Raw genomic sequence first — 72,089 nt, 5'->3', positions numbered from 1 at the left:
CCCCCATCTCATTTTTAAAGAAAAAGAAGACTTAGATCTTTTAGAACTAAGATTTATGCAATTACTTGTCTACATAATGAAATTGAAAGAAAATTCTTAGACAGAAATGGGATTCCTACCTTACTCTTCAAACGCACACAAGACTATTCCTCTTCTGACTTCCTCAGAAAACTAACAAAAGACAGTTGAAGATTATAAACTACAACTTCTACTTCTAAATTTCCAGCTGATTGTAGAACTGTCTGTGTAAATAACCTAGATGTCTGAATTAAATTTCGTTTTTAATTTGAGCTCCAGGGCCAAGAACTTGCAGGTGTTACTGGAACGACTGGTGTGTGACCAATGGTTTTTCCACATGAGGTAACAAATAAAGGATTGTCTTTGGGTTTGTTATCACAGCAGCTATTCCTAGGGCCTGCCTCTGCTGTTTGCCTCTGGGAGTCAATAAGGTGAGCTGCTCTCAGCCTGATTGCCTGCTCTGCCCTGGGTCACATAACCTTGCTGCACACTAGCTCTGAATCTATCAAAATAACACAAAGCAGCTCGATGAGTTATTTAGATATTCATAGCAACTAAATTAGATCAGCACCAGGTAAGGAAAGCAAACGCGCAGTAACTGTGTCAGTGGCAAAATCCAACAAAAGATCAAGTCTTGGGTGATTTGGGAGAACAGCACCGGCTGGTTCTGGGGCTATGTGGGGTGGTGGAATAAGGGGTTATGATGAAGTCAGATCAAAAGAGGTTGGAATTTTTCTAAGCCTCCCATCAACTGGATGGTCTTAGACTTTTTGTTAATGTCCTTGATTTTGAATTTCCTTATCTCTGAAACAGAAAGATAATAAAACCTACTCTGTAGACTATTGCAATGATTCCAGGTAATATACATATAATCCTTTCACAAAGCTGGGCACATAGTGGGTACTCAGTAACAGGTAGTTACTTTCTGAGACTCCCCTCCAATCCAGCCTCCCATTGCTGTCAGGCGATACATTTCTCAAATACTGTTTCTATATTGTGCTCTATTGGTTGCTCCACCTATTCAGATTTATCTATCTGGTGTATTCACTGTCGTGCAAAGGATTTTCTTCCATTCTTTTTTTTTTTTTAAGATTAATTTATTTTCATACAAGAATTAGGGTACAGGCCAGAGATGTGGGAGGTGAGAGGATTCACCAGAGACAGAGCAGGGAACAGAACAGGCAGACACACTGAAGTACACTGCTGAGGGGAGCAGCGGGCAAGACAGGAGAGGTCTGTCCCACCGTGTGGGTTTCTCTCTGGCTGGCTGGGAATTGAACTCATGCTGCAGATTGAACAGTGGCTGCAGATTGCTTCATAGGTTGCATCTTAACCCCTGCACCACCAGGGAGGCCCTCTCTTCCATTCTTGCCTAGATTTCTTCCCAGACCTGATAGTCCTCCTCTTTTGCCTATGTTCATCTAAAGTCCTCCCATGTTTTTGTCTGTTGGTTTTGTGTTTTAGGCCCAGAGCAAATCCAACTTCATTCAGAGAAAGTCTCACTGACTTCACTCTCTGTTTGGTAATTGTGCCTGTACTCTATGCTTCACACTTGATCATACTAGAATTTCTTATGTGCTAATCTTCTTAACAGATGGTAAGAACCCTGGTGCAAGGATAGTATCACAAACTCTAGCTGTATCTACCATATTTCTTTAGTATTAAAGTGACCATAGAATAGACTCACATTTTTGTTTGCAGACTCATTCATGTGGCACTATCACCTTCACGTTGATTTTACTTGATAAGTGCCTGTCATATTCATGCTTTTGTTGGAGTCAGAACACAACTTTGGAGGGTTTTTTTTTAAAGATTTATTTATTTATGCATACAAGAAGTAGGGTACAGGCCAGAGGTGTGGGGGGGTGGTGAGAGGATTCACCAGAGACAGAATGGAGAACAGAACAGGCAGACTGACTGAGACACACTGCTGAGGGGAGCAGGAGGAGAGTCAGGAGAGGCTGCTGTACCATGTGGGTAGCTCCCTGGCCAGGGATAGAACTCATGCTGCAGTGGTTGTGGATTGCTTCATAGGTTGCACCACCAGGGAGACCCAGAATAAATGAAACAGAAGTTGAATCAGTTTCTAATCTTTCTTAAAATTCAATTACAGAATCACAGGAACACCATTTTCAAGCTGTAAATGACCTACAAAATCATCTAAACCTGAACCCCATTATTTCACAGTTGAAAAAACCAAGAATCATAGAGATGAAATGACTTGTCTACCACAATCAGTTGATGTAAGATTCAAAAGGAAGACCAGGGTTTCTGATGTCCAACTAGTGATACAAGAATGAGACAGTACCAGGAATGTCTAGTATTGATATTTGCACGCAATTGTGTCAGTACTTGATGGTTAATTTTGTGCATCAATTTGACTAGGCTATGGCATACCCATGTTTGCTTAAACCCTATTCTGAGTATGTCTCTGAGGTGTTTCTGTGTGAGATTAAATTTTGACTCGGTAGACTGTATAAAGCAAATTGTTTTTGTAGATGGGCCTCAATCAACATATTGAAGACCTGAATAGAACAGAAAGTGGAATAAGGGAGAATCTGTTCCCTGCCTGGCTGTCTTCAAGTTGGGACATTGGTAATCTCCTGACTTGGAGCTCAGACTTAGAATGAAACTTGTACCATCAGCTCTCCTGGCTCACAGATGTTCAGATTTGGACCGGAACTAAAGCATTGGCTTTGCTGGGTTTTCACCTTGTCAGCTACAGATTTTGGGACTTCTAGGTTCCATAATTACATGAGTTAATTTAAGAGAGAGGGAGTGAGAGCTCAAGAAAGCAAGGAAGAAATTGATTCTGTTTCTTTCTAGAGAAGTCAGACTAATACAGTGTTCAATAATAAATGTGACAGATTGAAAATTTTCCAGTTCAGTCATGAGGAAGCACCAGACTTGTGAACCCCCACATCCTGGAATTGAGTCCTGATGACTTATTGTGTGGTTTTGTTTATTTAATAATTTATGCAAGCACTGCGTACAGTTAAAAGCGCAGGAGGGTGAGAGAATTCACCAGAGCCAGAGTAGGGAACAGAACAGGCAGACCGACGAAATACATTGCTGAGGGGAGCAGTGGGCGCAGCAGGAGAGGTCTGCGCTCCATGTGGGACCCTCACCAGCTGCCGGGGAATTGATGCTCAACTGCTGTGCCACCAGGGGAGTCCCTATTGTGTGTTTTCTACAAATGCACTTAAGCCATTCGAGTCTTGCTCCTTCACATATAAAACAGGAAAGAGAAATGACTAAGCTTACCTACCTGGCCCCTCACCAGGCTGGTGTCAGACTTCAAGGAGATAAAAGATACATATTTTTACACATAAAACTTTTATTAAGATGTTGTCAGCTTTTCTGCGTGACTTTTAAAATATTATAGAAAGGTCATAAGAAAATGCTGTTGGCCTCACAGGTTAGCATCTATAGTAAAGAACTTAGAAAACTGGTAGATGGATACTTTGCTGAGGAAGGAGCCTGTAAAATAAAGTAGCTGTTTCCAATTAAGCAGAACTGCAATTTCTTTCTGTTTCTAACCAAAAATAATCAGATATGTGGGGGCTAAAAAGTATTCTTGTAGATTGATTGTTCCATCTGTTTTCTTCCAGCAGGAGCACCTGAAGCCACCTAGGGCCTAAAATGAAAAGAAGGAAGGGAGGAGGGGAAGTAGGGGAAGTAATGGAAGGGAGGGATGGGAGAAGGCAGGCGAGAAATCAGAAAAATTCAGAGCTTTTTGCCTACAATGGACTTTTCTTATCCTGGGGGAAAAATGCCTATAAATTCCTTGTACATTTGCTTAATTGCATAGATAAATTTTTTGAAATGACTGGTGGTAAGTCTTCTGCTAGAGTTTCCTTGTTGTTTTAAAGAAATACAATATTTCAAATGCAATTATTTCCATCTAGTTTATGACATCGTAAGCATGCCCAAAATCTCCAAAGTAAATTACCTTTCATTTACTTTATGGTTTAAAAATAAAGAGAACTTCTAACAAAAGGGTCAAAGTCAAGCAAGCCATTTGTAGGTGCGCAATACAGTGAATACAAACCAGGGGCACTATGCGATAGAAAGCACCAGACTGAAGTCAGAGCTTCCAAGAGTCAGCTACGAGCTACAACATCTGCGGCAGACAGAAGTCAAGAGTAGGTGTGGGTTCCTCACTGTAGACAATGCAGACTTGTCTGGACAGCCCAGTAATCTGTGGCAACTAAGTAGAATCTCAGCAATCAAGTAGCAAGAAAGAGTGCCTCCCGGGGAAATGGATGATGGGGTCGCGACCCTGAGGAGAGAGGCTCACAATTCAGGCTCTGCATGGACCACCTGGGATATTTATACTAGTTTGAGTTGGAAACTGAGTGTTTTCCTCTCCTCTCCCTCTCCCTCTCCTTTCCTCTCCCCTCCCCACCTCTCTCTCTCTCTCTCTCTCTCTCTCTCTCTCTCTGTGTGTATGTGTACATGTGTGTGTGTATGTGCGCACATATGTATGCATTGCTTTGTTCTCAGGTGGTTTTACTGTCAGGTACCCAGTGTTGAGAATCACCAGTGTAGGTTGTTTGTGACTCCTAAGAACCAACACATTTCACCTTCATAATTCAAACCAGTCCCATTCCTAGACAGTTACTGTAGCTAGTTAAGCTGTAACACAGGCAGTGCTGATTCCACCCTGACCTAATTAAGTACCATTCTTGAACCTGAAACAACACAATCCCAAAGCTGGGCCTCACTACTCTAGAGCACCTTCCTCAATATTTTCTAGTCCTTTCTATGATTAGAACCCAAGTCAGGACAAAGAGCTACATGAGTCCCGATGCCATTTTTTCAACTTTGGTAATGTTATAACACCCCCTAACAAATTCCTATTCAATCAGAGGTTAACCAGATGCTCCAAAACAGCTCTGGGGTCTATACCTTTGGAATCCTCGTGCTGGCCCATAGATGGCTCCAGTTGCAGGAGGACATACTGGTGAGCATATGGCTACCCTGGCCAGCAGATGCCTTTCCCCCATGAGTCATGGACACTGCACCACTAGCATGGTGCACATAATTCAAATAATAGGAACATGAGTTATTTTCCTCTTATACGAACCCAGCAGCAACAGGACCATAATCTTCTAAAAATGACTGACAGCTGATAGTTGAACATTATGTAAAGAAGTAGATAAATATTGAATTTGTATTAACTTACATTTCCAGAAATCTGGTATTTTTTTTCAAGTCATTTTAATTGATCTGTCATTTGATCAATTTCATCAACTGATCAAACTGATCAATCTGATCACACTATCGTTTGATCAATTTGATCAACTTCTGGGCCTCTTGTCAACACTTTGATAGGTTGACAACAGTCCAAATGTGACTTTGGGGGCCTCTCTGGTGGCGTAGGGGTTAGGTCTCAGCGCTATGACCTCTAAGGCCTGGGTTTATCCCAGCCAGGCAGCTAACTAACTTGGAGAAGCAGACCTCTCTTGTTTCACCTGCAGCTCCCCTTGGCAATGTATTTCAGTGGATCTGGTGCTTCTGTTCCCCACTCTGTCTCTGGCAAGTCCTCTCACCCCCCCATCTCTGGCCTGTACCTCAGTTCTTGTATGCATAAATAAATCTTTTTTAAAAATAAATAAATAAAAGCAAATGCACTCTGTGTCTCTTACTGCCCTCTATTGGCTGGAGCAAGGAGTGCTGACTAGAGTGGAACTGCCTGTTCAGTAACCTAACATCTGTTTGTAGCAATCCACGTGCAAGGAACTTCATATAGGTCAACTTCCATAGACGTCAACTTCCAGAACAGTCTGATGATGAGTTGAGAGTAAGATTAATTGGCATCCACCATACATTGTGAAGATTCTGCAAATACTTCTAGGGATGAACCCATAGCATAGAAGCCATAGTGCAGTATTTCATCTCACAATATCCCAACCTTAAAAATCAGTAGAAGTTGAGGCGCGCAGACCTCTCCTGCCGCCCGCTGCTCCCCTCAGCAGTGTACTTCGGTCCTTCTGCCTGCTCTGCTCCCCGCTCTGGCTCTGGTGAATTCTCTCACCCTCCCGCGCTTCTGATTGTACCCAGTGCATGTATAAACAAGCAAACAAACAAATAAATAAATAAAACATGCCTCTATTTAAATAAATAAATAAATAAATAAATAAATAAATAAATAAATAAAAAATAAATCAGTAGAAGTTAAACTCAACACAAATTAGATTCCACATTTTGCATTTGTCCTACATCACCACTCTGCTCTCGTTCATTTAATCAAAGCAGGTATGAAATCCCTGTACTGCATTATTTCTTCTGCCTAATAGCCTTTCTCAATTTCCTAAGTTAAAAAATTTTTGGTATCCACTCATCTTTCAGTGTGTAGCCACTGTAACAGGGTGGTCTCAGGGAAAGGGGAGACTCCAGGTTCCCTGCCCCACCCAGGGAAGGGTGGAGCTGAGCAGGGAGGAAGAGAAGCTGGGAAAGAGACTGGGGAAGGAAGGAAGAAGGAGGGAGAGCTAGAAGGAGACCTGGAGGAGGCACATGGGGCAGAGAGACATGTGAAGAGTTTGTGCTTGCTTCTTGGCCTTGGACATGTACCAGGAACTTGGGGGACATGGAAGGAGGCACTTGAAACAGTCATGGGTGAGAGACCTGTGGGGAGGTTAACAATGACAGCTTTTATCTTAATTTTGATCTAGCTCTTTTACTCCCAGACTTGTCTGGCCCCTTTTTTAGGAGTCCCCATCAGAACATGCCTTAGACTTGTGGCAAACTTTTGAACCTCAGATTGGACCAAACTTATTTGGCTGGGAATTTACCCATGAGGGGAGGGGAATCTTTGGGTGCTTGTTTTGGAAACTATTTTATCTATTCTTTCCTTTCTTTGTATTGCACACTAATTGTGTTATAGAGCAGCCCCGATATTAAAACGGGTTCCTGGCTGTGGGTCCTCACCCGCGCGCTTTAAAGGGACTTATGAATACTCTACTACAGGCACACACAAAAGGTTAATAAAAGGTTTATTTACAAGAGAAAAGGAAATAAGGAAAATGTACAACTCAGGTTAAAAATAGGGAAATAAAGTCTTTAATGCGTCCTACCCGATCCGACGACCTGGAAACCCAAAGTCACTCTCAGAGCTGGCCGGACGCTGCGAGCTGGTGGAGAGCCAAAATGGGGGATCCCCAAAGCCCACGTGTCTGCCTTTTGTATCCACCTGTCTGCTTAACCCCACCCTCAGGTCCCAGCCACCTTCCCTTTGGTGATGATGGAATTTGGAGTTCCCAGTGTCTTTGACTTTGACCTAGGGTGGGGGTGGGGTCCACAAAGCCTATATGGAATTAGCTTTGGGACAACCTTTTTCCCCTAACAATTGTATTAAAGTTCCTTTCCATTGAAAGTCTTATGCACCAAAGTATGTTTTGTCTTGATGGGACAGATGGCAGAACCTACTTAAAGTGGGCAAGTTTGGGGTTCTGCACGGTAACACGACAATATTTCTAAACGTGGTAAAAGTAGAAACAGGAAGTTATATACAGGTAACAATAAGGAAAATAAAAATAGAAGTAGCTACATTCCATTTAAACATTGTGGCTTCTGAAACATGCCAAATATAGGGCCTCCCTGGTGGCGCAGGGGTCAGTGCTATGAAGCTATCGCCAGCCACTGCAGCACGAGGTAGATTCCCAGCCAGGGAGCTAACCCACATGCACAGCAGACCTTCTGTCTCGCTCCACTGCTCCCCTCAGCAGTGTATTTCAGTGATCTGCCTGTTCTGCTCCCCACTCTCTCTGTGGTGAATCCTCTCACTCCCTGCACCTCTGGCCTGTACCTCAGTTCTTGTATGCATAAATAAATAAAAATAAATCTTTTAGGGCCTCCCCTGGTGGCGCAGCAGTTGAGCGCTGGGCTGCGAAGCTGCCCGCAGCCTCTGCAGTGCCGGTTCGATCCCTGGCCACTGGAGAGGGTCCCACATGGCGCTGCTGCCCGCTGCCCCCCTCAGCAGTGTTTTCAGTCTTTCTGCCTGTTCTACTCCCTGCTCTGGCTCTGGTGAATTCTCTCACCCTCCCGCGCTTCTGACTGTACCCAGTGCCTGTATAAATAAATAAATAAATCTTTTAAAAAATTAAATAAATGACTAAAACATGCCAGATATAGTCAAGGGGGAATGATGGAGGCTAAGAGCAGAAAATTTGGAAAGGAGACATCATAAGACCAGAAACTGGCTCTCATACAAGGTCAAAAGCTGGAGGTGGGGGATTGAAGTGATTAGCATAGTCATTAAACCAGCTATAGAAATGAAAAATACTTAGGCACTAACTACTGTAGCAGGTATCAGACTGCTATAGAAAGTACCCAGAGGCGCAGACCTGAGGTGAGGATATGGAGATTGGGGCCATTGTCTAGAATCCCTGGTGCTTACAAATCAACCTAGTCACACCCTAGAAGTAACTATTTTTAAAGATTTATTCACTTATGCATACAAGAACTGGGGTACAGACCAGAGGTGCGGTAGGTGAGAGGATTCACCAGATAGTGGGGAGCAGAAGAGGCGGATCCACAGAAATACACTGCCAAGGGGAGCAGTGGGTGAGACAGGAGAGGTCTGGTCTGCTGCGCCTTGTGGGTTGCTCCCTGGCCGCAGAGGATTGAACTTGTGCTGCAGTGGCTGTCAATAGCTTGATAGTGCTGTCTTTAACCCCTGCACCACCAAAGAGGCCCCCAATAGCTTGATAGTGCTGTCTTTAACCCCTGCACCACCAAAGAGGCTCCCTAGAAGTAATTAACTTAACAAAAGTTAACTACCAAAGAGAATAAGACTATATCAGGGCAATGTCTGCAATGGCAAGAGGCAGCAGCCCTTCTGCCTAGCTGTGCTATGCAGGTGTCAACTGTAGCCAACCTCTCTACAAAGCAGCAGCGGCAGCAGCAGCAGCAGCTCTCCTATCTACCTGTGACCATTCAGTCCTCTCTGTTAACAAGCCTGTCCTTTTCAGGGACACCTCTTTCTGCCCATTTGTTTTGATGCAAGTGTCCTTTAGTCTCCGCTCCCTTTTTATAACAAACTTGCCCTTTTGGATATAACTGAACGTCTTTGCCTCGTGGGGAAAATCGCTGCATGGCGCTGAAAGGGGAGCTCTGGTGAAACTTTTCCCAGAGTTAACCCAAGACCTCTCCAAACCAACATCACGAATCTGAGGATTTCTGTGTGAATATTTTACACAAAATTGAAGAGTTTTAACATAGCACTCTACTATTACCTAATGGGACAAAATATCAAGAATAACATAATTGTTAGTGGACTCACATTTTTAGAATCAAATGGATTTAAAAACTTAATTATTGAATTGTTTTTTCCTATTTGTTTTTGACTTACATTTCCTCTGCCTTAACCCCTGAACAAGGATGATTGATTCTAGGTTAAGTTTCCTTAACATAATACAACTCCCAGCTATTGGTTCTTTTTTATTTTTTTTTAAAGATTATTTATTTACGCGTACAAGAGCTGGGGTGTAGACCAGAGATGCAGGGAGATGGGGGGTTGGGACAGTGAGAGGATTCACCAGAGACAGGGCAGGGAGCAGAACAGGCAGATGTACTGAAATACACTGCTGAGGGAGGGGAGCAGCGGGTGAGACAGGAGAGGTCTGCTGTGCCCTGTAGGTTAGCTCCCTGGCGGAGGATCTATGCTGTCAATAGTTTCATAGTGCTGAGACTTAACCCCTTGTGCCACCAGGGAGGTCCTGCTCCCAGTTATTGTTTCTTAAACAAAAAATGCATTTTAAACATCTTAGCAGAAAAATACTCAGATTCTGTCTCATGACAGATCTGCCTCCTAGCAAATCAGATAAGTATATTGAGTGGCCTAGAGCAGAACTTGTGATCTTTCTTCCTCCCACATCTCTGTAAACAACACAGAGACTACAGACAAAACCATTGGATGACCTCGGTGGGTTCTTCCATCCCCCCTTTCTGGAGACAAGAACTAGGAATGGTATCAAAGTTGCTGAAAACTGGATTTTTCAAGGGGGTCTTATACAGCTACTTGTTCTATATTTGTGGTGAGTAATTGGTAAAGCTTCTTTAAAAATTTCCCATGCTGGGCCTCCCTGGTGGTGCAATGGGTTAAGTCTCAGCACAATGAAGCTATCCGAAGCCACTGCAGCATGAGTTCGATCCCAGGCCACAGAGATAACCCACATGGCACAGCAACCTCTCCTGTCTTCCCCACTGCTTCCCTCAGCAGTGGATTTCAGTCAGTCTGCCTGTTCTGCTCCCCAATCTCTTTCTGGTGAATTCTCTCACCACCCCCCCACATGCGCACACACACACACACACACACACATCTCTGGCCTGTACCCTGTTTTTGGATGCAAAATAAAATAAATCTTTAAAAAAAAAGTCCTGATACCAAAATTGTCAGGCCTAGTCTCCCAGCCAGGAATGGATCCCAGGCTGCAGGGGCAGCACTGAGCCCCAGCCACTAGACCACCACGGGTTGGTGTCTCACAAAGCCACAGCAGGAACTTCGCAGACGCTCAGGCAAGCAAGCGAGAAGAGGCAGGTTTGTTTAAAGAAAGAAAAAGTTTATTGAGAAAAAGAACAGAAATAAAGCGGGACTCCCAGGCCAGGAAACCAGGCCTGGGAGGGGCAAGGAAGCCAAAGTGGAGTCGTATCTCAGGGTATATATCCCTTCTTTCCCTCATTATTCTAAAGCTCCACCAGTCTCTGTGTGATTGATTAGTTCTCAGCTGTCTCACTTAATCTGCTACTGAGCGGGGGATCTTCACATTCCTTATCTAACAGGTGTGTCTCTCCCCATTTGTTGCATCTTCCCCCTTGTTTGATAGATTTATCTTTATGGCCCAGTTTCCCAGATGAGCACCCCTGCATTTTAGGGAAGAGAAAGTCAAACATCAGCTATTAAAGAAAAACAGGCTGGCGCCCATTGGTCTCAGTGCTGACCCCTTCTCATCTCCCCCTTGCATAAATATCCCTGCACTCTGACAAAGGGGCAGACGGTGGTCTACCAGACCTGAGTCTGCTGCCCTCCTAATTTGTCCATAAATTAAAACACACTCCGTTTCCCCAAACTCCACCTCCCTTTATCACCTGAGGGAAACCAAGGCCAGCGTTAACAATGTTGTCCTTGGTCCTGGGATGTTTATTATTCCCAGTGGAATTAGTTACATTCCTCTAGTTGTCCTTATCTCTGAAGCCTTCCTAAACTCTTCAGAGGTCCCCTCCTGCAATGTCCCTAAAACTGCTTAATTACCCTAACTTGCCCCATCTGTCAGTCCCACGCTGTCACCTTGTCCACACTCTGATTTAAAAAAGCAAACAAAAAATTTTGTTGACTTGTATCTGTTCAGTAATTTAAGGTCCAGAATAAAATTTTAAGAATTGTCTCGGTTATAGGTATTCCCTCTGTGGATCTTTGAAATGAGGAGGTGGAATAGATTTCATGTTACAAAAATAGTTGAAACAATATTTCTGCTGTTATATGTTCTTCCAAACCCTGCATCTTCCTCATCAATACTTCTGGAAGTCTATATCCCTCCTGCAGCTGGGTAGGACTTTATGCATGCTTCAATGAATAGAATGTGGTAGAAGTGACAGTGCATGACTTCTAAGGCTAGTTCATAAAAGGTAATATAACCTCCAACTGGTGTTTGCTCGCATGCATGCATTCGCTCGCTCGCGCTCTCTCTCTCTCATCCTGAAGCACCATATAAGAAGTTCAGCTATGCTGAAGCCACACTGTACAAGGACCACACACAAATACTACATAGGGAGAGACTTGCTCATGGCACCTGTTGTTCCAGTCCCATCTGATTGAGTTTTACCCACTTAGTACTAGACATGTGCCTGAGCAAGCCTTCAGATAATCCCAGCCCCAGTTGCTATCTGTAACTGCATGAGAAAAGCAGAACAGGAGCTGCATAGTTGAGCCCAATCCCTACAGCCACGAAAAACAATAATAAGGATGATTGTTATTCCAAACCATTAAGTTTAGGGGTAGTTTGCAATAGAGAAGTAGAACAGAGATTAGTTGTCCATCCTGAAGAAGGTTTTGGTTACATGCCTTAGTTTTCATAAAAGCTTGTATCTCATTTGTAACTCTAGCATATATTTCCACCCCAAATTAACTATTTGGAACATTCATCCTTGAGGTCTTGAGAGGAGATAAAGATGCCAATGATCTACTTTCAACTTTTATGAAGTCTCTGGTTCAGAGATGTTATCCTAATGGAGAATTGTTTGAGGGGCTTACACTCTTCTGGGTTTTCTCATTTATCTACAATTTCAGAAAGACTCCATTTCAAATCTTATTTCCAAGATTTCCCATTAAATTGCTTTTAATGAGTTGTACTATGGGTCATGTTCTATTGGATTTGCTGTAAGAGTATCATTGCAGACACTATACCACATCATTTGATATCCCAGATATAAAACTCCATACCATAAGCTTGTGCTAGAGCTAATTTCCATAAGAACCTGCAAAATTAGAAAGTTTTTCCTTATAGTGAAGAGGATCAGCCTCCCTGACGGCTAGGGGTTAAGTCACAGTGCTATCAAGCTATAGCCAGCCACTGGCATGAGTTCGATCCCTGGCCAGGGAGCTGACCCACATGGCGCAGCAGACCCCTCCTGTCTTGTCCATCACTCCCTCAGCAGTGTACTTTAGTTGATCCACCTGTTCTGCTCCCCACTCTTTCTCTGGTGAATCCTCTCGCCCCCCACACCTCTGGTCAACACCCCAGTTTTTGTACTCTTAAATAAAAATAAAGGAGAGGATCATGGTTGGTCTTCATTTTTTTTTTTTTTTTTTAGCAAAAAACTCAATTCCCAACCTGTGGCTCAGCTCCAATAATTACAAGGGTTCTTATTGCTTGCATAATTTATTCCACTCCACTGACTTGATTTTGTCTAATGTATGTTTCTAAGGATCTTGGCTTTATTTATTATTTATATTTTCTATTTAATTGTATGTATTTTGTAAGTTTTTCCAAATCCTCTATGTAAGAGAGAATAATAGAAATAAATGAAAGGTAAATGGATATGTAAATAAATTATCCTTCTGAGACCTCATCAAATTATAGACCTCCCACAGTTCTAGTTTAATGATTCATTTATTTCACAAATATGAATTAAGCATCTACCATGAGCAGGCACTGTATTAAGATGGATCAGAGCTGAAAATATTTTAAAAATAAAATAAAACCAGTCCTTATCCTCAGGGACATAAAATTCCTAAGGGCGGTCCAGAAGTTTGGGATCCAGTAGCAACAAGCAGCTATTTCAAATAGCAAGCTCTTTGAGATCCCCAACCACCACAAAACTAGAGCTTCTAATCTTTTTCATGAAGTGAGGGGGGGTGCAGATGAGGGGGTAAAGCTAGATATTAGATGAGTACACATATTAGGTTTTGACCAGGAACTTCCAGAAGCTACCATCCCCCAAACTCTATCCTTTTCTATAGAAACTATTGAACACACTTGCCCCTCAAACCTGAATTGCCATTCTTGTATCTTTTATGAAACCAGCACTGATAACTAGTTTGTGACTTAGCTGCCAGTGCTACATCTTTACTGATCATTAACTCCTACATAGATCCTCTGCAATCTTCACTTATACCCATTGGTTGCACGTTTACCCCTGTCTCTCAGGACCTACCAAAGCCCTTCAAACTTGTAAACTCTAAGCTTCTCCTGCCAAGGAAGACAATAAATCTAATCTGCCTTGTCAACCTTAAATCTTCAAGTTCTGATCCACTCATCCCCCTCTGCGGTTAGATGAATGCATCTACTGCCCATCTGTGCTACTCTTTGCCAGCAGGGGGCTCTGTACTCTCATCTCCAGGCGTTCCCGCTTCTTGGGATACTACTTCGCTCTCTTTCTAAGAGAGTTGCCCCTCCTCACCACAATATAGTAAATGTGGTTACTAATCCTATTGCCTTGGAATCTAGATTTTAAACAATATGCTTGATTTAGAATGCAAATATTTATAAATGTGTTATAGTTATGTAATAAATCCCTTTTGCATTCTCTAAATATTGGGTTCTAGGTACTTAAGAATAAGCCTGTCCTCTACAGGTGCCTTTAGTATGGAGTCTTAACAAACTGTAGTACTTTGAACTAAATATAATTAGATATGAATTGCTTTTTTTGAATAGTCACATGTTGTCTTCCATTTACCTAATAAAAGATGTTATCTGAGGTAATTTCCTGGGCAAATCACTGTCAAAAGGACTCTTTCCCAATAAATAGTCCTCAGGGTTACCATTTTTCTCAATGGAATGTGAAAAGGAAAAGTGAATCTGCCTTCCACATATAGGGGTGACCTTAGTCATTGTCTATGTCACTTGGCACTGAACACTTTTTGCTTAATGATTACTTGAATTGTCAGTGCTGCAGTTTGAAACCACATGCAGGGGATGATAGCCCCATGAATTCAATATAACCTTGAAGGTCAAGGTCACCCCTCAGCAATATGGTACATTCACTCTCCTGCTATGGCTCTCAATTAATATCATCCACCCTCCTAGCAACATCTTGTCAAAGCAATGTCCACTTCTAGGAACTATCCATACCAGTTTGGGGACAGTTGAAACATATAATTTTGCATTCTCCTGTCACCTTGATCAGTATATTAACTATATTAGAGTAATACCTCCAGGCAATGTGCTATAGAGAGTACTTAGTCTATCCCATCATCAAAGCTTTTATGCACAACTCACTGAATTTCTCTACCCAAAACACAGCACAGCAGCTGTTTCCATATCTATTATTTACCCATACCTACAAGCACCACTATTACCTGCAGCAACTGGCCAGTATAGGATTCCCGGGCTATCTGAAAGTAGTCCTATGAAAATTTTTATAAGCCAAAATGGCATAAAGCAAATAAGTAATTACCATTAATTTATATGAAAAAAAGTTTTGTGTGTTCCCAGATCCCCAAAATAAGCTACAAAAATCATACCAAATAGCATATAAAACCGAAAATGACACCTACATACAGTAAAAGCAAGAATGATATGATAAATATCAACCTGTATGAAGTATTTCCCAGGGAAGTTGCTTGGAGGTGCCATCCTGGGTGCTTGGGGCACAGGCTGACTCTATGAAGTTGCTGCAAAACAAACTTTGAAGGCAATTTCACTTTTCATGTAAATATTGTTGTAAAAAGCAATTATCCTCTTAGGATTACTTTAACTTAGCAAAAACAGATACTAATGTAGGTCTTTTGTAAAAGCAATGTGGTATGACCTAAGCTTTCAAAAAGCAGGGGATAGCTGTTCCTTTAGAAGCTTTAAGTCGTTAGAGAAAGCCTGCAGGAAAACCTCTTATCTGCCAAAATGCAATATGTGTTTGTTGCTATTGAACACCAAGGAAATATATTAAGTGAAGGACATTCTAGTTATTTTTCCAATGAAAATATATCACCTGCCCATGGTAAAACTAAAATTAGCACTAAGGTTTTCCAGGTCTTAAAAAAATTGACTTTGTGGCCTACTCTCAGTCAGAACACTATATTATAATTGACAGATAATCTAATTTCAAAATATTTGAAAGACAAAGGCAAATTATTATCTCATGACTCATATAACTCAAAGGTCCAGAGTATAAAGAAGATGTGGAGCTACATACATAATAACATATATATGGAATATAAAACACAATGGAACACTACTCAACTATTAAAAAAATAAAGATGAGGGCCTCCCCGGTGGCGCAGCGGTTGAGCGCTGGGTTGCGAAGCTGCCCGCGGCCTCTGTGGCGCCGGTTCGATCCCCGGCTGCTTCCCGGCCACCGGAGGAGGGGCCCACATGGCGCGCAGACCTCTCCTGCCGCCCGCTGCTCCCCTCAGCAGTGTACTTCGGTCCTTCTGCCTGCTCTGCTCCCCGCTCTGGCTCTGGTGAATTCTCTCACCCTCCCGCGCTTCTGACTGTACCCAGTGCATGTATAAACAAAACAAACAAACAAAATAAATAAATAAAAACATGCCTCTATAAAAAAAAAAAAAAAAAAAAGATGAAATTCTGCTATTTGAAACAATGTGAATGGACCTGGATGATATTATATAGTAAGTGATATACTAAGTGAAATAAGTTGGGAAAAAGACAGATAATAGTTTTATTCATATGTGGGCTATAAAGAAATAAATCAAACAGACTAAACAAAAACAAACCCTTGGATTCTGACAGCAGAGCTGAGGAAACTGAGGATACCAGAGAGAGTGCTGAGGGGTTCCAATGGACTGGGGTGGAGGGTTGTTTGTACCTTGTACAGAACTGAAGATGTTTGATACTAAGAAGACATATTGAAAGTCAACTAAGAGTCTCTGGCCCACTCTGTCCTAGTCACCCAAATATCTATGTGAGCCCCTCTTCAGACATTTATTTCCTCTCTGGGGTCAGAATTCACCAATGTCTCATCCAGTGTTTGCATCTCCCTCAAATTCACAATCTCTGGTTAATTCTCAGTCTTCTTTATAATTTTCTCAAGTCTGGCAACCAATAACTAAAGGGCCAGTTATCTGCCTCCAATCTTTCTCTTGTAAATTGTGTGTGTGGTATATATATATATAGTGTGTGTATATATATATTATATAGTGTATATATAGTGTGTGTATTATATAGTGTATATATAGTGTATATACACTATATATATACACTATATATATAGTGTATATATATAGTGTGTGTATTATATATAGTGTATATATAGTGTGTGTATATAGTGTGTATATATATAGTGTGTGTATATATAGTGTGGATATAGTGTGTGTGAATATATATAGTGTGTATATATATACAGTGTGTGTATATATATAGTGTGTACATATATACACACTTGCCAAAGACTAGGAAAAAAGTAAGAATGGGAAAATGCAGCAGTCTCTGGTTCACAGCAATCACCGTAGCAGAGAGGTAAATGCAGAGAGTCCCTGGAAGTGACTAAATGATCCCATCGGGCAATTGCTGATCTTGTTGCCTGGAGGTGAGTGGGTGGGGGAAGTGGAGGGCTCTCCCTAAGAACCTTGTCCCTTCCTCTTCATGACCCCAGGTTTTGTCCTCTGGCAGGTTCTTTCTGTCCAATCTTCTCTGAGTAGGTTTTGCATAATGTGCCTGTAGGGTAAGGTAAAAAGTATCAGGCTTTTCTACCCTCCTGCCGTTAGGATAGAAGAGGGAACCCTGTGGTCCTGAACGCATGCCTGATGGCGGGCACCTGAAGTGGGTACACCTGGGCTGAGAGACTGGTTTATAAGGGCGGCATCACGGGGACGTCAGCAGAAGCCAAGAACGAACAGAAGCCGAAAGAGAAGCAGAGAGAATGCTGGAGAGCCCAGAAAGAGTGAAGACTTGCTGACAGGCCTCCCAGCCCCCCAGCACCCCTGCCTACCGTATGCCTGGTAAATCCCAATAAAAGCCTGCAAAACCCACTGAGGACTCTGACTCCTCCTTTACCTGGTCTGCTGGATCAGAAAACCTGCTCAGCGCCCTGTTCCTGACCCTTACAGTGCCCTACTTAGGACTTCTGTGCAAGCAACCCAACAAAATTTTCCTCTGGACATTTTTTTTTTTAATTTTTTTTTTTTATAGAGGCATGTTTTATTTATTTATTTATTTATTTATTTGTCTGTTTTGTTTATACAAGCACTGGGTACAGTCAGAAGCGCGGGAGGGTGAGAGAATTCACCAGAGCCAGAGCAGGGAGCAGAGCAGGCAGAAGGACCGAAGTACACTGGTGAGGGGAGCAGCGGGCGGCAGGAGAGGTCTGCGCGCCATGTGGGACCCTCCTCAGGTGGCCCGGGAGCAGCCGGGGATCTAACCGGGGCCACAGAGACTGCGGGCAGCTTCGCAACCCAGCGCTCAACCGCTGCGCCACCAGGGAGGCCCTGGACATTTTTTTTAAATCTGAAGATTGATCTCTAATGAAAATGGCATGGAAACAGATTCTCTCCTAAAGCCTTGTAGGGTAAGGTAAAAAGTATCAGGCTTTTCTGCCCTCCCACCATCAGGATAGATGATGGATCTGCAGTCCTGAATGCATGCCTGATGGCGGGCTCCTGGAGTAGGGTGTGGGCATAGGTAGATGGGATTCACCTGGGCTGAGACTGGGCTTTTACAGGCAGCGTCACGGGGACACCAACAGAAGCCAAGAGAATCAGAGAAGCCAAGAACGAGCAGAAGCAGAAAACCACGAGAACAAGGCTACCAGAGAACGCCTCAGAGACCAGAAAGAGTGAAGACTTGCTGGGGGCTGGGAGGCCTGCCAGCGACCCCCCGCCCCTCACTCCTGCCTGCTGTGTACCTGGTAAATCCCAATAAAAGACCTGTTAAAGCCACCGAGGACTCTCTGGGACTCCTTCTTTACCTGGTCTGCTGCATCAGAAAATCAGCTCAGTGGCCATTCCTGTCCTACAAGCTTCCAGAAAGGAATACCGTCAGGCCAACACTTTGATTTAGGCCAATAAGACCCACTTCGATATTAAATTTGTGTTGTTTTATCCCACTGGCATTGTGGTAATTTGTCACAGCAGCCATAGAAAACTAACACATGAGTGTAGGGTAAGGAAAAATGTCAGGCTTTTCTGCCCTCCCGCCATCAGGATAGATGATGGATCCTTGCGGTCCTGAATGCATGCCTGATGGCGGGCACCTGGAGTAGGGTGTGGGCATACGTAGATGGGATTCACCTGGGCTAAGACTGGGCTTTTTAAGGGCGGCGTCACGGGGACGCCAGTAGAAGCCAAAAAGCCGAGAAGGAACAGAAGCTGAGAGAAAAGCAGAGAAGGCCGGAGAGCCCAGATAGAGTGAAGACTTGCTGGGGGCTGGGAGGCCTGTCAACCTCCCGGCCCCCCAGCACCCCTGCCTGCCATATGCCTGGTGAACCCCAATAAAAGACCTGCAAAAGCCACTAAGGACTCTGACTCCTCCTTTTTCCGGTCTGCATGGAATAAGAAAACCTGCACCGTGTCTATTCCTGACCCTACAATGAGCCTTCTCCTTGTTAACAGAGAGAAGTTGTGTTACTAACACGGACAAAAGGTAACTTGAAGGGGTGAGGAGGGCGTGTGCTTTACTCTGCCTCCTTGAACTGGGGCCATGTGGAGGCCCACACAGGTTGGTCTGCCTCGTATGTACAGACCTAGACTGCAGACTCTTCAGCAAATCTTTTTTCTCCACTTTATATCCCTGGCTTTTCCATTCCTGGCACAATTTTCTAACTCATAGTATTTGCCTTTCTGCCCTCATCCTCAGTCTGAAGTTCCAGAATTCTTTTATCCACCTCACTCAGCTCATGTCTCCAGAGAACGGCGCTTGGCATGTTCCCTTGACATTTATGGCTTCAAACAATAGACCTCACTCACCAGGCTGACTGGTCCTTAGGACTAAGGGTAGCAGGATTCAGGGAAGAATAATGTTGTGATTGGGGGCACATGTTGCCAAAGACTTAGCATCAAATACATCAGAGATTTGACCCATGAAATAGGAAAAAAAACCCAAAACCAAAGAACTAAAAAGTCTGTAACTGCTAAAAATTGTAATAAGCTGCTCAAATCTTATAAAATATAAATGTCCTATCTGCATAGATTGCCTAAGAAGACTGACTATACTTTGAAGAAGATAATCACCATGTTAAATTCAACATTATTAAATCATAAATTTGACTTACCAAGGGCAAACATGCTAATTATATAAATATTAATTACTAATTAGGCATTCAATTAATGCTTTGCTGGTAGCTTCCTTATATTTAGAATAGCTTTGAGGGAAAATCTAGGGGACCAAAATCTCATTAAAAATTATTCAAAACATGATTATTGTTTAACATCTATCAGTGAAAAATTGGGAACAATTTAAGTATTCAGCAGTAAGCAATAACTAAGTTATAAATTATGTGGTCATTCAAATTAATCTTTAGAAAAAATATAACATGATAAATTGCTCAATAATAGTAAGTGAAGGGCCTCCCTGGTGGCGCAAGGGGTTGAGTGCAGCGCTGTGAAGCTGTCCACACAGCCTCTGCAACGTGAGTTCAATCCCTGCCCAGAGAGTTACCCACATGGCACAGCAGACCTCTCCTGACTCGCCCACTGCTCCCATCAGCATTGTACTTCAGTCTATCTGCCTGTTCTGTTCCCTGCTCTGTTTCTGGTGGATCCTCTCACTTCCCACACCTCTGGCCTGTACCCTAGTTCTTGTAATCATAGATAAATACATCTTTTTTTAAAAAAAAAGTGAAAAAAACAAGAAAGAAAACCATATACAGTATTATTTCAACTTTGTAAAAATTTGCGTGGAGAAATATTAGTGTAAAGTCATATAATGGATAACATGCATACATGTGATATCATGTCATTTTCATGATATCCTGGGGTTAAAAAGGGATACATGTTATGATGCCATTTTTTTTAAGATTTGTTTATATTTATTTACACATTCAAGAACAGGAGTGTAGGCCAGAGGTGTGGGGGGTGAGAGGATTCACCAGAGACAGAGTGAGGAACAGAACAGGTAGATCTGAAATACATTGCTGATGGAAGCAGTGGGTAAGACAGGAGATGTCTGCTGTGCCACATGTGGGTTAGGTCTCTGGGGCCGGCCATAGAACTCATGCTGCTTTGGCTGTTGACAGCTTGATAGAGCTGAGACTTTAACCCCTGAGCCCCCAATGATGTCTTTTTTTTTTAAGATTCATTTATTTATGCATACAAGAGCTGGGGTACAGGCAAGAGTTGAGGGGGGTGAGAGAGTCACGAGAGACAGAGTGAGGAGAACAGGGAGATCTACTGAAATACTGCTATGGGGAGCAACTGGTGAGACAGGAGAGGTCTGCTGTACCACGTGGGTTAGCTATCTGGCCGGGATTGGGATCAAACTCATTCTGCAGTAGCTGCCAATTGCTTTATAATGCTGAGACTTAACCCCTTGTGCCACCAGGGAGGCCCCAGATGCTATTTTTAAAAAACAAAGTGTATATTTATTTATACAAGCATTTCAAAAATATCTAGAAGGATGTACATGAAATGGTAATAGGACTATTTTCTGAATGTAAGGCTAACTTTTCTTTTCCCCTATTTCAATATTGTCTACATTTTTCTATAATTGTCATGTTAATTTCCTGTGACATATAACAAAATATACAGTGATTTCCAGTCAAAGAAAATACTCAAAGCCAACATGTTTTAATATTTGCCTCTATATAGCAATTTTTCTTTCATCTTATAATGTTTTACACTTTCTAACATTTCTTTAAAGAAAATACATTGCTATCTTTACTTTGATTAATGGTTAGATTCTCTTTTACTGTTATTAATATAACTATGCCAATTTTTGTGTGTGGTTTTTTTCAGCTGGTATTTTCTTGTTACACCTCTTGGTATCCCTTTATTTTAACTCTCCTATGAGTCTGTTTAGATAGTTCTTCTGTCTAAGTTAAAGATCATGATTCTGATAATCTCTGGCTTTTAATTAATGAGTATAGTTTTGTGTGCATTGATTGTGTCCTGATGTATTTGGACATAAACTATCTTATTTTGTATTCTTCTCTTTTATACTTTTGTTCTTTTTCTTTTCTCTTTTCTTGCTTCCTGTTAGATTAGCTAAAAATTTCCGTCTCACCACATTCGTTTCCTCTGCTGCTAAAGCTCTATATTATATCTCTCTGATTTTGGAGATTACCTTTAATTTTTTGAATAACAATTATATTTTTTCTAACACTATCTGAAGTTATTCAATGGTTTTGTGAAACTCCAAAACGTTAGCATAGGTTGTTTCTACCTGTTCTATCTTTACCATGCTGGCTATTGTCTACATGTTCACTGTCTTGTGGCTACAATATGGGTGTCATAATTCCACCAAAATCAAGTTTGCATTCAAGAAAGAAGAAAAGAGAATCAGGGAGAATGTTTTATCTATTCTGTTTGTCAAGAGAGCAAAAAATTTCTGTATGCTAGCAGTGGAACTCCAGCTAGGTTGCATTGGCCAGAACCAAATCACATGGCAGTCCTAGCAGCAAAGAAAGCTAAGAAAGGGAAGACAGCTGAGTGTTTGCCAATAGATCAGAATTTCATTCTCAATTAAAGTAAAATTTTAAGATGGCTCATAAAGTGGGAACAAAATGCATCCATTCTATGATCTCAAACAAGTATAGGGTAAGTGAGAGGTAACAGGCTTTTTCACCCTCCCGCCATTAGATTAAATGCATGCCTGATGGTGGACACCTGGAGTAGGGTGTGGGCATGCAAAGGTGGATGCACCTGAGGCAAGAGACTGCCATATAAGGCCAGGACACCAGAGGGAACGGAACAAGCAGAAGAACAAGCAGGAGCAGAACCAGCAGAGAAGCAGAGGCCACGAGAGAACACCAGAGAGCCCAGAAAGAGTGAAGGTTCACTGGGGGCCTGCTAGCTTCCTGCCACCTCCCATCCTTTCCCAACCCCCCCTCAAGCCCCCCCCCCCCCCCCCCCCCCCCCCGCCAGCCCCACACAACCCTGCTTGCCATGTATCTGGTAAACTCAATAAAAGCCTGAAAAAGCCACTGAGGGCTCCAGGACTCCTCCTTCATCCGTCTGCTCGGATCATAGAGATCCTGCCCTATGCCTTCCTGCTGCTACACAAGTCATATACCTTCACAGTAAAATTAACAGTGGGATTAGATTATCTTTGTTGGTGATACACTGATGAAGACCTGGGTGAGTATAACAGAAGAGAAAGTTTTTGAGAAAAATTTAAAGAAAACGTCAACAGTTGGAGACTGAATGAGCAAAGGCTTTTCAACAATTTGGTTTTTTTTCCCATTTTTTCAAACACTACCTAGTAAACACCTACTCTTCAGTTTCAATTCTTTTTATCTGCTTATTCGAAGCAGGTGAAGTATGGTGAAACTGTTATAGGACAGGGAGAGGGGCAGCCCAAACCCCCGCAAACCTGCCTATTCTAAATGGGTTCTGCCATCCGCCGCATCAACACAAAACATATGAGACTTTAATGGGAAGGAACTTTAATAAAACTAGGAAACAATACAGGTAAGGCAAAGAGTCTAGTTTCTAAATGAAGCACCCAAAGTTACCTGTCCCCTCGTGGGTAAAAGTCCATCCAAATGGGATTGGCCCAGAGCAAGGCCCCAAAGCCTGCCACAAGTCTAAAGCATCTTCCAGTGGGGACCCACAGCAAAGGGTCAGAAATAACCAGACAAGCCCAGAAGGAAAAGAGCAAAATCAACATCAAGATAAAAGCTGCCATTGTCACCTCCCCATGGGTCTCACCCACATCTGTGTTACCCAGCCCAGGACCAAAAGACAAGCGTAGTTTCTTCACGTGTCTCTAGGCTCCATGCGCCTCCTCCAGGTCTCCTGCCTCCATCCTGCTCCTTCCTCAGTCTCTTCTTCAGCTTCTCCTCTTCCTGCTCAGCTCCACCCTCCCTTGGGTGGGGCAGGGAACCTCCCCCTTTCCTGGGGACCACCCTGTTACAAAACCAGCATTTCTGTACCACCAACTTGTTAGCATAAGATTTTCTCTTCTATAAATGAAAGAGGACTTGAATTATAGGTTTTCTTAGCTCTGAAATTTGTTGATTCCTCTTAATTATTTGATTTAACCAATATTTATTATATATTTTATATAGTTAAGGTATTCTTCCAGATATTATCAGAATATAAAGATACTCCAAGACCTCAAAGATGTCACAGTAAAATAAGTGTGATCTCATCATCATCAGCTTATGTTCTTTTCTGCTTGCTTCCAAGACCAAACTTCACATTGTCGAATCTAGTGTTCAGGTAGTTTGTGACTTCACCCTAGCTATTTCTGTTCCTGGGTCCATGTAATTAGTGTCAATTGTTTCTTGAAGAGTGACCCTAGAGCGCAATTATCAGTAGAACAAAACTCCTCCTGCCCTGCCTGTTTCTCCCACCTTCTCTTACCTGCACTGGTATCGATGCTCATTTTTTAAAAAGTTACATTAATAAAAACTGAGAAGATAAAGAGAGAAAAAAATGAAGGAAGGAAGGCTTTTTGATTCATAAGTGAACATATATAGGTGATAACATTTGCTCACTTTCTTTTTTTTTTAAAGATTATGCATGCAAGAACTGGGGTACAAGCCAGAGGTACAGGAAGTGAGAGGATTCACCAGAGAGAGTGGGGAGCAGAATAGGCAGATCTACTGAAATATATTGCTAGGGGAGAAGTGGGTGAGGCAGGAGAGGTCGGCTGTGCCATGTGAGTTAGCTCCCTGGCCAGGGGGGATCGAACTTGTGCTGCATTGGCTATTGATAGCTTGATAGCACTGTCTTTAACTCCTGCGCCACCAGGGAGGCCCCTGACTGACACATCTTCTCAAAGAATTCCAAAGTGATGTCTGTGCTCCTAAGGATACCCAGCACCCCATCTTCCACACTGTGTATATAGTTTCTAATTTGAGTTGTTGCTTATAAAGCACTCATCTCAGAAGCTGGCACATATTACAATGATTATTTGTCCCTTACCATTCCTCTTCAACCAATATTCTATTTGAGGTAGATATTTTTATCCCCTTTAAAAAATCTTTATTTATTTTTGCATAGACGAACTGGGGGGTAGGCCAGATGTAGGGGGGCGTGAGAAGATCCACCAGAGACAGAGTAGGGAGCGGAGTGGGCAGATTTTCTGAAATATTTTGCTAAGTGTATTTACTGAAATACACAGGAGACGTCAGCTGTTCCCTACGTGGGCTAACTCCCTGGCTGGGGATCCAACTCAGGTGGTAGGAGTGACAGCACTGAGACTTAACCCCTAGGCCACCAGGGAGGCCCCCTATTATCCCTCTTTTTTTTTTCAATAGGTCCAGTTAAGTAACTTATTCAAATGGCACAGTTGTCTCTCAAATGACTGAGCTGGATCTCAAATCAAGATCTGTCACATTGCACCCTACTACTCCATTTCTCAGTACATCTTGATTGAAATTTATACTTGTATCCTCCATTTCTACCTACTATTATGGCTTCCACATAGTAGTTCCATTCAAAACATTTGCTGAACAGTGAAATGAGTAACTTCTGTCATCACTTTAATATTTTTATAGTTCCTATTAAGTTATAGGAAAAAATAAATTGCATGATTATTAATTTTGAGTCCCATTAGCTCCATAAGAGCAATGGTTGATGTTGAAAAATACTTCCACTTGTAAGATAAATGATTGAATTATTGTCAGGCTTTTCTGCGCTCCCACCATTAGCATTGATGATGGATCTCTTTGGTCCTAAATGCATGCCTGATGGTGGGCACCTGGAGTAGGGTGTGGGCATGCGTAGGTGGGTATACCTGGGCTGAGACTGGGCCTATAAGGGCGACGTCACTTGGAAGCCAGCAGAGTTGAGCAGGGCTACCAGCAGGAGAGAACAGCAGAGAGTCCAGTAAAAATGAAGATTTGCTGAGGGCTAGGAGGCCTGCCAGCCTCCTGACCTCCCGGCACCACTGCCTGCCGAAATCCCAATAATACCCTGGAAAAGCCACAAATGGCTCCAGGACCCTCTCCTTTACCTATCTGCTTGGATCATAGAGATCCTGCTTTGTGCCCTTTCTGCCACTACACGCTCATATTAATGTTACTATATTTTGCTACATTCAGCTCTTCACAACAACTTCACATTTAAATTTCATCATAACGTTCAAAATCAAATCATCAAAAGAAAAAAGAAAAAACATTTGACAAAGCACAAAATAAATCCACTTGTAGTAAACAACATACTTTAAAACTGGTGAGAACTGTTTATTTTCCAAATATATTTCACACAAGTGCTGAAAAATAATTTATAACTAACTACAGTGGAGTTTTCAAATGTTTCTCTTTTTTAATCAGGTGTGTGATTCATTATGAGCACTCGTTTCTAAATGCCAAACTCCATTCTGGGTCCAAATATATGTCTATGCCGCATAATAAAATCTAAATTCTATACTTTTCTATCTTTTTTTAAAATTTTTTTGGAACTTCTGTATTCAGCACCTATTTCTTTTTTTTTTTTTTTTTTTTTTTTTTTTAGGATTTATTTATTTATTTACTTATACAAGCACTGGGTACAGTCAGAAGCGCGGGAGGGTGAGAGAATTCACCAGAGCCAGAGCAGGGAGCAGAACAGGCAGAAGGACCGACCGAAGTACACTGCTGAGGGGAGCAGTGGGCCACAGGAGAGGTCTGCGCGCCATGTGGGCCCCTCCTCCTGTGGCCAGGAAGCAGCCAGGGATCAAACCAGCGCTGCAGAGGCTGCGGGCAGCTTCGCAACCCAGCGCTCAACCGCTGCCCACCGGGGAGGCCCTACTTTTCTATTTTTAAAAATAGTCTTAATTTTTTTCTTGATTATTAAGTAATTATTTTGTAACAATAGTGAAAATGCAGAAATGTGTAAATAATAAACTAAAATATTCATAATTTCACTATCCTAAAATATTAACAGTTTGGACATGTTTCTATCCAGAATTTTGCCTATATCCATGTGAAATCCACTTTTTTGGGCTAGTATCTGATCATGCAGTAGTGTGTACATGAATCTGCTCTGTAGACTTATTATTGTAGCCAGTTATAGTTGGTATGGGGACTGTAACTGAATCAAAGATGTGGCAATGCTCTAGGGTGACAATCGTCTAGTAGTAACAGTGTTAATGTTTGCTTCCTAAACAGTTCATCTCTGCAGCTCAATCCCAACTCTATAGTGCTTCCTTTGGCTTCCACCTGTTTCCAAGTTTAAATGTCCAGCCTTTTAGTAAGTTTTGTGAGTCACTGATAGCTTCACAGTATATTTCCTTATTGTTTATGATCAATTTGAGTCTTATTACTTCATTTAAGGATTTATTTTTATTTGCACCTCTGGGGTGTATGCCAGAGGTGCAGGAGGTGAGAGGATTCACCAGAGACAGAGTGGGGAGCAGAACAGGCAGATTGAATGAAATCCACTCTTGAGGGGAGCAGTGGACGAGAGAGGAAAGGTCTGCTGTACCATGTGGGTCAGCACCCTGACCTGGGATGGAACTCATGCCTCAGTGGCTGGCAATAGCTTGATAGCACTGAAACTTAACCCCTGCGCCACCAGGGGGTCCTGAGTCTTATTACTCTTAGTTACAACCAATTGCATCCTAAGTGATTTAAAGTGAAGCTATGAATTTTCCAATGTTAAGACCATTTTTCACCTATAAAAATTGCAATTTTGTGTGGTTCAAGCTAATTTGGTAATGGGAAATGTAGTACTTGGAATGTGGAACTATTAAAAGGAGGTGCAGTAGAAGGTGTGATGCCTCACTTTTCTGGACTTCTTATATCTCTTTGACCAAAGCAAAATAGCTGGTTTAACCAATTGTTTCTGAAGTGGGGTACAGCACATCCTCAAAAACTGTTGTTTCATTTAATGTTGTTTTATTATAACATTAAAGACATTATTTGACGACTTGGTTTCAGCAAATGTCATTTCATTTAGTCATAGTTTCCAAGAATCTATTGACAACATTAAGTGAGAATTTACTGTATACAAATTTATTCACAGGGCTATGGAAAGATATTAATTAGAGCATATATCTTTTTGTCTAAAAAAATTGAAAAATGAAGCATCATTAATATTTAATATATGAATTGACACCCGTCCTCACTCAATTTATATGTAAAGTGATTTTATGTCAGAGAATATGGCAGACATAAATCTAAGCTGTTTAGGGCTTCATAGATCTGTATTTGGGAGACTTTCTTAAATAAAAAAACAAATATGAGTACCAAATAAGTTATGAAGGTAAATTGTTATTTATAAAAGACAGAAATTTCAATTTCATGTAATTTTCTCACATGGAGAAAAAAAGTATGTATAGTGAATTCCTGCTAGTAGAGATTTCCATTTTGACTAAGTATTAATAAGAACTAAAGGGTTTACTTACAATTTTGCATGCCCTGATTGAACTAATTGTTCTATAGACTATAATGTCACTGTATGCATTTCAAATTCTGTTTCTGGGTTAGCCACATACTCTGGGGTCTGACTTGTTTGGTGACATTCAGATTAGTAACATGATATGATTCCGGCCTTGCATCTTCATAGCACAGAAGCTGTGTAAGTAGGCACAGTGACAGTAAAAACATTCCTGGACAGCAGCTTTATACCAGGACGACTACTTTATACACAAATATTTTCCATTAAATCTTAATTAAATGTACTCTTTAATTCAGTTTTCCAACTGAATTAGATCCAAAAAATTTCCTGCTGTCACTCTGACACCCATCCAATAAAAGGATATATGACAGAGAGGAAATAGTGGTCTTAAACAAATTGTGGAAGGGGTCCATGAAAATGAAGAAATTCAAATCCACAACTTTATTTTTTTAAAGATTTATTTTCTTTATTTATGCATACAAGAGCTGGGGTATATGCCAGAAGTGTGCGGGAAGGAGGTGAGAGGAGTCACCAGAGACATCGTAGGGAGCAGAACAGGCAGAAATCTACTGAAGATACACTGCTGAGGGAAGCAGCGGGTGAGACAGGGGAGGTGTGTTGCGCCATGTGGGTCAGCTCCCTGGATTGGGGATTGAACTTGTGCTGCAGTGGCTGCCTATAGCTTCATAGTGCTGAGATTTAACCCCTGTACCACCACGGATGCCCCAAATCAATAACTTCTTTAGTCTTCTGTTGGGGGTAATCCTGAGGACTGAGGAGAGTTTCCTCCCAACATAGAGGACTCTGAAGGGATTTCTTCACAACATTATTTGTTCTTCACACAAATAGTACACTTCACTTGTGGTAAATTATGATATACTGCAGTTTATGAAAGTGAAGTTACATAGACTTACAGATTATATTTTCTAACTTTAACTCAGCTATTCTTTAATCTGGTTAGTTTTTTGTTGCTGAATTTTATATATTCTTTATGTATCTTGGGTACTAACCCCTTTACTGATATGATTTGAATTTTTTTCTTTCATTCAGTAGGTTGCCTTTTCATTTTAATGATAGTTTCTTTTGCTATGCAGAAGCCTTTTGGTTTTATGTAATCCCATTTATTTCTTTTGATTTTGTTTCCATTGGTGTTGGAGCTATAGCCTCAAGGATGTCACTGAAGGTGATATCAAAGAGTTTATCATCTGTGCTTTTTTCTATGTGTTTTTTTTTTTAATTTTTTTTTAAAGGAACAGGCCTCTATTTATTTATTTATTTTTTTTTTAATAGAGGCATGTTATTTATTTATTTGTTTGTTTGTTTTTTGCTTATACATGCACTGGGTATAGTCAGAAGCACGGGAGGGTGAGAGAATTCACCAGAGCCAGAATGGGGAGCAGAGCAGGCAGAAGGACCGAAGCACACTGCTGAGGGGAGCAGCGGGCAGCAGGAGAGGTCTGCGCGCCATGTGGGAACCTCCACAGTTGGCCGGGGAGCAGCCGAGAATCGAACCGGCGCCGCAGAGGGTGCAGGCAGCTTTGCAACCCAGCGCTCAACCACTGCGCCACCGGGGAGGCCCTCTATGTGTTTTTTTGTTTCAGGCTTTATATTCAAGTCTTTAGTCCACCTTTGATTAATCTTGTGTATGGTGTAACACAATGTTCTAGTTTCATTCTTTTGCATGATCTGTCTAGTTTTTCTAACATTATTTGTTGAAAAGACAGTTCTTACTCTATTTTATGTTCTCCTTAGTCATAAATTAGTTGTTTGTGTGTATTTATTTCTGGACTCTCAATTCTGTTCCATTGTTCTGTGTTTGTTTACATTCCAATACTGTGATGCTTTGATTACTATTACTTTGTTATATAGTTTTAAGTCGGAGCATCTGGTACCTCTGTTAATGTTCTTTTTTCCTCAGGGTTGTTTTGGCTATTTGGGGTCTTTTATAATTCCAAATACATTTTATGATGTTTTGTTTTATTTCTGTGAAAAAAATCTTTGGGATATCATTGAGATTGCATTGAACCTCTATATTGCTTTAGGAAAAAGTTGCCATTTTAATAATGCTAGCTCTTCTAATCCATGAGCAGAGGATCTTTCCATTTCTTTGTAGTGTCTACCAGTAATATTTTATAGTTTTTAGTGAACATGGCTTTCCTCTCCTTGGTTAAACTTATACATAGGTATTTTATTCTTTTTTTTTATTTTATTCTTTTATTCTTTTTATTTTATTCTTTTTATTTTTTTGTGCAATTGTAAACAGGACTGTTTCTTCATTTCTCCTTCTGATGGTTCATGTTTACACATAGAAATGCAACTGATTTTTGTATATTGATTTTGTAGTCTGCAATTTACTGTATTTATTACCTAACAGATTTTTTTCATGGGGGTTTTGAGTTTTCTATGTTTAAAAATCATATCATCTGTGAATAGGGGCAATTTTACTTCTTCCTTTCCTACTTGGGTGCCTCTTCTTTTTTGTGTCTAATTATGACTGAATAATTTAAATGTTGTATTGATATGGGTGATTCTTTTTTTAAAGATTTATTTATTTATGCATATAAGAGCTGGGGTGCAGGCCAAAGGTGTGCAGGGTGAGAGGATTCACCAGAGACAGAGTGGGGAACAGAACAGTCAGAATGACTGAAATCCACTGCCGAGGGGAGCAGTGGGCAAGGCGGGAGAGGTCTGCTGTGCCATGTGGGCAGCTCGCTGCCCCGGATCGAATTCATGCTGCAGTGGCTGTGGACAGCCTCATAGTATTGACACTTAACCCGATACGGGGTGATTATTTTTAAGAGTTTGGGGCTACCAGGGCTAAATCAAAATCATGTTCCTTCAGATCATGGCATCAACTTATTCAGAGTAAATCAGAATGTTAGAAAAAAATAATTAAGTATTTCAGTTTGCATTCCCTAACCATCAGGGTTTTGTTTTTTATGTGTTGTCTAATAAATGGGATGTGTTATACATCCTTGAGGGATAGGTCTGCTTAACTCAAGGCAAACATCTTTCACTGACCATTTTCTAGTCTTTTCTAACTCACAGAGTAGAATTTACAAGCCTTGTTTTTATTCTGTGACCTCACTCCCTAAGACAAACTTGACTAGACTAGGATTAGACACCTATAAAAACCAAGCAGGGGCCTCTCTGGTGGCACAAGAGGTTAGGAGTTAAGACTCAATCTATGAGGCTGTCTGCTGCCACTGCAGCATGAGTTTGATCCCTAGTCAGCCAGGGAGCTACCCACGTGGTGCAGCAGACCTCGCCTGTCTCGCCTGCTGCTCTCCTCAGCAGTGGATTTCAGTCATTCTGTCTGTTCTGTTCCCCACTCTGTCTCTGGTGAATCCTCTCACCCTGCACACCTCTGGCCTGTACCCCAGTTCTTGTATACATAAATAAATAAATCTTTAAAAAAAACCTCATCAAATCAGCTGCTTTTTCCTTAGACTTTATAATTGAAATTAAGATAGATGGCCATTTTCTTAAGTGGTTATTTCAACTTTGGAGCTGGTTGCCATTGTTGCATAACATGTCCATGAAAAAGGACAGAAAGTTCTTCTTTACAGCGAATAAGGAAATATACAGAGATTCTTGGAAGCCTAGAAGCTGACATCCAGAAAACTTTACAACATTCTTCATCTTCTCTCCAACATTTTCTCCAGTCTTCTTTTATATATATATAAAGATATGTTTATTTATTTATATAAGCACTGGGTACAGTCAGAAGCACAGGAGGGTGAGAGAATTCACCAGAGCCAGAGCGGGGAACAGAACAGGCAGACTGATGAAACACACTGCTGAGGGGAGCAGTAGGCACAGCAGGAGAGGTCTGTCGCACCATGTGGGACCCTTGACAGCAGCCGGGCATCGAACTGGTGCTGCAGAGGCTGCGGGCAGCTTCATAGCCCAGGGCTCAACCGCTGCACCACCAGGGGAGGCCCCTTCTTATATATTTTAATTTTATATTGTTTATGTTATTGGAGTGATGTGACTGTAGGAATGCGGTCATAGGCAAGAAATGTGGGCAACTTCTAAAATCTGGAAAAGACAAGAAAATGAATTATTTTCTAGAGCCTCCAGAAGGAATGGAGCCCTGTTGAAACAGTGATATTTAGACCAGGGAAGCCTAATTTGGACATCTGATCTCCAGAAAAGAATTGTTTCAAGCCACTAAATTTTTTCTAATTTGTCACAGCAACAATAGAAAGTGAATGCTGGGGGCCTCCCTCGTGGCGCAAGAGGTTAAAATGCAGCCTATGAAGCTATCCACAGCTACTGCAGCACAAGTTCGATCCCTGGCCAGGGAGGTGACCCACATGGTATAGCAGACCTCTCCTGACTTGCCCGCTGCTCCCCTCAGCAGTGTGTATCGGTCAGTCTGCTTGTCTGTTCCCCACTCTGTCTCTGGTGAATCCTCTCACCGCCCCCCCAACCTCTGGCCTGTACCCCAGTTCTTATATGCATAAATAAATAAATCTTTAAAAAAAAATAGAAAGTGAATTCAGGTGGGCTACAGGGAGTTCCTCCTCAACATTTAACATTCCATTGTCAAATTCCTTCTAAGGCACCTTGGGCTTTCAATTGTGTATAGATTTGAATAATAGAATTTCAGAACAAAGGGGGACCTTCCTGAAGGACTTGTCTGAAGTTACTTGGTTAGTCAATTGTAAATCTAGGATTAGAGTATCTAATATTTCATCTACATATATGAATGATTTTAAGAACTAAAGAAGCTTCTATGTAGAGGTACTCAATGAGTGATAGTGTTCTTTGTTATCACTGCTATTGTTATACATTTTCCTTTGTGATCTAGACAAATATTTCATTGTTGAACATTGTCAAATAAGGAGGCATGAAGCAATGTTTTTAAATCACCGAAAGGCTAACTAGAAAGTGAGTGAGAAGCCTGGCCAACATGAAGAAGAAAACAGAGTCTACACATTCAGAACACAAAGGAACATTTTCAGATCCAAAAGAAATGGGTGAGAAGTTGAACTGCACTTCTAGGGGAACAAAATATGGAGCTTAGGACTATTCGTAGTCCTGATAAACCATGTTTTGGTTGGTCTTCAGAAAGACAACACCTGGAATTAAGGGTGAACCAAATTAAGACATTCCCCTCCCAAAATTCCTAATCATCTATCTGGATTAGGGTAATCCTATTTGTTGGTGTCCCAAGGTTCCTGCCAGAAGGAAATGAAAATCCTTTCTGGGAAAAAAAAAAAAATCAACATAAGCCTCACATTATTTTTTCAAGTGTTTCAGTTATGATTTCTAGCATCAAAAAAGCTAGGTGACAAAGCAACGTGAGGGCAGCATAAACAATATATAATACATAGCTAGAACACAGAAACAACTACAGATCCAATGGAACTTCAGATATTATAATGTTAGAGATGCAGATTGTAAATCAATGATGTGTACTATATTCAGAGATAAAAAGCCAAGACTGACAATTCTGGCAAAGGATTAGACATTATGAAAATGAACCTAATAGATTTTTTAAAATAATAAAATTGTAGAGCCTAAAATTATGAAAAAATACTTCAATAGATGAGTTAAACAACATAGATGAGAGAATAAACTAAAAAGTTTATCAGAAAAATAAAAGAGGAGACAAAAGGGTGGAAAATGTAGAAAAAGAAGATAAGAGAAATAGTACATAGAAAAAATGCTACATATTTATTGGAGCTATAGAAGGAGAGAAGAAAAAACGTGGTAGAAGCAAAATTTGAAGAAGTAATGAATGATGAGAACTTTCCAGAACTGATGAAAAGCAGCAACCCATATATTCAAGAGGTCCAATAAATCCACAGCATCATAAATAAAAAGAAGTGCATCTCTGACAGCACACAGTAAAAGACAACAGCAAATTCTAAAAAAAAAATGTTAAAAGCAACCAGAGGAGGGAAAAACCTTCAAATAAACAGTAGTTACAAAGATGGTTGACTTTTCTTAGGCAAGAGAAGTCAGAACCTTGGAATGATTTTTAAGTGTGCTGGAGGAATATAAACCACTTCTGTTGTCACATCTCGCTCTCTGACTCTCTTTCACTTAAAGGACCCTTGAGATTGATAAGTTTGGGTCCACCAGGAAACTAAGGATAATCATTCTTTCTCAAGATCCTTACCTTAATCATATCTGGAAAGTACCTTCTGCCATGTAAGGTAACAGGTTTGCAGGTTCTGGGAATTAGGGTGTGGACATCTGTGGTGGGCCACTATTCTGCTTACTACATCCGCATCTAAAAATGCTTTACCCTTTATGGGGAGTTACCCCTTTTTCTACAAAACTCCATGGAAGAAAGGAAATCAGTATTTCCAAGAAGCAGAAGAGAATGGGGCACTCTGCATATTACCTTATTTAAACTACCATCAACCTTCAACCTTGGTGAAGTAAAAATTTTTACCCCAGTTTTAAAGATTCTGAAATTGAACATGAAAGAGGTTAGGTGACTTGACTGAGGTCAGCTAGTAGGTAAAGTGTCTGACTAGAAACTTGTGGCCAGCTCACCAATTGGTCTTTATGATTCGAATACTCTTTCTCCACCATATCAAATACAGATCTTGCATGACTTATTCCACGGATGATTTTAAAACTCACTTGGTGAGTTTTAAATGGATGCAAAATAAATACGGGGAGGTTTCAAATTGAAGCAACATCTTTTTTTTTTTTTAATAGAGGCATGTTTTATTTATTTGTTTGTTTGTTTTTGTTTATACATGCACTGGGTACAGTCAGAAGCGCGGGAGGGTGAGAGAATTCACCAGAGCCAGAGCAGGGAGCAGAGCAGGCAGAAGGACCGAAGTACACTGGTGAGGGGAGCAGCGGGCGGCAGGAGAGGTCTGCGTGCCATGCGGGACCCTCCTCCGGTGGCCGGGGAGCAGCCAGGGATCGAACCGGCGCCACAGAGGCTGCGGGCAGCTTCACAACCCAGCGCTCAACCGCTGCGCCACCGGAGAGGCCCTGAAGCAACATCTTTAATTAAGCAGTGATGGCAAAAGCTGTTTATTGGACATGTGTCCCTAGTTTCATCACTTAGATTATTTTTTTTAAAGATTTATTTATGCATACAAGAACTGGGGTACAAGCCAGAGGTGTGGGGGGTAAGAGGATTCAGCAGAGACAGAGTGGGGTACAGAACAGGCAGATTGACTGAAATACACTGAGAGAGGAGCAGCAGGTGAGTCAGAGGAGGTCTGCTCTGCCATATGGGTAGTTCCCTGAGCGGGTATCAAATTCGTTCTGCAGGGGCTGCAGACAGCCTCACAGGCCGCGTCCTAACAACACCGTGAGCCACCAGGGAGGCCCTCATCACTTAGATTCTATCAGGCTTCAATTCCTCATCTGTAAAATTAGTACTTTGACAGTAATAACCTGTTTTCCAGTTTCCTTGCCACTCGGACATTATATGCTTCTCAGAAGCCATGGCCTTAAGATACCACCACCTCCTTGATGGGATGTTTGCACTGAAGTTAGTGGCATCTGAACTACTCCAGAGAAAACCAATTGCAGACCTAAAGAGGAAAACCTGAAAGCAAAGAACGGGGGAAAGAGAGTGACAGGTGCTAGAAACGCAATATAAATTGAATGTAAATAATGTAAGTAGCATGCAAACAACTCAAAAAAGCCATCCATGGGTATCTGGTCTTGACGATGCTGCTGGCTTCTGAGGATGCAGAGATAGGACTTTGTGCTTTCTCTCAAGGCACTCACAGTTTGCTGAGTGACACTTTGTATTTGTTTTTTTTAAACATTTATTTTTATACAAGAACCGGGTACCGGCCAGATGCGCCGGAGAGTGAGAGGATTCACCAGAGACTGAGTAGGGAACAGAACAGGCAGACTGGCGAAGTACACTGCTGAGGGGAGCAGCGGGGGAGACAGGAGAGGTCTGCCGCGCCATGTGGGTATCTCCACGACCGGAGGGGCTCCAACGGGCCCTGCAGAAGCTGCGGACAGCTTCACAGCGCGGCGCTCAACCCGCTGCGCCACCGGGGCGGCCCTACACCTTATATTTCGCTGTGGTCGTACTTCTCGAGGAGCCCCGCCTGTGAGAAATGTGAGAAAACTGAGAAATGAAAATATTACAAATGTTTGCGTGTGCCAGAGCCAACGTGCTGAGGCGGTCTCGGGCAACGCCTGGGACGCCGTCCGCCCCCCTGCGCCCCCCACCCCTTGGCCGGGCTTCACCCCGACACACAAAAGAAACCGCCTCGGCCCGCAGAGGCGCCGCGGGTCCCCCCCGGCGGGCGGAGCCATCCGGCCGCGCAGCGACCACCGCCCCCCGCCGGCCCGGCCGCCCCCGCCGCGTCCCTCGGGCCTCGGAAGTGACGCAGCGCGCCCCGCCCCCGCCGCCAGATCCGCTGCTGCTGCCGCGGCGGGCTGACCTGCAGGAGGCGGCGGCGGCGGCGGCCGAGGCCGAGGGAAGATGGCGGACGGTGTGGACCACATAGACATTTACGCGGATGTGGGCGAAGAGTTCAACCAGGTACGTGAGGGCCGGGGCCCGCGTCGCCGACACGGGCGGCGCTGCGGCGCGGACGCCGGCCGGGGGGTCCCGCCGCGGGCCGCGAGCCGGCGCGGCTGCACCCCGTGCGCCCTTGCCGCCTGAGGGCCGCGCCGCCGGCCCCCGGCGCGGCGCCCCTCGCCCCTCGTTCCACCGCGTCGTTTCGCGGGCCGCGGGGCGCGGCGGCCGGCCGCGGGGCTCGGAGCGCCGCCGCGGGCCGCCGTAGAGCCGCCGCCGGCCCCTCCCTCGCCGCTGCCGCGCTCCCCATTGTTGGCGGCGGCCGGCGGGCGCTTCCCGCCGCGCTAGGCCCGGGCGGCGGGCGCGCAGGTTGCGCGGCGCGGAGAACGGGCCGCCGCCGCCGCGCCCCCTCCCCCGCCGCGGGGCGGAGGAAGCAGCCCGGCGGGGCGCGCGCCGGCCGCAGCCTTTGCCCCGACCCTGCAGCCCGGGCTCCGATTCCTCCCGTCGCTCCATTTTGTCTCCCCGTCCGCGCACTGTCGCCTCATGGAAGGCCGCGTTCACGGCCCTTTGTATCCCGCGCGCCCGGTTTCCTGGACTCCCCTGCCCGCGCCGGCGACAGGTTGCAGCGTGGCGCTTCCCCCGCGCCTCCCGCTCTCCTCGGCGGCGTGGAAGGGGGCGCGTTTGCAACAAGTCCCTGGGTTTTGAAGCCGTAGATCGTGTTTGGAGGGTGCGTGCCCCCTGCCCGGGTGGGCGAGCGAGGGCTCGCGCTGCCTGTGAGGCCGGGGGTTCTTGGGCTTTGTGGTGATGGAGCCGTGGAGCTGGGTGGCGTGGGTGCAAAAGGAGGCTTTTGGGAAGCGCTCTGGGCGAATGGAACAAAAAAGATGTGAGTTCCCCAAGAGATCCGAGGGGTGATGGAGCGCCCATCCGAAATTCTAATGGTGTAGTTTAAAATGGAAGGCTTGCAGCCGGGACCCGACCTTCAAAGGCGAGGTGTTAGATGCCCTCCGAGGGGCTTTCTTTACCTTGTGGGAGGTTGGAGGTGAGGCTGCTAGCTGGGATCTCCTGGCCACCGTTGCCTAGAGCTTGCCGCGGAGATTTGAGGTCTGGAGATGGGCATCCTTGCAAAAGAGATCTGCTACTAGGGTAGCGACGTTGAAGCCGGTTACTTGCATTTGACTGTCTTTTATGTATTAACGCTTTGAAAAATCCAATTGTGCCTAACGCCAGTGCTCCTAAAAGCTTTTATTTTTTTGTATTTTCCAGGTCCGAATGGGAAGCTTAATAAAACTCTACTGGTTAATTTTCTCCCCCTTCCCCATTAAGGATCTCATTTGAGACTTGGGGGGGGGGCTCAATTTTTTTTTTTTTTTAATTAGGGAAAAAAAACTTTTTTTCAGGAATGTCTTTGTACTCTTTGCTTAAACATTAGAAAAGAAAAGAATATTTCAATTAGCTTATGTTTCCTATTCTGTTAAAGACTGAATATGTTTAAGTGTAACTCATGTTATCAGACGTTGAGTTTAAATTTTTTTTATTGTGCTTTTATTTTGGATATCAGATACCTGCCCAGTGTCTCAATACGAAGTAGAAAATTGAGTGGTCCAAGTTGGTTTCTAGTTCTATGAAGGTCAAAGATCTCTAAGAAATTTCATTTTCTTTTATTTAGCAAATGAATATAAAATTCCATCCAAAAGAGGGGCATACCTGCAAATAAAGGAACAACTGTTCAAGGCTGTTTCCATTAGTTTTTCTACAAGAAAATGCTGTTTTTTAAAAACCCACAATAAGAGAAGAATTCAGATAACAATTTAGAAGTTGAGCTTTATTCAGTATCCTTGAAATATTTTTTAGGCTTTCAGATACTGGTTGAATTTAGGATGGGCATTTCTCTTTATCATGTAATTGGGTGGTGTAGACTATGCTTATCCCTGTGCAGTAAGAAGTAATGACTGAGCACAGGAGGTAATAAGAGAGATTAAAATTTTGTGGCCCCGATGAGGAACTACATTTTATAGGGTTCTTCTTAAATGTGACTTTTTATTGTCTTGTACTTACAGCATTGTATCTCACATATTGTATAATTTTACCAGTAAAATCTTTACACTTTGAATAAATTAGTAGGGGGATTAAAAGGGCTTTGTGTTTGAAATTATTTTGCATATCATTGGCTTTTGTAATCTACTTACTTTGGTAATTCCTGTACAAAATATGTCCTCGAAACAATAGTTGGTCATTTTCAAGGTTCATCCTGTTTTAAAAAATGTTACTATCATTGAAATGTTTTCCTGGAATTTTATCAGAATAAGAGACAACTACAAAATTATTGCTGGTTGATGTAATTTGACTCTTATTATTAGCTGGTGACCTTATTTCTACTGCTTGTTATAGTAAACACTTTTTAATATAGTTGAGTAAAATGTTTAAGTATAATGACCAGCCTTATTTGGCATAAACTGTTAACATTTTTTTAAAAAAAGTGTTCTCCTGTGTGAGCTGTAATTATAATTGCATTTGTATACTTTGAAATTCTATGTAGTCTAAGTATATTCATTTAAATGGTCTTCTGTGAAACTTTCATGTGTATGTTTTAGTACAGTACACTATAAACATTTGGAAAAGAGTGAGATACAGTTGTCTTAGAAGAGAAGAAATAAAATTTGGGGATGAGACTAAGTTAAAGTATAGAATTGCTTTCTTCACAGATGTTTTTAAGGAGTATGAAGTTGGAAAAGGGAGACAATACAAGGGGCTCAGATGTTCTTCATGGAGGATCTTTGCTTTTCAAATCTGAGGTCTTTAGCTATAACTAAATTGAGAACCTTTGCTTCACTGGAAGTAGAATGTGAACTACTTCCAAACCTCTTCATCATTTGAACTTGGAGTAAAGAAGAAAGTGGATTTTTTGTTTTAACCTCTATAGTGTATCAGTTTAGTTTAAATTGGGATGGTAGTTACTGTGTCAATAGTCATCAGTAGTCCTAGAAATTTTTTTTTGACCAAAGCTAAATGAAATTTTAAACTTAGTTGTTCAAAATACGTTTCTGTATTTTGAGTATCTGTTTTGCCAATGGGGGGAATACAAAGTTCAGATAGTCTCTGACAGGTTGTATACTGTAGATAACCATTCCTTATGTATAACTTTATCTGTAAAATTTTTGTTAGTGGGGAGAAAGTCAAAAAAATCATTAATTTCAGGAGCGCTTATACTGTGTGCATTGTTTGGGGATCAAAAGCTTTTAACGTAGAATTTAGTTATTGATCTGTCTGGCAGTAGTATGTCACTAATAGCGATTTAGTAATTGATCACTGAACTTAAAATGTACATATGTAGTGACTGGGTGAAAAGTTTTAGAAATTACAGACCTATATATCATCATAAATCAACTTGCTTTTTTTTTATGAGTAGTTACGCTTTAATTTTAGTCATTATGTGTCTACTCTGGCTAATTTCAAAGTAAGTTTATTGGACATATGAAGAAGCCTTTATTCCTCATAAGTTATGATTAATAGAAAACTCTAAAAAAGGCTCTAAGGTCAAGTATGAGGCAGGTAGAAATTGATTCAGAAATTTGGGTAGATGTGTTGAGGGGCGCTCGAACTTTTCTCACTTTTTAAAAAATTTATTTTATTTATGTGTACAAGAGCTGGGGTGTAGGCCAGAAGTGAGGGGGGGTGGGGTGAGAGGATTCACCAGAGACAGAATGGGGAGCAGAACAGACAGATTGACTGAAATATATTGCTGAGGGGAGCAGCAGGCAAGAAAGGAGAGGTCTTTGCACCATGTGGGTTATCTCCCTGGCTGGGGATGGAACTCTTGAACTCATGCTGCAGTGGCTGCTGATAGCTTCATAGTTCTAAGACTTAACCCCTTGTGCCACCAGGGAGGCCCCTTTTCTCAGTTTTAATACTTAGGAATTTAGTTCATTTAGCTGCCTATGAATTATCCACTTAGTGGTTTATGGGGCATATTTTTGGCAACAAGTTGGCTTCCTTACCTTTGGTTGAGCTTTTCACTAATTTTAATATTTGGATTTTGTGGATTCTCTTAAATAATAGAGTTCCTTTTTGTAAGTAAAATGTAACTTTCCCCCCTGCATTAGTACTTTAGACGGAAATTACTTAAATTTTTTTAAAGGACTTTGAAATAAGTGGCCTTTGCTATGTTGTTATTGGTAGTATCATTATGCAGGAATGGTATTACTACAATTTTAGGATCACCAAAGCAGTGTTAGGTTTGTCAGAGAAAATGAAGAGCATATAGTAAAGCTCTATCATGATCATCCCAACAGTGGTATACAATATAAGTGGTATTGAAATTGTATGGGAGGTGATTAGAGAAAATATGTCTAAAAAGAACTCCTTGGAAGGAACCAGAATGGTGATAATGAAAAAAAAGATTGAGAGACATTGCCTTAAAAAGGAATCAGTAGAATTTCGGTGATTTTACTGTCCATCTTATTTTACTAATGTTCTTTCTGACTTGGAGACATCTATTTATATGTCACATAAAACATTTAGTATTGTAAAATCTTGAGAAGATACCTTACCTTAGAATGACTGTTAGAATGTAAGGGATGAAAAATATTACTTAGTGGGCTTTTTAATAAATCCTAAGAGCTCTTGCTTACTAGAAATTAAAATATGCTGTTCTTTCGGTAGTTACCTACTATGTAAACTGGATAGTTAATAGTGTGCATTATTTGATATTCAAAAGAGGAATATTGCTGCTATTTTCTTGTCTCTTGAATGTCAGTAAAATTTCAGAAATGTAATAGCTGAAAAGATTGCATAGTAGAACTTGACTCTGTTGACCATTTCTCTTTGACAAAGTAGAATATATATGACTTGTCATATATATATATCTTGTCATAAACATCTTGCATAGTTTAAGAATATGCATATTTTTCCCCATTTTGAAATGAAATGGGACCAGGATGTAGGATTTCTTTTTTAATGTGGAGGATAGATGTGCTATGCTGAAGCTGAAAGGGAACGTTGCTGATAGTACGAAGGAGTGTATGCTTTGAATTGCATTTAGTTATGGCAGCAGATGTATTCAGATTCATTAATATTTTTTCACCAAGTCCAAATGCATACCGTTGGGGCTAGAAGTACAGGTCTTGGAACAGAGCGAAGCTAACTAGTCCACATGGAGATCAAACCCCAGGACCATGGTCTCAATTAGCATCATAACTTCAACCAATTGGAAGCAGTCCAACTACCAGACAAAATGCTGATCCTAAATATTGGTAGAATCATATCAATATGGAAATTGATTGGTGTCAACATAGGAATTCATGGACGGACAAAAAATAGTAAGTGATTGTGATTTACCAGGTTAGTGTAGCTGCAGTTATGCTTGGAAATATTGTCTACTTTATGTAAACATTTTCATAGATTTGTAGCTAATGAAATAATCAAATATGTATTAAGCTATTTGGTGAAAGTGTAAGTTTAAATACTTTTAGACCTGCTATCAATAACCCTTGCATTCTTTTTTTTTTTTTTTTTTTTTAAAGATTTATTTATTTATACAAGCACTGGGTACAGTCAGAAGCGCTGGAGGGTGAGAGAATTCACCAGAGCAGGGAGCAGAACAGGCAGAAGGACCGAAGCACACTGCTGAGGGGAGCAGCAGGCAGCAGGAGAGGTCTGCGCACCATGTGGGACCCTCCTCCGGTGGCTGGGGAGCAGCCGGGGATCGAACCTGCACTGCAGAGGCTGCGGGCAGCTTCGCAACCCAGCGCTCAACCGCTGCACCACCGGGGAGGCCCCCTTGCATTCTTTTTTACTCTCCCTCAGACCATATATTGTGATTATAGTCTCTGCTGAGGAGGATGGAAACCCAACTCCCTTTGAATAATAATAATAATTCTGCTTGATGTACAGAACCGGATTGCAAGAGAGTTTAAAGTACCCGCTGCCCCTTGTGGGAAGCTTTTTAGACTCTTAAGTATATGGAACCACTGCTGCAACCACGCCTCCTGAAGCTTCAGCTACACTGAAACTTCATAACAAAACTCACCCTCCTCTTACTTTCACTGCAATTTGAGCATGTTACTTTGTTTAACAAAAACTCATTCCTGAAAGATCTTTTTTGGTATTGCTGTACAAACACAATGAGATTATGGCATTATTTGGCGACTTGTGGTCTTCGTTTCTGCTTGTTGATAATGGTGACTTTGTTCTTTGGCTTAGCTTGAAATTTTGGGTTCCTTGTTAAATGTCTTATAGACATTCTACCTCATAACAAAGGTTTTATTATATAATTAGAAACTTGGATAACTCAGTTATGCAGAAGATTACCTGAGAATGACTTTACAAATCTCATGCCCCTTTGGCTATGTGCATAAATGAATTTCCCCTTCTAGGTTTTTGTATTTTGGTTTTCCCTCCCCCCCATCGTTTTCTTTAAAAAAAAAAAAAAAAGTCTTATTTTGACTTCCTTCTAAATTACAAAATAATAGCTCTGTTCCCTCAGGTCTTTAATAGCAACATTTTGTTGCTCTGTATACTGTCATTACACATGCTTTCTCTAGGTCATTGTCTATCCATGTAATAGTCCCTAAGTTTTTAGTTCCCCCTTACATGCCATCTGTATAACAGTTCATCCCTAATAAATTGTATTAATGGAAAAAGAGGATGTGTTATGTCTGGACTGTTATGTTTGGTAATTATAACTGCTTCTCTTCCTTTATTATCTCAAGTATTCTACCTCATAAGAATAAAGTAGTTCACCTTGATTTAGGTACTTAGTGGTGGAAAGGGAGGGAGAAATATAAAAATAGAGCTTTTCCTCTGATACCTACTTGTCAAGTCTGTGATCCAGTAATGGTCATCAAAGGCAATTTAAATGGTGTTGCATGTTCTCCCAATAGCTGTATTTCGTTTTTCTTGTGTTTATTTATAAATTGAGCCCTTTTTTTTTTTTTTTTTTTTTCATTTTTCTTCTGCTTACATATCCTCCTCTTTGCTTATCATTTAGGCATGTAAGTAGCATTCACTACCATTGTTTATTTCTGCTGGCCACACTAAATGACAGAGCTTTACTGCAACATGCAACAGATCCTTGTTCATTTTTCTCTTGCTAATTGGTAGCTCTTGCTAATTGACTCCATAGCTAAGCAGGCAGGAAAGCATTAAAACTTTATAATAATAAAGCTGCTAGATACTAATTTGGATAGTTTTTCCTGAATTTTATTTCTCTTTCCCCTATTCATTAGTTACGACATTTCGAATTGTTTATGTGCCCACATGTCTTCATTCCTTCCCTTGTGGTTCAGCTGGCTTTGCTTTTTTCTAAAACTTAAAAAGCTTTCACATGGGAGGGAAACAAGATTCCGAATACCATAGGAAAAAGGGTGTTTTTTTGCAGTTAAATATTGAAGATTTGTAATGACGCTGATTTTTGTTTGTGATATTTTTTGTGTGAAAAAATTTTGAGCTCATCTTTTTGCTTTTGTGTATTGTTACTTATGAATATTTTGCTACCTAGGAAAGTTTTATGTAATTACTTTGTTAATGGCTCTATGTCATTGTTTTTCTAGAGGACTATTATTTCCTATCTTACAATAAATACTGGTGGAAATGGGGTTTGTTATAAAGAAATTCACTTTATTAGGCACTGTTCAAGAATGTATCTATGGCATAAAGTGAGAAAAGATTTATACTGACATCTTTGGGCCTTTTTCTATCATTCACCAGATTTTTAGAACAATTGTTAAATGAATTTGTGTTCATACCTGTTTAGTATTAGTATTACCACTGTATAATCTAGAGCATTATTTCTGTATCTCAGGAAGCTGAATATGGTGGGCATGATCAGATAGATTTGTATGATGATGTCATCTCTCCATCTGCAAATAATGGAGATGCCCCAGAAGACCGAGATTACATGGATACTCTCCCACCAACTGTTGGTGATGATGTGGGTAAAGGAGCGGCACCAAATGTTGTCTACACATATACTGGAAAGAGAATCGCATTATATATTGGAAATCTAACATGGGTAAGTAAACTTAACATGAATTAAATGATTAGTAATTGATTTTGAACTTCCCAGTAGTTAATGATTTTCTCTAGTTTTATAAATAATTTGAACTTGCTAAATTTGTTTTTTTCTATGTGCTTGTTTTTGCTATAAGAAAGGAAATAAGTACTTTTCAAACAGCATAAATCCCAGGATTCCTAATTTTGAATTTGTGTTATTTGACTTGTTTTGATGCAAGTCAGATTTTGATTTATCTTCTGCCTCTTTGGCAATTTTTAATATAACTCTCCTCAAAACCTGATGTCATGGTATCAGTTTCTGTACGTGTCAGGTAGTCCATAACTGGTTACCAGTTAAATACAGTTTAATTAATCTGTCTTTAAATAATCTTTTTTACTTTTCTACTCCTACACTTCAACTATCTCAATTTTACATAGGAGGCTGCTCATATGAAGTCTCAAAACCAGAATTCAGAAGTGTAGGAGAGAGGCACTAACCCTGTTTTAAAAGGTTTTCATTGCATAATCTGATTCATATTACAGACTTGCTGAGTTTCATTTCTGCTCTTGAATTTGACTTAAGGAAACACTGCTATAAACATTGTATTTTAATTTGAGTTGTTTATGAGATGGTTAGCTTATAGGTCAGGCATTTCATTAACTGGATGTTCAACTTACCTGTAGTTTTATCAGCACTAAATCTTAAGTACTAACAGTTGGAGAATTTTTATTCAAACATTTATTACTATATTTGAAATTTTAAAAATGTTTGGAAATGAATTTTCTTACTAGCATTTTACTCTTAAGTGTTTAAATTTTTAAAAAACATTGTCTAATCTGCCACCACCTAGTCTGAGCAATTTTTGTGATATTAGAAACAGTAGCAGTGTAGTTATGAAGAGTACAGTTCATGAGTAGTTAAGACTTGAATCTTAACTCCTACATCTATTAGTTTTGAGACTTTGGCCAAGCAAGCTCTGTAGCATCTCCCATCGTTTATAAACTGGAAATATTAATAATTGAATTTACAGGATTGTTTTAAAAGTTGAATATCTGATACAAAGTAAATGGTAGTTACATGATAAGTTAGTTTTTTCTTTTCATGTTAATATTCAAACATACAGTGTAACTTATTTCCTAAAAAATTTCCTTTAAGGAGAGGATCTGATAAGTGAGATTGGTTTTATTAAAAATTTTAAATCATAGCAGTTTAAAACTGGAAGACATTAGAAACTTTTTAAGAGTAAAAAAAACCTTATTTCAAGGTTATATGTCTTCTAATTTCTGAAACTTACCAAGGGATAAAGTTTGTCCTTAGGTGCTTTTTTAAATCTATTTAAAACTAGAGACTGACAACTTATAAGTAACTACACTTAATTTTTCTTTTTCGACTGAGCATTAATTTTCTGAGTTTACCTTAAATTAAACTGAAATACTAAAAATCTTGGCTATGTTTTGATGATTGAGAGGGAAATGTTTTGCAGTGGACAACAGATGAAGATTTAACTGAAGCAGTTCATTCTTTGGGAGTAAATGATATTTTGGAGATAAAATTTTTTGAAAATCGAGCAAATGGCCAGTCAAAGGGGTAAGAATTTATTCTGTTAATATGGTTAGTAAGTTAGTAGCTAGTGACTACAGTTTTTATGAACTTTCCGTAAAGTTAATGCTAGTTATACACGTAGATGTTGCATACTTTATTATCTGGCGTTGAAGGAACTTTTTAAGCAAAGACTTGTGCTTATTTCACATGCTCTGTCATCTAGTTCACTAAAACTAGTGTTGCTGGAGGTGTGGCTAGATAAGGTCTGTTCTTTAATTTTCTTGGATTTTCTCCATGTATAGTTGAAATGATTATTGAAGTGACTGAGGAAACATTACTATACCAGTGGTTAACGAATGGGGGAGAGAGGCAGTTGGAGATAATGTAACATGGATATTTTGCTGCTTTTTTTTTTTTTTTTAAACTTTAAAGCATTGCAAGTGTGAGGTGGGATTATTATAGGAGCATTATAAAATATAGATATCTGAATGTAATAAAACTAAAGACTACAGCCTCACCAGCCACAGATGATCACAGTGTTTTGTGGATATATTTTTTTAGGTTTTTACTAGCTATCATATTTTTTTTTTAAAGATTTATTTATACAAGAATCGGGGTACAGGCCAGATGCACGGAGGGTGAGAGGATTCACCAGGCACAGAGTGGGGAACAGAACAAGCAGACTGATGAAATACACTGCTGAGGGGAGCAGCGGGCGAGACAGGAGAGGTCTGCCGAGCCATGTGGGACCCTCCCAGGCTGGCCGGGATCGAACCGGTGCTGCAGAGGCTGCAGACAGCTTCACAGCGCGGTGCTCAACCACCTGTGCCACCTGGGGAGGCCCTGTCATATTTTTTTTTAAAGATTTATTTATATAAGAACTGGGGTACAGGCCAGAGGTGCAGGAGGGTGAGAGAACTCACCAGAGACAGAGTGGTGAGCAGAACAGGCAGATGGACCAAAGACACTGCTGAGGGGAGCAGCGGGCGAGACAGGAAAGGTGTCAGCTCCGCCATGTGGGTATCTCCCAGGCCAGCTGGGAATCGAACCCTCGTTGCAGAGTCTTTGCAGACAGTTTCACAGCACCGCGCTCAACCCGCTGCGCCACCAGGGGGGCCCCTAGCTACCCTATTTTTATTGCAAAATAATAGGATTATAATTCACATTTTATAACATGTTTGATAGGTAAAACATTTCAGTGAATACACATTTTCTCTAATGCCTAATTCTTTTCATCTCGCATGCTGCTGTAATTTATTTTATCATTGTTATTTGGTTTATTTCCTTTTACCTATTAAATAATATTGCAACAGGCATCATTTTACATTAATCTTTAGAAACAGATTTTTAATTTTTTTTAAGATAAATTGCTAGATTCAGAACAATGACAAAGATACTTTATATTGCTCAGTATACTAGTTTACCCTTACAAAGAATATTTTCAGTTATGCAGAATCTAACTTTTCATAACTATATATTTTTTAAGATTTATTTTTATGTATTTATGCATTCAAGAACTGAGGTGTAGGCCAGAGGGACTGCAGGTGAGAGCATTCACCAGAGACAGAGTGGGGAGCAGTACAGGCAAATCCACTGCTGAGGGGAGCAGTAGGTAAGGCAGGAGAGGTCTGCTATGCCATGTTGGTTAGCTCCCTGGCCAGGGATCGATCTCCTACCTCAGTGATAAGACTTTAACCCCTGCGCCACCAAGGAGGCCCTGGCTTTTCATAATTTATTTTTTAGAACCTTTTCTGTGACCTATAAGGCTTTATGTAATCTGTTTTCCTACCACCTCTCTAATCTTATTTCATAAGAAGTAAGATTGGTCTTCCTTCTGCTGTTTCAGCCACATTAGTCTCTCTACTGTTCCTCAAACACATTACTACTTTAGGACCTTTACACTAGTTTACATTTTAGTTCCAAATATCCTCTTGGATCTCTCTTTCACTTCACTCAGGACTCAATTTCAAAGAATTCCCTTCCTGATTAACCAGTGCAAAGCAATACCACTGCCCAGCACTGTATCCTTCCTTTATTTTTTTAATTATATATTACTGCACTATAATAATCTTATATACATTTATATAGAAATATATTTTGTTATAAAATGTATTTTTTTAATTTTACTTCATTCCCACTAGATTGTAAGCTTCACGAGAGCAGGAATATTGTTTTGTTCACTCTTTTATCTCTACTCCTAAATTCATGCCTGTAAAGCTCAACAAATACAAAATTAATGAATGTTGTGACTCAAATGAATGTTGTGTTTCAAAATGTTGTGACGCAAGATAATCTTGAGTCAAGACAGAATTTGTTGACTAGAATAGGTTATCTAGTTAAAGTACAAAGTACCATGAAGAACATTAGTGAGAAAGGATTCTAAGCACCTACTGAGACTAGAATTTTTAGTTTAGTTTTTGTCTTGAAAATTGAAATTTATCTTTTTAAAGTATACAACTTGTTTTTAGTATATTTACAAGATTGTATAACCACTAAACTACCTAATTTCAGAACATTTCTTGATCCCAAAATAAATCCCATATTTATTACCAATCTGTGGTAATATTTCATATAAATGGAATTATGTGTGCTCTGTAGCTGCCTTCTTTTACTTAGCACCTTCTTTCACAAGGTTCAACTATGTAGTCATAGTATCAGCACCTTTTTCTTTATGACTAAATATTTCATATGTAGCTGCATGGCACATTTTTTTGTTCCATCTGTCATTTGATGGACACTTGGGTTTCTTTTTTTTGCAATTACAAGTAATTTCCCTATGAATATTTATATACTGGTTTTATATGAACATGTATTTTTAATTCTGTTAGGGACTTCCAGACAGTCCCTGAGTTAAGATGGTTCAACTTAAGATTTTTATACTTTACAATGGTGTGAAAATAATACATATTTGGTAGAAATTGTACTTTGAATTTTGAGTTAGGGCATTCTGTTTTTCACTCTCAGTACAGTGTTCAGTAAATTACATGAGATAGTTTATACCTTATGAAATAAATAATATTAGGCTTTGTGTTAAATGATTTTTCCTGAATATACTGTAATGTAAATATTCTGGGTATGTTTAAGGTAGGCTCGAATAAACTCATGTTAGCTATAATAGATGTGTTTTCAGTTTAACAATATCTTCAACATATGGTGAGTTTATCAAGATGTAACCACATCATAAGTAAGATCTAGAGCTGGAATTGTTAGATTATATGATAACTATATTTAACCTTTAGAGGAAACACCAAATTGTTTAAAGTGGCTGCATCATTTTGCATACCCATCAGCAGTTTATGGAGGCTGCAGTTTCTCCATATCCTCACCAACACTTGTTAATTGTCTTTTGATTATTACCATTCTAGAGGATATGAAATGGTATTATTGTGGTTTTGGTTTATATTTCCCTAATGGTTAATGATGTTGAACTTCATTGATATTGATGATAATCAAAAAGTAGAAAAACTCCGTGTCCATCAATAGTTAAGTGATTTTTAATGTACTTTACCCAGATAAAGGAATATTATTTGGCCATGAAAGGAAAATAAGTAATGATATGTGCTCCTTGCTACAGTGTGCATAAACCTTGAAAACATCTTGCTAACTGAACAAACCTGTTGCAAGGAACCACATATTGTATGATTCCATTTATATGCAAGTTCTAAAATAGGCAAATCCAAAGAGATAAAATGAATTAGTGGTTTCATAAGATTGTGGTATGAAAGGAAAGTGGAGTGACAGCAGATGGGGATGGGTTTCTCTTTGGGATGACATATGTTCTTCATTTCTTAGTGGATGTGTATATAAAACCCTGTATATACTAAAAACCCACTAAATTGTACGCCTAAATGAGTGAATTGTATGGTATATTGTTATTAAAAAACATGAAGAAGTATGACCTTGTATTGCTTTTAAGAAATAGTTTTAGAATCCTGGGGGGGGGGGCTCCCTGGGGGCTCAGGAGTTAAAGATTAACAGCGCTATCAAGCCATTACCAGCCAGGGAGCTAACCCACATGGCGAAGCAGACCTCTCCTCTCTCGCCCACTGCTCCCCTCTGGTGGTGTATTTCAATGGCTCTGTTCTGCTCACCACTCTCTCTGATGAATCCTCTCTCTCACACACACACATACACACGCACCCCATACCTCTGGCTTACACCCAATTCTTGTGTGCATAAATAAAAAATTTTTTTAAAAAAAGTTCTAGAATTTTTGATCAGGTCATTTTCTTTTTAAATAATAGTAACATCATTAATCCTCTGTACTTCTTACCTTTACCTCTTTAATCTTTCAGGTTTGCCCTTGTTGGTGTTGGATCTGAAGCGTCCTCAAAAAAGTTAATGGATCTGTTGCCTAAAAGAGAACTTCATGGTCAGAATCCTGTTGTAACTCCATGCAATAAACAGTTCCTGAGTCAATTTGAAATGCAGTCCAGGAAAAGTAAGCAATCCCTTAGAGGCTTTTATTTTAAAACGATGGGCATTTTTACCAGTGTAGCTAGTGTTTGTTAGATGTTATAGTGGAAAAACAATCTTATATTTAATTCATTGGAGAATCCATTTTAGGGAGTCTATACTTTGAGTTTGACTTAACTAATAGCTATGTCCATGGTCTCGTATTGGAAACCTCCCATTTTTCCTCTAGAATTAACAGTTCCAGTAATACACAATAGTGTGCAAGTTCTGTAGTCCTGCCATTCTTGTCCTATCATTCCCATCCTAGAAAAAGGAAGAAACTACATTCTAATCCTTAGATTGAAGGAAAGTTATGTGGATGTGTTGTGGTGGGGGAGAAGCTCCTCGGATAAACAGGAAATATTTGTTGACTCTCTGCTTGGCCCAAAACCTTTCACTGCTTGGTAAAGTGAATACAGATTTGCGTTTACAACATTGTGAATGTTAACCACTTAACTAATGGCTATGTAATTAACAGATTCAAGTGGTTGGGTTTTTTTAATGTTTTAACACAAAAGATTTATTGAAGAATATGTTGTAAAATGTAAATGCTCTATGCTTACTGAAATTTGGATTTTTGTTGGAGAATTTTGGTCTTGGATGCTGCAGAGTACTGGTATTATGAAAATAACTCCTATTTACTCATTAGAAATACATTTAAGCCTGGATATTTTGAGACTTCAAAAGCACTTAAATAGATGTGAATATTTTTCCTAATCAATACTCCCCATGAAGTTTGGAAAGGCCCTAGGCATCTGTAATTTAGTGTATAATATAAGTGAGTTTTGAAATAGAGGTATTTCTAATGGCAGTGGTTACATTTCAGAGAATTATTTTAATAAATGCTATTTATGAGTATTTGAATATTTGCAGCTACACAATCAGGACAAATGTCTGGGGAAGGTAAAGCTGGTCCTCCAGGAGGCAGTTCACGTGCAGCATTTCCACAAGGTGGTAGAGGACGGGGCCGTTTTCCAGGGGCTGTTCCCGGTGGGGACAGATTTCCTGGGCCAGCAGGACCAGGAGGGCCACCCCCACCTTTTCCAGGTAAAATTTTTCTTAAATTACCATAGATAAAATGTGTCTACCTAATACCTCTTTTCCTTTTCTCTCTTTTTCAAGTAATGCATTATTAATGTGACTTACTCTCCTTGTTATGCTATTTTTGGAATCCAGGAAATTTGATCAAGCATCTTGTTAAAGGAACTCGGCCTTTGTTCCTGGAAACTAGGATTCCATGGCATATGGGGCACAGCATAGAGGAAATACCCATTTTTGGCCTAAAAGGTCTTTATTTTTCTCCAAACTTGCTTGACTTATATATAGAATATTTACATCCGTCTTATTTTCTTACCTCTTAAAAAATCCTTTCAAGACCATTTTTCCTTGTTTCACTTTCTAGCTTGGCATCAGAGTAGAATATAAGGTGGGTGATTTCACTGTAAGAAGTGTGTGTACACTGAAAGATGGAAGCTATCTCTAAGCGTTGTAATCTTTATTAAAGTTTTTATTTAAATTTTCTGAAGCATACATTGAGCTACTTAAATTTATAAGAATATATTTCACTTTTATAGTTGTTAGTTTAGCATTTACCATATGGGTTTCATTTAAGAGAAAGAATCTTGGTCTATGAGTTATGCTTTAAAATTATAATCTTGGCGTAAAGGTTAAAATACTTACTGAGTGTTTTTTTTTTCCTTTTTCTCTCCCCTTCCCTCTCTCTCCCCTTCCCACGTTTCCCCCGCCCTCTTATTCTGTAGCTGGACAGACTCCACCACGTCCACCCTTAGGTCCTCCAGGCCCACCAGGCCCACCAGGCCCTCCACCTCCTGGTCAGGTTCTGCCTCCTCCTTTAGCTGGGCCTCCTAATCGAGGAGATCGCCCTCCACCACCGGTTCTTTTTCCTGGACAACCTTTTGGGCAGCCTCCATTGGGTCCGCTTCCTCCTGGTCCTCCACCTCCAGTTCCAGGCTACGGCCCCCCTCCTGGTCCACCACCTCCACAACAGGGACCACCTCCACCTCCTGGCCCCTTTCCACCTCGCCCACCTGGCCCTCTTGGGCCACCCCTTACACTTGCTCCTCCTCCGCATCTTCCTGGACCACCTCCAGGTGCCCCACCGCCAGCTCCACATGTGAACCCGGCTTTCTTTCCTCCGCCAACTAATAGCGGCATGCCTACATCAGATAGCCGGGGTCCACCACCAACAGATCCATATGGCCGACCTCCGCCATATGATAGGGGTGACTATGGGCCTCCTGGAAGGTAAGTTAATATATATCTATGGAAGTGAATGTGGTTATTTGAAGCAAAGTATATTCTAACTGAGGAGTTTGATTTTTAAATTATGACCTTTTCACATTTTATGTATTTTCTTTCATTAGAAGGTTTTATGGTGAAAAGCATACTCAACAGGATTGGGAGTAATCCAGCTATACCATTTACATAGTTGTGATTTAGGGCAAGTCACTAAATCCTGAGGATTCATTTCCATTGTTTTTTAAGTTAAAAGAGGTTAATAAGGCCTCCCTGGTGGCACATGGGGTTAAGTTTCAGCATTGTGAAGATATCAGCAGCCACTGCAGCAAGAGTTCAATCCCCTGCCAGGTAGCTAACCCAAATGGCACAGCAGACCTCTCCTGTCTTGCCCACTGCTCCCCTCAGCCATGCTCTCCACTCTGATGAAGCCTCTCACACCTCCCTACCCCCCACACCTCTGGCCTACACCCCAGCTCTTGTATGCATAAATAAATCTTTTTTTAAAAAAGATTAATAGAAATTAGATCAGCTTTTGTTAGATAGGTACTGTTGATTATCTTCTGATCAGGAATCTGAGTAGCAAATTTAACTTAACTAACTGGAAATATTGAATAATAAGTATATTTGTCTAGGAAAAGTCTTGCAAACATAGGTTGTATGGAAATTAAAATAATGGCAATTCTTAGAGAAAAACTTTTTAGAAACTGCTGTTGAAATAACTGATTTCTAATCCCCCTTTGAAAGTATTTTGGAGAGCTATGTTTACAGTCTCCAAGAACTGTTTGAATTTGCCCAATTCAATTTTCTTTTTTTTCTTTTTTCTTAAAAGATTTATTTATTTATACAAGCACTGGGTACAGTCAGAAGCGCGGGAGGGTGAGAGAATTCACCAGAGCCAGAGGGGAGAGCAGAACAGGCAGACAGACAAAATACACTGCTGAGGGGAGCAGCGGGCATGATAGGAGAGGTCTGTGGCGCCATGCAGGACCCTCTCCTGCGGCAGGGAATCGAACCAGCACTGCAGAGGCTGCGGGCAGCCTCACAGCCCAGCGCTCAACCACTGCGCCACCAGGGAAGGCCCCCATTCAGTTTTCTTTGATTTAAACTACTTTGTATTGCAGTTTATCTGATAATATCCTGCAGGAATGAGTTTGAGCACCTGCCTAATTCCATTCAGTTACACAGACCCATGGCAGGAAATCTGGTATTATAATCAAAGCCTGTAACAGTTATCTATCCATAGAGGTAGTATCTTGATGACTGCCAAAAATTACTTTGTTTTCTTTGAAAATGTCCTAATTGCTAAGCTAGAGTCCTTTCTTTCCTGTTCACTTTTATTCCAGTGAACCAGCTCTGCATATCAAGTGCTCATCTTTAGTGTATAGAGTGGGTTAGATGACTTGTTTTGACAATTTAAAATGTAATACTTTCCTAACAAAATTTCTACAGTACCAGATTTTCAAGAAATTTTTTTGTTATAAACTAATTTATAGTCAGTTTATTAAAACTGAAGAACACTGATTATCTTGTTTAATGATTTTAGGGCACTAGGATGGGCACAAGTCACAGCGTGTAGCTGAAATCATACATGAATCTTAAAGAATTTAGAATTTAGGATAAGTTTTGGGAATAACACCTTATAAACAGGTTAGATTAGCTATTTCCTCATTTCATAAGAACAAACTGTTACAAGTTGACTGCAATTCACCATCCTACCTAGTAACTAGTAGGCAAAAAGTTTACATTTTCCTATACTGTACATATAATCAGTTTTTAAAGTTGTCAAGCATCTTTAGAAAATCTTGAGATTCTATTCATTTTTTAAAACAAAAAACGTACATTTCTTGAATACCTTTTATTTGCTAGATAGTCTTCTAGAAAAATCAATGGCTGAAAGATAGGTAAGATGTTGTCCCTCCTGAAATTACTTTCCATTAATCAAATGTTTATTATCCTTATGTTATGATTGGTCTATGTGCCTAGAGGATCCAGACATAAATGAAATCAAATTCTTGTTTTTGATTGTGTAGGACTGTATATTTTATAGTCTGCATTGTGTCTCTGTATTAATCAGTTTACTTTATCTGTCTTATCACTGAAAAATACTTTTGTAGATATGTAAGTACATTATTTCTGACCTCTGAAAAGACTTGGTTTCTAAGCTGCTACTTTATTTCAACTGAAAGATAGTGGTATATGAGAATTTTGCTTAGATTTGATCTTTTTCTAAGAAAAATAACACCAATCTAGAAAAATAGGTACAAGCTCTAAGGCATCTGTCAGAAGCAAACAGCATGAATTATTTTATGCTCTTGAGATGAAAAAAAATGTAGAATACCATTTAAAGTTTGTTTTGATTTTATAGGGAAATGGATACTGCAAGAACGCCATTAAGTGAAGCCGAGTTTGAAGAAATCATGAATAGAAATAGAGCAATCTCAAGCAGTGCTATTTCAAGAGCCGTGTCTGATGCCAGTGCTGGTTTGTATATGTCTTCCTGAGTTGATAGTTGTTACTTGTTATTAGATGTGACCTAAAACTTACACAGTCTTGAAGATGGGTCTTTTACTTGTATTTTTTCTATTTTTATACTCCCAATTCATTACCTATACTTTATTTAAAAGGCATGGAAGGGTGGTGGTTGTCACTGCATGGTGGAAGGAACCCTAATTTTAGATTCATACATGTAGATTTAAATCTCTGTCTTTTTTTTTTTTTTAAAGATTTATTTATTTTTATACAAGAACCGGGGTACAGGCCAGATGTGTGGGAGGGTGAGAGGATTCACCAGAGACAGAGTGGGGAACAGAATAGGCAGACTGACGAAATACACTGCTGAGGGGAGCAGCGGGCGAGACAGGAGAGGTCTGCTGCGCCATGTGGGATTCTCGCCGGTCGGTCGGTCGGCCAGCCGGGATCGAACTCATACCACAGAGGCTGTGGACAGCTTCACAGTGCGGCGCTCAACTGCCTGTGCCATCAGGGAGGCCCCATGTGGATTTAAATCTGAATTTTAATGGCTTGGGGGCCATAAGACAGCTCATTCATTCTCATATTTCCAAAATAATCTCTTTTTTCACAATAATGATAAAAAATTATGTTAGTTTAATGCACATTAAAAGCATTTTTCCAAAGGTGAAACAGTAAAAAAAGTTAAAGACATCTTTTGTAGTCATCTTAAGTACACTCCTTTTGTAAATTGCTTATCACACGATCTTATCCCAAGTGGTTTAGTGGTGTTTTGAAAACAAAATTTGACTTCAACCCTTTCTTTCATCTCACAGGTGATTATGGGAGTGCTATTGAGACATTGGTGACTGCAATTTCTTTAATTAAACAATCCAAAGTATCTGCTGATGATCGTTGCAAAGTTCTTATTAGTTCTTTGCAAGATTGCCTTCATGGAATTGAATCCAAGTCTTATGGTTCTGGATCAAGGTAAAACTTTCCTGTCTCATGTTTATTTAAAACTGCTACTTTACAAGTAGAAAATGCTGTGTTTGGGCCTCTAAAATAGCACTTTGATTTTACTTAATACAGTTTACTCAGTGGCTAGAGTGTTTTGTTTTTAATTCTAAATCAAGTGTCCAATGTTTGCTTGCTTTTAAAACCCTTCTAAGGTTTCTAGAGACTCTTGTAAGACTGTAAACATTGAGGCACTGTATGACAAAGTCTTTTCAGATTTATCTTCTTCCCTTACTGTCCTCTAACCATACTGGCTTTCCTGTTGACACATCAGTCCATTGACTGTTTCTGTTTGTTTGGTTTTTTTTTAGGTTTTTTTTTTTTTTTTTTTTAAAGATTTATTTATTTATTTATGCAAGCACTGGGTACAGTCAGAAGCACGGGAGGGTGAGAGAATTCACCAGAGACAGAGCGGGGAACAGAATAGGCAGACTGAGGAAATACACTGCTGAGGGGAGCAGCGGGCAGCAGGAGAGGTCTGTGCGCGCCATGTGGGACCCTCGCCCAGTGGCCGGGGATGGAACTGGTGCTGCAGAGGCTGCGGGCAGCTTTGCAGCCCATCACTCAACCGCTGCGCCACCAGGGGAGGCCCCTGACTATTTGCTTTGTACTTGATATTCCTTCCAGGAATCCTTTTCCCTAGCTGTTGATAATACTAGCTGCTTATCCCTCCATGCCTCAACATAATACCCTAGGAAGGCTCTTTTCCAGGAGAGAAAATAACCTTCAGGTTATTCTGTCATGGCCTATTTATTTATTTATTTTTAAAGATTTATTTATTTATTTTATATAAGAACTGGGGTACAGGCCAGATACGCGGGAGGGAGAGAGGATTCACCAGAGACATAGTGGGGAACAGAACAGACAGACTGACAAAATACACTGCTGAGGGGACCAGCGGGCGTGACAGGAGAGGTCCGCTGTGCCATGTGAGACCCTCACTGGCCGGCCAGGATCAAACCAATGCTGCAGAGGCTGCGGACAGCTTCATAGCGCAAGCGCTTAACCGCCTGCGCCACGAGGGGAGGCCCTGTTTATTTTATCCTTATTATTAACGCACTTAAAATTTCAGTAAAACGGGCCTCCCCGGTGGCGCAGCGGTTGAGCGCTGGGTTGCGAAGCTGCCCGCAGCCTCTGCAGCGCTGGTTCGATCCCCGGCTGCTCCCCGGCCACCAGAGGAGGGTCCCACATGGCGCGCAGACCTCTCCTGCCGCCCGCTGCTCCCCTCAGCAGTGTACTTCGGTCCTTCTGCCTGCTCTGCTCCCTGCTCTGGCTCTGGTGAATTCTCTCACCCTCCCGCGCTTCTGACTGTACCCAGTGCTTGTATAAATAAATAAATCTTAAAAAAATTTTTTTTTTTTCCCAGTAAAACACATGTTGAGAAATGGAAGGGGCTTATCTGTTCTGTTCAATACAATATTTCTAATACTAAAAATGCTTGGTAAGAGGGATTCTGAATAAATCTTGTACTAGGGAGTTAATACTCAGTTTTTATATTAGGTAGTTCCTTTTTTAGTATTACTGTTAACTAATATTTTACATATATTTGAAAAGTTTGTTTTTAATCTTCATCTGATATTCTTAGGTCTGTGCTTAGTATATCTTTTTCTGATGGTAGAGCCTTCATTCGGGTAAAGAGGCTAGACTGTTAAAGTCCCTAACTTTGTTACCTTTTTGACCCAGTGAAAGGGTCTTTGTCACTGACAGAGTTTGTCATGGCTTAAGACCATTCCTTATATAGTCTTTTAATCCAAATAACATTTACATGTTCATCAGGGAATTTGGAACCTTGTAAAGTTTGACAGGACTCGTGGAAAAATATTGAGATTTAAACTAAGACATTTGTTAATTCCTTACTTGGAATTTCTGAATTTGGAATCAAATTTCTTAAAGTATTTTAGGCAGTATACTTTGGTAAATTACCTGTTTTTTGTTTTTAAGGCAGCTCATGAAACATTTATCTTTATTTTGTTTAAGATAGATTTATTTATTTATGCATACAAGAACTGGGGTGCAAGCCAGAGGTGTGGGTGGGGGTGGTGGTGAGAGGATTCACCAGAGACAGTGTGGAGCAGAACAAGCAGTGACTGAAATACACTGCTGAGGGGAGCAATGGGCGAGTCAGGAACGGTCTGCTGTGCCATGTGAGTAGCTCCCTGGCCAGGGATCGAACTCGTGCTGCAGTGGCTGAGGGTAGCCTCATAGGGTGCATCTTAATCCCTTGCACCACCAGGGAGGCCAATATTTCTCTTTATTAAGAGAATAAAGGCAATATGATAAAGACAATAATCACATTTATTAACAATATGATCAGTATCCCAGTCCTTTCTGGTCATAGTCACTAGGTTTCTCCTCCTCACCCTTTCCCCCAACAAACATGTATACATTGTTAGGAAGCTTTTTAGTGGAATGGTACTCGCCAAACCATGTTTTGGTATACTTATAAATGTAAAACTGCTATTTATATATAGGTTTAGGTAATCTATATTAATGGGTGATGAATTTGTGTATTGAAATCCCATTGTTGAGTGATTTCACAAATTTGATGTCTAAAAAGTACCTTCTGTATGTTCTTTATAAGGCCATCTATGTGCTCTATATTCGGTGTTCCTCTATAAGTACATTGAAATTTTCCTTTACCTTTCTGGTTTTTATTCAGTAACAGTTCATGTCTGTTTTAGGCATCTAGTTAGCGTAGATGTAATAGATGATTCAATGAATTGCCCAGGTGTATCCAATTCCTATTTGGGGTGAATATTTTTAAGAACAGAATATCTAGTTCATACTTATAAGAAAGTTAGTATAGGGCCTCCCCAGTGGCGCAGCGGTTGAGCATTGGGCGGTGAAGCTGCCCGCAGCCTCTGCAGCGCCGGTTCGATCCCTGGCTGCCAGCAAGGGTCCCACATGGCGCGCAGACCTCTCCTGTCTGGCCCACTGCTCCCCTCAGCAGTGTATTTCGTCCATTTGCTTGTTCTGCTCCCCGCTCTGGCTCTGGTGAGTTTTCTCACCCTCCCGCGCTTCTGACTGTACCCAGTGCTCGTATAAATCAATCAATCTTTTTTAAAAAAAAGTATATCATTAGCACTTCACAATAGTAAATCTAACTTGTGTTTATAAAGAATTCCTTGCCTTATATTTTAAACATCAAAAAATTTAATACCTTTCAAAGCTATCAGTTATGGAGAGCATTAATCCAGTAATTTCTTTTAGAAGACGTGAACGATCAAGAGAGAGGGACCATAGTAGATCACGAGAAAAGAGTCGGCGTCATAAATCCCGTAGTAGAGATCGTCATGATGACTATTATAGAGAGAGAAGCAGAGAACGAGAGAGACACCGAGACCGTGATCGGGACCGAGACCGAGAACGTGACCGAGAGCGTGAATATCGTCATCGTTAGAAGGTGGGTATTCCTAATTCCTGTTGTATTTAGCATATGTATTATTAACAGTAATACAACTCTGAGGCTATTGTTTATACATTGTATATCTAAATTTTAAATGGTCCAACTACTTGTTCAGAATTTATTCTTCCAGAAACATCTAGAACATATGATTGGTAAGTAATGACAGGTAAAAATTTTGACTTATTACTGTTTTGCTGAGTTGTAACTTTTAGGTTTCAGATTCTTAATTGATCTTAAGAAAGCAAGAAAATAATCAAGAGGACTCATTGTCTACTTCTAAAATCTAAAAATTGAAATTCTTTTAATCACATGCATTTGCATGTGACTTAAAAAATATATATATATGAAATGTTTGGAGCATAAGGAAAAATAAAATTTCTCTCCTTGAACTGTCTTAACTTCATTTGTTCCTAGAACTTTTAAAGAAAATCTAACAGTGTTAGAATTTATAATATAGGAAGATGGCTTTCAGTATTGAAAGTTTTTCTGCTTAAGAAAACACTTTTTAGAAAACACTTTTTAAGAAAACACTTTTTCTGGCATCTGGTTTTTGTTTTTGAAAGAAACCGTATCCTTTAATTCAAGAAGAAGAGAATGAAAGTTATTCTGTTAAAATGGGTTCAGTGTATTCCACATCTAAGAATTTTTAATTGTACCAAATCATACATTTGAGGTTAGAATTACCTTGAAATAATATTTTCTTTGTTTCATTCACAAACCATAATCATTGTCTTTTTTTTCTGTATTTTTAAACTATTTCTGTGTACATTTTTCATTAAGCAGGAAGAGCTGTCTGTTTATGCTTCATTATCATATGTAATTTTTTTTTAATATTTGTGGACAACATTTATTCATGTGAAAAGTGGGGGGAGGACAATATAAGGCTTGGGCATGTGACACAAAAATTCTGTAAAGAGGTATTTTTTTTTTCATATGTTGGTGGCATATCCAGATTCAATTAGGCTAAAACAAACCCCTTATAGGTAATTACCCTTTCCATAGTCATGGAAAGCAGTGAAAATTCAGTCATGGAAATTGTTAGCATTTATATTGTTATGGGCAAAATCAGAGACTATCAAGTGTATGTAATTCTGCAGCAGAATAGCAGTTTCTTATTATAGTATATTTTAAAAAACAATAGCCTGTTTGAATAATACTATTTAGAGAGCATGTAAGTCTTATTTTTATGGTATATAAGCTATTACGTTATATTTAGTTTAAGGACTTTTTGAAGTGAAAAGGCAAGTTTTAATACTTACATTTTGAATATGCATCTTGAATAGTAAGATTAATTTTAAAATAGTTCTCCATGTTTTGTATTATAGAACTTAAGGTGAATAATTTGCAAAAATCTCTTTCACATGAGACAAAATTTTTTATTTTTGAAACTAAGCTTGTTGAAATTGATACTGGTTTTGGATGTGAACAAGAATTGAATGTTGTATCATGTAAATGCTGAACCCTAAATTTTAAAGATGTAGTTCTTTGTTCCCCTTGGTTGAATAGATCTGATCCCGTTTCATGAAAAAATTGTGTCTGCCATTTGCTTAAGGTGAATTGTGGCCAACTTATTATGTGAAATGCTTAACTCTCAGCCATTTCATTTATAGTAAGGTATACAGGACCTATAAATTTTTATTTATACTTGTCAGTTATCAACAAGTTTCTGTTTACCAAAGAAAGCATTATAGTGAAACTTGGATACATTCTCAGTCATCTTGAAGATTAGATGTGCCCATCAAAGGGCTCCTTAACTAGTTTACACCCAAGTTGATTAATGAGCTTCCTTAATTGGTTTCAGTTAAAAACTAGTGTAGTCAACCAAATAAACTACTTCTAAAAATAAAATCTATTGTTAATTTTAAATACTTAGATTAACTATTAACATTACATTCTAGTAATGGGTACACCTAATGATATCATGGCTTAAGTTTCATTACATTCAGACATTAACTGAACTTCTAACTTGCAAACTACTGTTGACATTTTTTCTTAATCACTGATCTGTACCATACCAAAATTCCCATGTTTTGTTTGTACATTAATTAGAATTAAGTTGTAATATTGTTATGTGCCTTCATCCAAGGAAAATTTTACATAAGCCTTTCTAGTGCAAAAAATTCTGTTATCCTGGAATATTGTACCTTTGCTATATGCCAAACTATTGTGGATGTAGATGTGAATAAAGGGGTGGGGTTGGAATCAAATATATTTAAGTGAAAACACCTGCACATTCAGTCACTATCATAAGGTCTGTTGACTTTTTAGAAGTTTTAAAATATGAGTCCTTTTGAGCTTTCATGTATATCCTAAATGAATTGAATGGAATAAGTAACTTGGAAGCTAAAGTGAATGTCAGTAGCAAGTCTGTGTACAAATAAACCAAATATGTAATCTACTATTAAAGTGATGATGAATGGAGAAAAGGGCAGGTTCTTAATTTAACTGGAAACTTAATGATGTTGACGAGCTATTAATGTCTGTCCCATCTTAATTTTTTTTGTGTGTGTTTGAACTGTTGGTAATGTTAATTGCATTCTCATTTTTAAAATGTATTACAGTTTTTCTAAAAGCATTCAATATCGGAGTTCAAATAGTTATTTTAAATGGGAATATTAGTATTGTAAATTTTAGTATGTAAATACATTGTGCTTCATATTCTGTAATTTCTACCTCTATTCTCAGACCACTCTGAGCAAAACATAGTTAAGATTGTACGATACTTACAGAAATAATTTTACTTTCATAGTTGTTACTTTCCCTTAGGTTGTGTTTCTCTCTACTTATCCAGAATAACCCTGCTCAGCAAATTTCCCTTAAGTGTATACCGAACAGTAATGAAACCCAGTTACTGTTTTAAGTACTTTATATTCATGCTTTTCCTCTCCCTAATAAAATTTGTTACATATTCTCAGATCATCCATTTCTTTGATAGAATTTTTAAACAACAGGGGATATGGATTTTAAAATTCTACATTTTTCTTTGATATATGATTTTTTCTACCATAAATGTGACCTTAGTTTTTTGGTTATTGTACAAGATTTAGGGTGCTTTTGTGTTCCTTGTTCAGTTTGTAATAGCATTAATATGGGAAAAAGCAAAAGAAATCAAAAGTTCTTATTATGTTTCCTCTCCTTAAGAGTTAGTGTTACCTGGAATACTGGTAGGGAGGTTTATGTGAAAATTAAATTCTCTAAATCATTTAATGAAATCATTTAATGAAATTGGTGATAATGAGATTTAAACGTTATTTCTGCAGCTTTAACATCATCTGGGATTTTTCTAATATTATCCAGCCCTGTGTTTGTGTTTTCCACGTGTCCTTAACTTATACTTTTTCTGGATAGGCTAGCTCTTCTTTTGCTCTACTTCTCTTTGCCTTTTGTTTTCATTTGCAAAACCTGTCTAATTACCCAGCTATCTTAATTGAAGTGATAAACAAGTAGGAAATGATCCCTTTAATGGGTATATATAGTGTTTTTGCTCACTGTGGTTTAAGAATATGGTGAGTTTAGAACTGATTAGTGTTCTTCGTTTAAAAAGAATTCAATACCAATGTGAGTCACCTTGCTCTCTCTCACCTTCATCTCAGTGTGAAATTTACTACCATGTTTTAGTTTGTAAATTAGATTGTTTTGAATGAATATTGTTTTGGATGAATATTTAATTAACATTGTTTAAAGAAAACCTAAGAAACAACAGGAGTAAGGGACGGACATGCCATCCAAATTTACTAATTTGCCTTCTGTGATAGCATGTTTTACCTCACTTGATGAGTTCTCAATCACACAAGCAGCTTATTTGAATGTCCATTTTGTGAAATGGGGGAGGAGGATGGGGTGGTTGCTGAGTTTACTTTGTAGTAAAGTTTAACTATTTAGTGAGCTGCCTAGCTCAAAAGCAATTATGTACGTAGATTTTATAGTGCAATAAATGCTTTAGTTAAAATGAGGTAAGTACTATCTCCAGGTGTAAAAAGATGAACATAACAAGATATTTTGATAGTGAAGGAGTTTTTTGTAAATGACTAAACAGACTTCTGCATTGTGTTATCACAAGAAGGAATTTTTACTTTTAAGTTACCTTTTTGAAGTTATTTAGATGACTTCTTTTGCCTGCCCCATCTTCATTCTTCTCAATTAAGGAGAAGTTTTCAAATAAAAGTAAAAGTGCATTTAATTTCACTAAGTTAATAAAAGTATATCTCTGAAATTATAGTAGAATATTCTTAATTCAATAATGGATGTAAAAACCTATAAAAGCCATATTAAATATGTTTAAATATTTACTTAAAAATGAATTTACATGAATTTAGAAATACTGATGCTAAAAAATTTGCTTAAAAGTTTTTGACAAACACTCATAATTTGAGTTGATATTATTATTCACTTCATCTTATATTTCAAAATGCAGATGCTTCTGTACTGAAATTTTAGTGTTTATAGATTTCATTAAAGAGCTGTAGATGCCACTTGTCTTAGTTTTAACAACTGTTTACATAGATCTTCCTTTTATAACTGATAGTAAACCAAGTAATTGTGTGACTTTGACGTTACAGACTTGACCAAATGGTATTCTGAAAACATGAGGATTGAATGTATTTGTCACTTTAAGCTTCTTTTTGATATCCTTGTTTATATAGATGTTTACTTAGAAATTTGAGACTATGATATGGAATTGGATTATTGGAAATGGGTTGTATTGCCTTCAAATTTGCTTCTGCTTGAGATTGTGAAATTTGTATTTCCGAATGGATGAATGTAAAGTGTTTAGAAATAGAAATAAAAACTGTCAGACTGTCCCCCAGGTTTTTTGTCTGTATGGTGAAAATTAGAGAAACTTTTTAATAGTGAAGAACTCTCTATAAAGTATAAACAAGCAAAAGATAAGTGGATTTGTCCTGGATAATGTGTGTATAATTATATAAAAAGGAGTAAAATTCTCCATTGGGGTGAAGAATGATATAAAGTTACAGTGTATGTATGCCACAAGTGATTTGGAAGGGTTGGGTATTTTGTTTCACTGTGACTTTTAAGTAATTTTCCCTTAGTGACCCAATCTCTCTTCCCCCCTCCCAACAGGAAAGGTTAGGGAGACTAGAGTTCTTGAGCAATAAGATTTATGAATTTCCTAGTAACCCAGTTTTTCCGGATTAGAACATATTCCTTGTTTTAAAGTGCATTACAAGTAATAAAACATGAAAGCTGCCTTGCTACATTTTTTTCCTATAACAATTCCACCAAGCTTCATCAACATAAGATAAAGGTACAAAGGTAACATTAAAAATGTTTTAAGCTCTCTTTGAAAAACATGGACAAATAGAAGCTATTTAAAAGAGAAAGTCCAGGTCTATAACATCTTACTTTTTCTTTACAGTTCTAAATTTTAGGTTTTTACTGCTAGGCAATATGAATGTGTATGTGGACTAATGCTTTTAAGGTGCTTTTACAGTCTACTTGAGGAGGAAAGGACCCAAAATAAAAAAATTACAGTTGTGAAGGAATACTAATTACTCTTATTTATGGAGCAGAACGTAATTTTAAAATTACTTTTATGGCAAAATACGACTAAGCATTGTGCCCTTTGCCTCTTATATCATCTTCTTGAAATGTTCTCTGGGGGTTTAATTTGACTACCTGGTGTTTCAGTGGTCACTTATTTCCAAGTTAATTGAATGTTTCTTTTGTGAATCTCTACCTGAACGTTGCATTATTATGTATTCTTGAAACTTTAGTTTATCAAAATTTTTTTTTGTGTGTGTGTGTGTGAGTTTTCAATGAAATTTATCGTTGAAGATTCCCATTTAGCTTGGTTTTGGTTAGTCTATATACACATTACATATTTCAATATAGATGGAATAGAGTAAAGGTCAAGTAAATGTTTTAAATTTGTATTATGTCTAAAGATTTGTATGTGGATGTCATATTTATTTAAATGTGCATACTGAACTATATATTTATAAATTTTATTTATAAATTTTGTACTATGAGAGGACCATTTGATTCATAACAGTTGCAGAAGTTCCTGTATGCTGTCAAATAAATACAACTAATTTGTAAAATAATTTATTGCATTTTATACAGTTCGCTTTTAATTGTTAATGAGTTACATAGACTTCACGTGGGTAAATGAAAAAAATCTACATTAAAATCATCCAAACATTTTTTAAATTTATTTTTGTAGTGTGCATACTTTAGAAAATGACTTATAAATGTTTCCATCATCACAGAAACAGTAGCTGCTGTGTTTTCATTTCTTTTCCGTCAAATTTATATGGCAATAATATCTAAGAATGAAATCAGCATGTCTCCGTTTAAATCATCACATAAATTGGGAGCACTTCTCCACCACAAAGGCAGCTACTGTTTCAGTTAATTTCTATATTGTGTTAGAATACGTAACAGTGAAGTAGATGCACGACTTGTGTATGTATAGTTAAGCCAGCGTTTTTTCTGTGTATTATGGGGAATAGCAAAATCTACATCACAAATTTTAACACATTACAGCTGAAGGAAGAGGAACACCTTCCAAGACAAAACAGTCTTCATGGGGGAAAAATGACGCTTGTCCAGCAGTTTGCTTCTTGTGATTGAACTGAACCTGTAAGGATTCATGGATAAAATGAACAGGAATAGATCTGAATAAAGCAAATCTGCATAAATGGTAACCAGTAGCTCTACTTTTATTTTTTATGTTGCTTAACTGTTTTATTTGAAGGAAACCTGTGTGATTTAAAAAGTTATAGCTTTTGCAACTTTATTACTGGTTATATACATTTGGCCATTATAATGTGCAAGCAATTGGAAAAAACCGTCAAGTAAATGCTTGTTTTTATAGTAGTTTGTTCTTGTTAAAAATGTTCATATGATAATGTCTGTAAACAGCACCACTTTGATTACAATAGATGTAGTGTTGTAATAAACTGTTTAATGGGGCTGATGTGTAAAGCTGTTCAAGTTATTTGATGTTTACACCTCAGGGAAAGTCTTGTGTTCAGCAATATCTAAAGATAATGTTACTATGACATTTATACTGTCCTTTAAAAAACAAGCATTGCAATAGCGTTTTTGGATATGCATCAATCTTAATTCTTGAGTTCAGTGAATTAAACATACTAATTAAGTGTCTCTTGCCCTTGATTTTGATAATAGAATAGGTGATTACATGGATATTTAATATTTCTATATTCTGCTTTTCTAGCTGTTTTTACCTAGTTAGCTTGTGACTTTGCTGAATGATATATAAACTTGTAAAAACAGAAATTTCACAGACATAGCAATCCAGTCAATGTGTTAGGGGTCAAAAAATTTGTGGTTTTATAATTTAGTAAAAACCCTTATGTTATTTGCTATAGTAACACAACTTAGTTACAACACCAGATGTATTAAAACGCTTAATTGTAAACTGCTAGCATTGAAGAACTATTTTAACAATACCGATTTGATGCAGCAGTTATTTGCTGTTTAATATTGGTAGTGCCTGTGGTTTATTTTTGAAGCCATGGGCAGTGTAAATAATAGGTTTCAGCAGACAAATATGAGTAAAGAGAGCCTTAGTTTTATTTTTCGGTTACTGTAGATTCTGAAGGGGTGTGATGTTTTATTAACATCAGGTTGTATTCTCCTGTACGTGTACTGGGAGATTTTAGGTGTACTTTATCTCCACAGCTTAAGAAATTCTATGTATAGTCATGAAGTCTGTTGATTCATATTAGCCTTATTTAGTTAATCAAAGATTTCTTTCAAACCTGCCTTTGCATATAGGCACAGATTAAAGCACTTGTTTAGCATGTGTTCTAATTGCAAAATTAGCATAGGCAGAGTGTCAACTGATGAGACATTTTTATAGGAAGGTCACTCTAAATCATTACTTCAGAACTTTAAGTTAAAATTTTTAATGTTTGGTGATTTTAAGATATGATTGCCTTTGCAAGATATTCTAATAACACATTGGTATTATCTTAAAAGTACAGCCAAATTTTAGGATGATGATTCAAATGTTTAGGTACCCTATATTATGTACTGTGCAGCTCTAAGAGCCCTCCAGAAATTTGCATAGCAGTTTTTCACTTTCCTCTCCACTGACACACTACTAATATAACTAGCTGTTTCAAATTACTCATATTATTGCCAGTCTTGTTTCAAAAAAAATTTGTGATGAGAGTATTTGTGCATGGAATCATTAGTGTTTATCAGAACTGTTTGCTTTTAAAAATGATTTTTCAGTCGATCTATCTTGTTGAAAATGCAGTCTCTTTTTTTAATATTTGAGAGTTGTATCCAAAATGCATTTTCTTGTTTTATGTATAGATGATGTTAGTTTTGTCATTTCTTAGCTTGTGCTATATTTTAATTACAATGCTCTAAAGTGAAGAACTATGGACATAAATATATTCCAGGGGAAATTAGTTAATAATAAGCTAAAAGGTAAGTAAACATCCATGAGAATAAAATTTTCTCTGAAAAATTTTTAAATGGAATCACAAAAATCTAACTGTGCTTGACCTTGAAACTGGAAATTTCACACTAATTAAATTCTTAGTTTACTTTTTTTTTTTTTAATCAGTGGAACCCTTTAATTGCTCATTCTGTATCACTTTTCCCTACTTGGCTGATCTCATTATGTGACTTGTTGTAAACAGTGAGAATCTACTAGAATTGTTTGCTGCTAGTCCATTATTGTGTTGTCAGAAGGAAGTGACTTTTTGGTTTGGTCAATTAAGTTTTGCTAACTCTTTTTCTAACTGATAACACATTGAATGTATAGCAGTAAAAATGAAAATTGCAAGCCTTGTTTTTATTCTTCAGATCCCTCCTGTTGTTTACAGACTGAGATTATTTTAAAACTCTTGTTTTTTGAAATGTGTAAAAACAATCCAAAGAGGTATTTACGTAGACACCAAAAAAGGGGGGCCCCCAGAGACCTTTTCATTTCTTCTTAATAGTTAAGTACATATGAGTGCAAACATTTAATTTTAAACCATAGCATTTATTAGTCCTATGTGGCCACATTTCCTTTCAGTCAGTAAAATTTTGAATGAGTGATACAGCACCTGAAAGGTATTGTTTCTGAAGCAACAAGTGTTGCTTTTAGTTAATTAAAAGGACATACATTCTGGAGAGGATTTTCCAATGTAAATTTAAAAGTTTATATTGTTGATTTTCATACACAAATTGGAAGTGGCAGTGGCTATTGATCATAGTTTAGCCCATTTAGTGGCCCCTTTATGTACAACATTCTTAGGAGTTCACAAATAACTTAATGGATTGTAGCTTAAGGTATTTTCATTTAATTCTCCTGTGGAGAATATTGCCCTTTTTTTTCTTTTTTTTCTTTTTTTTTCTTTTAACTAGTTTAAGGTCAGGTCTTACAATATTAATATGGAGGTTTTAATGACTGTTGTATAACATTTGTGGTGAAGGGGAGAAATTGTTGGAAGGGTAAAGGATTTCTCTTCTCTTATGTACTTAATGTGCCAATAACCCAAATACATAATGTTTTATACAATGAGATGCTACTGCAAGACTTTCTGTTGGAGTACTCTCAACATTTTGGTTTTCACACCTGAATGGTCATTGCATCTTCTGTATCTTGTAAGATGGCTCCAATTTTGTGTTTTAAGCTTCAGTTTATTATTTTAAGAGGAAATTTGTGTTTGATTTTTTACTGAGAATATGGTATTGAGATTTTGTTGTTTTACAGATAACTGCTTTTTAAATTTTATTCATTTAGTTCATTGCATCCCATAGCCATCTGTAAATGTTCCACAGTTGTATGTACTTAAATGCCCGCTTACACATTGTACATAATAGACAGTTTTGTGCTAAAATACATTAAGTGGGATTTTTGTAGCAAAGCATTCTATTTTTTGTTCTTACAGTGTTGTGTGTATTGTTTTTAACATTAACCTTCAGTTTAAACACTGGTGTATTTATTTTTTTCAGCAACTTGACTCTTAGAAGCCTTAGACTAACTTTTAAATAGGTATTCAACCAAAAATTAAATACAAAATTTATTAAAATGTGGCCTTACATGCTATAGCATTCCTTGTATCTGTAATGTGAGAGTTTTGATATAGAGAAATCAAAAGGTTCAAGATTAAAGTTTATTTAAGTTAAAATGGAAACTTGTTCAGATGTCTAGGCTTCTGGGAGGAAGTTCTTGTACTCTTCTTTCTTGTCATTAGAAAGAAGCAGTATGAATTTTTTAATGAATATTCCAAATACTTAGGCAGTTGTATCCTGTTCAGATTGATTTAGGTTTGTTTAACCAACGTTTCTTTAAAATTTCAGGTTGTTGGCATTCGCTCTGAGTATGCAGCTATTATGGTTTTTGTATGGGACATATAAACACTTGGTTAGATATAGGCAGATTTTAATGTTTTAAAGACTTCTTGCTATATTAATTAATGTCGTAATGGGGGCCTTTAAAAATATTAGTTAGAATATAATTGAAGTGACACAAATCTTGAAATGGTATCTGCAGATAGTAAATACTGCCGTTTTTCGTGTGGGAGTGTCTTAAAACTCCACCACGGGTGTAAATGTTTTACATTAATTTCATAATTGGACAGACCCTGCATTTAGTGAAAACATTTCATTTTGAAGATGTGTTCTTTTTGTCACACTGTTACTGCGTAACACTTCTCAGCATTTTGTAAGTTAAATTATTTTCAAATACAATGGTGAATTCCTGTTTATTTTTTTACTTTGAAAATGTAGTACTCAGGTGGTATTTAATGGGAAAGGATCCTTTGGGGGTAAATCATAATGTATTCTAAGGAATGCATCTATAATGTTAATGACTTTAGCCTTAAAAAAGGTCTTCTTATTCCTTCTGCCTCTTCATCCCATGGTATATTATTAGCAAAGTAGTTTACAGCCTTGTACAGCCTTACAAAGTTGTTTTACAATTTTTAATGGAAAGCCCTTAACAAAAAAAAGTTGTATCATATTATCAGTATCCATGAGTTACTGAATCACAGTTTGTAAATAATTTGTCTAATACCAGAAGGCCAAAGATAGTCTTAAATTTTTAGCCTATTGACTCTATGGTGACTTCACAATAAGATTTCTGTGCAAAAGGTAAGGTGATAATTTGATCAAATAGACATCTTTTTGGTGTCCATGAGAACTAGATTCCACATTAGCTTCTATTAAAAAAAAAACTCATTCCATTTTTTTAAAATGTTTGTAACTGCAATTTTGTGTTTAATGTTTACTTTCTGTCTTTCTTTCTTTAGCATTTAGGAGACTGTTCAGCAGTTTGCTATATGGCCACTGTTGGCCTTAAAACTGCATTAGTGACAAGCATGGTATTTATCTTGTATGAAAATAAAATACAGTTTTGATAATACTTTGCAGTTTGTCCTTTTTATTTGATTTGTAATTTGTTAAATAACCATTGTTTGTGGTTTTGAGTAATTCATAATCCATTTGGCAACATATAGTATAATGAATTAGATTGTTGTCTGTACATGTCTTTAAGGCAGGCTCCTGGAAAGTTCTGTTGTGGTTTGATGGCCTTTAAAGTCTATTGCAAGTGACTAAAATTAGGATTTAGAAACCTAGGGTTTCTAGTATGTTTTAGTTTTCTTAAACCTAAGGTTCAGAAAACATTTGTCTAGTTTTAGGGGATTATTAACCTTCTAGACTTCAGTCAAATAAAAATTTGTCTAGGTTGCAACAAAATTATTCTACCAGCTAGCTTGGAAACAGGGTAGGGTATTTTTAAAAGTGACAAATTGTCATTTCGGTAAAGATTTGTATGCCAAGTATGGTATTAAGCCCAGAATTTCTTAAATGTATGCTTTAGAGTATGTTGGAGGTAACAATTCTAAACAGTTGAAATAACCACATGGAAAATAGTAAGTTAACATTACTGGGATTCCTTTCCATGCTCCCATTAAAATTGTGGTTCAGGATTTTTGAGGTCTCCTACTGCTCTTTTTCATGTTTACATTTTAAGGATGATTTTGCTCATTGATTATCGCTTGCATTGAGTTGAAGCTCTTGCCGAGAGTATTTGAAAGGAAAATTTATTGGGTACATCTTTTAACCAAATGCCACACCAGACTCCATAGGAACCAGTCACGGTCTGATTTATCAGTGCAAGAAAGCTTTTTTTTTTCCTTGATATATATATTTATTTTTGCATAGAAGAACAGGTGTAGGCCAGAGGGGCCAGGGTGGGATGGCCAGGATTCACCGGAGACAGAGTGGGGAGCAAAACAGGAGGATTTACTGAAATACATGCTAAGGGGAACAGGGGGTGAGACAGGATAGGTCTCCTGTGCCGTATGTGGGTTAGCAGAAATGTTATTAGAAATGATTTCCAACACTTGTTTTGTCCTGCATCTTTCTCTTCGTTTTATCTTTCACTACTAGATTTTACATGTTATATCAGTAGTGATCAGCTCTGTTGTCAGTGCCAGATGAGGGATAGATTTTTTTTTTAAGATTTTTTATTTATGCATACAAGAACTGAGGTGTGGGCCACAGGTGCAGGGGGGTGAGAGAATTAACCAGAGACAGAGTGGGGAACAGAACAGGCAGATTGAAATACAATGCTGAGGGGAGTAGCAAGTGAGACAGGAGAGGTGTG

General features: G+C 39.1%; 1 protein-coding gene across 4 annotated transcripts; it reads left to right on the top strand.

Moving 5' to 3' along the window:
• Positions 1-36,257: 36,257 nt before the first annotated feature.
• On the top strand, positions 36,258-66,421 carry CPSF6 (cleavage and polyadenylation specific factor 6). 4 transcript variants are annotated; one of them, XM_037514014.2, is made up of 11 exons: positions 36,258-36,392; positions 44,167-44,376; positions 45,842-45,945; positions 50,196-50,341; positions 51,229-51,402; positions 51,532-51,642; positions 52,116-52,620; positions 54,980-55,095; positions 55,899-56,052; positions 59,293-59,482; positions 65,993-66,421. In XM_037514014.2, the coding sequence occupies exons 1-10, from the start codon at positions 36,333-36,335 to the stop codon at positions 59,477-59,479; spliced, it is 1,767 nt and encodes a 588-aa protein (XP_037369911.1). In that variant the 5' UTR covers positions 36,258-36,332; the 3' UTR covers positions 59,480-59,482; positions 65,993-66,421. The 4 variants fall into 4 exon arrangements, with proteins under 4 accessions (XP_037369911.1, XP_037369913.1, XP_037369910.1 ...); XM_037514013.2 differs by having other exon boundaries at positions 36,273-36,392; positions 59,290-59,482; XM_037514016.2 differs by lacking the exon at positions 51,532-51,642.
• The last annotated feature ends 5,668 nt before the right edge of the window (positions 66,422-72,089 follow it).

The sequence above is a fragment of the Talpa occidentalis genome, unplaced genomic scaffold (genome assembly GCF_014898055.3).
Source record: "Talpa occidentalis isolate TD23 unplaced genomic scaffold, MPIMG_talOcc4v2.1 talOcc4.16, whole genome shotgun sequence".
Classification (NCBI taxonomy): Eukaryota; Metazoa; Chordata; class Mammalia; order Eulipotyphla; family Talpidae; genus Talpa; species Talpa occidentalis.
The sequence above is the reverse complement of the archived record's forward strand: the minus strand, read 5'-3'. Positions and strand labels throughout refer to the sequence as shown.

Coding starts and splice junctions, on each gene's coding strand:
- CPSF6 (XM_037514013.2), top strand. CDS start 36,333: ATGGCGGACGGTGTGGACCACATAGACATTTACGCGGATGTGGGCGAA. Junction 51,643..52,115: donor ACCCATTTTTGGCCTAAAAG/GTCTTTATTTTT, acceptor CTTATTCTGTAG/CTGGACAGACTCCACCACGT. Junction 52,621..54,979: donor GACTATGGGCCTCCTGGAAG/GTAAGTTAATAT, acceptor TTGATTTTATAG/GGAAATGGATACTGCAAGAA.